The sequence below is a fragment of the Xyrauchen texanus genome, chromosome 28, assembly GCF_025860055.1.
Source record: "Xyrauchen texanus isolate HMW12.3.18 chromosome 28, RBS_HiC_50CHRs, whole genome shotgun sequence".
NCBI classification, from domain to species: Eukaryota; Metazoa; Chordata; class Actinopteri; order Cypriniformes; family Catostomidae; genus Xyrauchen; species Xyrauchen texanus.
The window spans coordinates 30543725-30597219 of NC_068303.1; the positions used below are offsets into that span (position 1 = coordinate 30543725).

The following is a 53495-nucleotide window of genomic DNA, read 5'->3' on the forward strand; positions in this document are numbered from 1 at the left end:
TTAAAGTATAAAAACATTTAAAAAAAATTATGTTACTGTTATCAAAATAATGTGTTTTCATTGTGTACGGCACATTTCCCTTAAAATAATGTTTTACTCATTCTGACATTTAAGCAAGTGACATAATTTCAAACAGAGATGTTTCTCAGGAAGATGTTTCTTCTTATTTTTACAGTTATTTTTGCCTTATAAAGTTCAATTAAATAAAAAAAAAAAAAAAAAAAAAAAGTTCAATTAAAAACCCTGTTATATAATATTATTTTTACATAAAAATATAGTTCTTGAGAAGCACATGAATACTGACTGCACATAATGTGGAGTGATTATATCTGCTTGCTAAGTCTGTGATCAGACATTTTTGCACTCTTTAACCTTGTAACTGTGAATCCTAAAACATTGTGCATGTAACAGAGTTGGCACAAAAACATACTGTATATTCAAAGAGAAATGTCATTTTTTTTATTATTATTATTATATGTTAAAGATTTTTTACGAATTCCAAAAGTATTGTGAAAGGGTTCAAATTATATAGCACGTCAAGGTTAGAATTAGGGTTAGTAACATTAAATAACAATTGGTACTTTGCAAGGCTGTTACCGCATATTTAAATTAAGGGTAATAGTTTATTTACCTTTATATTCCAATAGCCATTGGAAAACCCAATATTTGTTGACCACTTATCCAAAAAATGCGAGGAACTTGTCCCACTTTGCTATGGTAGTGTATGTTAGTTACAGCCCTGTTACTTTGGTGCATGACACTTTCCATCCTTCCATTTGTTTGCATGTATCCCTCTGTAGCCGATTACAGAGACATCTTTCCGTATTTCTCTTTTGATACCTGCGATGTTTGTCAAATAGTTTTTATCACTGTCTAAGAACACTATCATTTCCAATTTAAACAGGTGTAAAACTGGAATTAAATGTAAGAAATTAAAGTGCAAAAGTTTTTTGTGCGCATGTTTAAATCAAGAAAAGTGCAATATCACGAGCGTGCAAGTTTTAAGTGGCTCAGATGCTCATCAAAGTGTGGAACTAGTGCATGTATATGGTGTTCTAAAATGTTACATGGGGCGAATGTAGGCTGGCCATTGATTTCTGAAGTAAGCAGGAAACACACTGCATGGAAACACTACTTACTTGACTGGGATTACGTTGCTCCTTTTGTCATGTAAACAGATTTAATTGCCAGTAGGTGCTGTTAGCTTTTCTTTGCTCATCCATATGTCAGCAATCAGTGTTGCCCACAGCAACGCTGAGAGGTTGCAAGATGGTTTGTCCCTTAAGGGGTTATACTTTCTCATTCTCTCAATCTAATTTTTTTCTTCAATCTTTTGATACAATATACTTCAATATTACAAACTTCCTCTCCACTCTTAATCCTATGGGCAGAGTCAGGCGTGTGTAATAAGTTACTCTTAAAAAGTTCCTGGATACATAAATAGTCATTCGTGCGATCATTTGACAGCTTATAATCTGACCTTTTCACAGAACTCCCATCACATTTGCATTTGTTACATAAAAAAACCTGAAAACATTTGCATTGCAAATACCACCCTGTGGTAATGATGTATAAATAGGAATATAAATAGCACTTAAATAGATATGTCATTTAGCAAATGAAAGCTCAGATCTGTATATTGTGATAGAAGGTGATATTTACTGCCAGCTAATGTCCCCTCAATCCTGTTCCCTCCTGGCCATTTTTCCTTCTCCCCTACCTGCACTCACACACATTATTAACACATCTCTTCTCACTGGTACGTTTCCCACAATATTTAAGCAGACTCAAGTAACCCCATTGCTTTAAAAAACCCACACTATACCCTGCACTCTTTGAAAATTACAGACTGGTCCCTCTCCACCCCTTTGTAGCAAAAACAACTGAACGAGTCGTGTTAAACTAGGTCTCTTCTTTTCTTTCCCAGAACAACCTGTTAGATAGCAACCAGTCTGGCTTCAAAAGCTGACACTTAACTGAAACTGCCTTGCTGTCCGTCACCAAAGCTCTGAGGCTGGCGAGAGCAGCATCCAAATTGTCTCTTCTCATCCTGCTGTATCTGTTAGCTGCTTTCGATACTGTTAACCAGATAACCACCAGATCACCTTTCCACCCTCTTGTCAATGGGCATCACGGGAGCAGCCCTCAGCTGGTTTGATTCTTACCTCTCCGGTAAGTCCTTCAGGGTGTCTTAGAGGGGAGCCATCTACAAGTCAAACAGACAAAGAGGAGGGGCCCAAGCACTGAACCCTGAGGTACCTCAGGGTTCAGTGCTTGGGCCCCTCCTTCTTCTTCATAAACATGACATCACTGGAATCTGTAATTCTGGCACATGGCTTTTCCTATCATTGCTATGTTGATGACACACAACTCTACCTCTCATTCTAGCCTGATGATCCTTCGGTAGCAGCACAGATCTTAGACTGCTTGATAGACATCATATGATGTGAAAAAACACCACCTCCAATTCAGCCTAGCAGAGAAGGAGCTTCTCGTTGTTACGGCGAGCCCAACAGTTCATCATAACTTTACCATTCAGTTAGACACACCAATGATTACACCATCCAGGACAGCTAGAAATCTTGGGGTCATGGTTGACCATCAGTTGAATTTCAGGTACCACATCGCAAGAATAGACAGATCATGCAGATTTGCTGTGGAGAACACTAGGAAGTTCACACTCTTATCTACCTATCTGAGCATGCTATACAACATCTTGTCCGAGCTCTTGTCATATCTTGACTGGACTACTGCAATGCTCTTCTGGCAGGACTTCCTTCATGTACAATTAAACCTCTGCAATTGACACAGAACACTGTGGCGCATTGATGGCATTGATGATCAATCACAGAAACGCCACCGGTTCCATGCCCCCTACCTACACTCACTACTTTAAGTCTGTGTGCCTTCCAGTAGCTTATGATAAGCGGTTGAGCAGTGCCTCATGGTGCCAACACATAGAGGCACAAAATTGCTTTCTCAGACTTTCACTTCGACCGTTTCTCGCTGGTATAACAACCTTCAGACCCGAGTAGCTGATTCTTAAACTACTTTCAAGAAACATCTAAAGATGCCTCTCTTTTGTGAGCACTTGACCAAATCCTACTAATGCACTAACTGTATTCTTTCTTCATAAAAAAATCTCACTCTATTCTTTACCACTGTAAAATGAGACCAATATTTAATGATTAGTCTAATGTAAATGTATTTGAAAGGTGAGTTTTAAAAAGACCATTTATTGAAACGTATCAAACAGATGAATAACATTGGCATGGAATTGTCCATTTACAAATCAATGTCAAATACAATTATTTAAATAAGGTCAAAATAATCTTCTTGCAGTCAGTCTTACATTGTTCACCATCCAAAAACACCCTAAAATAAATGAAATCCATGTTTCCCTGTCCACCAAATCAATTGTTCTCCCATTAGCTCTCTTTGTTTTCTTATGAAGAGGAAACAGATTGTGACTGGTGTGAATCGTCTGCTCTGTTAATGAGAGAGGCATTAGAATTCAGCTCCACAGGGCTAGACTTTCTGCATATACTGTATACAGACCATCTGATACACCCTCAAGTCTAATGTTATCTCTCTTGTGATACCTTCCTCTTTCAATTGGATTTGCTGTTACATTATTTCTGATATTGTGCCAGTAAGCAGTGCCTCAGTATTGTCTCATTTTCTGATTCAACAAGAAATGAGCATCTGGATAATGACAGATTTTTTTTTTTTTTGGGAGAACTATTCCTTTAAATCTAAGTATCTGTTTATAAATGTGGACATTTAAAAGATTTGTACCAATTTCTGAAGTAAGAAATGAATGTATACAAGCAAATTCTCCCTTTTAAATCTTTAGAATTTCTTCAAGTTTAAATAAATTAGTGTTAAATTGATCCAAATGGCCTTTTGAGCAATGTTGTTCGCATCATGTCCTTGTAGGTTTAATGGTCAGTGCTACCCCGCTGAACGAGAGACCACAACTAGAAAAATGAACAGGAACTAATGACCTTGTTTGGCTTTAAGAAGCAAGTCTGACTTTAGGCCTGTAATCACAGCACCCTGCCATTTGATCTATCTTCAGAGAAAAGATAGAGGGCCAGCTTTGACTGTACTGTAATTGTACAAAAACTCTCCTGCCAGTAAGACCTTTTCTAGAAGCTTACACTGCACCACAGAAACTCATCTGTGTTTTAAAGATTTTATGCATACTGTATTTGTGAGTTTGGGACTCTTAAGATCTTTAAATTTGAATCCAATTAATTCTATCCATCTATAACAATCTTATATTTATTTACATATTTACACTGGCCTAACAAACACCATCTTCAATCATTGGGTAATCATGTTCAGAGCCGGCCTTTAGGCTGTTAGGGGTATCTCGGTGAAACCATGGTGATATTTATTTTAAAATATGTGGCCTATATCAGAGTCAGTTTCTCTGGGTCACAAGCTAAATAGGCTTCAGACTCTGATGGAAAATGTGGAACAGGATCTTCCACTTTCAGCCGTGACCCACATCCCACTCAACATGTATGTTGATTAATATTGAAAGACCAAAAGTATGAAAGCTCAACTTGGTGAAGTTTTTAAGATTCTGTCATTTGAATTAAAATACTTTTCCCAGAAATACTCCCAAAAACATATAGTCTTTTTGTGATTTGGTGGGCACACACTGAAGAGTGGAGCTTTTAGTAAATGCAGTAGGTATAAAACCCCTGTAAAGCCATGGCAAAGCAATCTTGTCCCTGCAGAGTTACCACAATTTTACAGGAACAGAAATCTTGACATGAGGAGTTTCTTGAAAAAGCATTTAGTGTCATCTTTTCTGATTGCAAAGTTAGTTCACCTAATTATCCATTATCTGTCTATCCACTGTGTTTTGGTAAAAATAATTAATCTACTTCCTCGCATACTGTAATATTGCATTATAAAGCTTTATTTTTTTTTTTGCAGCAAAAACTGTAAAATATTTAAAGCATTTTTTTCATGAGATCATAAGAGGGTTTTCCATTATACATTATCTTAAGTTTATGTAATTTATGTGCCAATAGAATAAATATTTAAGTCCTTTTTTAAAACATTTCTTTTACTATTAATCTCCACTTTCACATTCTTCTTCTTTTGATTTTGGTGAATTGCATTCTTTGTGCATATCACCACCTACTGGTCAGGGTGGAGGATTAATAGTAAAAAAAAGGTCTTAAATATTGATCTGTTTCTCACCCTCACCTATCAAATCACTTCTGAAGATATGGATTTAACCACTGGAGTCTTATGGATTACTTTTATGCTGCATTTATGTGCTTTTTGGACCTTCAAAGTTCTAGCCACCATTCACTTGCATTGAATGGACCTACAGATTTGAGATATTGTTCTAAAAACCTTTGTAACTGTTCAGCAGAAGAAAGAAGTCACACACATGGGATAGCTTGAGAAGAGTAAATGATGAGTGATTTGTTATTTTTGGGTGAACTAACCCTTTAAGCAGTCACAATAGCAACATTTGGAGAAGCCTAATAAGGTTGTTTCTTCTTCTGTGGGCTGATCATTTTAACTTAATTTTCTCCAAAGTAAGCTTAACACCATTTCTGAATGGCCCTTATGGCTCAAACTTAACTTCAGGGTTGTTGTTCTTTTCTGTATGCATGTAAGGATGTTAGGGCTGTCAGATTAACATGTTGATTTAGTATAATTAATTCTATATATTAAACATAATCATGCTCCCTGACCCATACGTAAATTCCATAAAACAGCATTTTCCTACCAATAGAGCAATTCATGAATGTATTGAATACACGAATGAATGTTTATCTAATCACATTACATCATTTTCACCCATCTGTCTGTCACTTACATTTCAGTAACAAAGCTGAGAATTTGGATCATGTTTGGCAATTGTTTTAGGCCCCCCTCCTCCCCTACGCAGTTGGTTTTGATGTCTCTCCTACCAGAGCCCTCGCCCACCTGGGAGTTTTGAGGTCTCGCAGACATCAGATGGAATTTTACACTTTCAAATGTTACACATGTACTTAACATGGTTCTATGAGATCAGGTTGCATTCATGTGTATAAATGTTTCCACAGGTTCCTGCTCTGGTTGGATTAGGAGCTGTATACATTCACAAGAAGGAAATAGAAGGCACCGCCATAGCTAGCTTTATGGATGAGTAGTTTCCTCTAATTATTTCCCACCATGTTCTCTGTTGCACATTTAACTCAGCTGAAGCATTTTCCCAGTTCTTGTTACCATGGTCACAAGATTTCCTTCACAGCTTGGGACAACTAGATAGTTCGGTTGATATTGGAGCTTACAGCTGTTGTAGGCGAAGCATTTAACATTAATGATTGTTACACGCAGTACATGATCCATACAGTAAATGACTTCGACAGTATGTGACGGCTCAGTCCTTTATTTAGATTACCATGAAACATGCAATGTTGTCATCTCTATAGTACTATTTTTTGTGCTTGCAGTTTGTGTGATTAGTTAATTACTTATAGATTTACATAATCTAAACGCACTTAATGACAACAATCTTATGGACAGAAAATGCAACATTATTTAAAAAATACTTGCACTGTTTCTATCCAGCACCTGGATATGTCATCAACACAGTAGTTACAGTTGCATTTTGTCAAACTGAAATGAACAAACCATGCCGGAAGGTCATCCCCGCCTTCTTGAATCTGGGAGGGGACATGGGGAGGGAAACCACAATAATTAAAAACACAGGGGATACTCCCTGTAACAGTGCAGTAGCCCCTAAAAACCAAAGTAAAATTTAAAAGAGAGGGAAAGGCTAACGCGTAGCGGCAGCGGGAGAGAGAGAGAAGAAAAAAACGATATAAATAATTGTTTGACGATATAAATAATAGTTTAATATTAAACGTAACCAAAAAGACAAAAACACACATAGGTGTCGGACAGCTGTCCGTAAATCTCTCTTGCACTCTCACCTCTCGAAGGCTTGATTAGCCTGATTAGGGGCCGGTTGTGCAGCATCACGACCTGGCACTGCCCTCTGCCCTGCCACAGAAGCCCTTAACCTAACCCTTTCCCTAACCTTAACCATGAGTGGAAGTGACACCCCTTTTTGGAGTAACCCCACCCTCTTTTGGAGATTCTGCCCCCAAATGGAGGTCTCTGGCCTGTAGCTACAGTATACCTACTTGAGATGCTGGGTTTAGCCTGTTAAGCCATTTTCACAGTGCTGGGCAACTTTGCAGTTGTTAGCTACATAAAATAAACTTCCTGATTTAATCACATCTGCAGATTTAATTCACTTCATTTTTGCAACAACAACAAAAAAATTCAACAGATATGTACAAACTGAACCTAAGACTTCTTTGATAGGATCAGATGTGCAAGCACAAATAAAGGAGCAAGTGGTAGAGAACACTTCTGAATATAGTTTTTAATCTGAATTCAAGGATTTTTTTTGTATTTAATTTTTGTATTTACTTTGATCTCTACAACTTTCATTGTGGAGCATTTTATATTACTCAAATGAGTTCAAAAGAAAAGTCAAATAGATTTATAGTGAACCTTTGTATGAATTCAAGTGTACAGGTACCCTCATATAAAGTTGAAAACACATTAAATGAATACTTCACCCAAAAAGAAGAAAATCTCAACTCTGTCCGTCCATACAATGCAAGTGAATCGTGACTAGACTATTGACGCTCCAAAAATCACATACAATTAAAGTCTTTACATCAACTTATATATCACCATCATGGCACAAGTAATTTTTCCAACAATTGTTTACAGGCAGACTGTTTCACTTTTAATTGACTATATCAAAATTCAAGTGGGTCAGAAGTTTGCTTACAGTAATTTAGCTATGCCATTAAGCAGCTTGGAAAATTCCAGAAAATTATGTCAAGCCTTTAGGCAATAAGCCAATTAGCTACTGATAGGCTAATTGGCTAATTGGAGTCAGTTAGATGTGTACCTGTGGATGTATTTTAAGACCTAACTTCAAACACAGTGCCTCTTTGCTTGATATCATGGGAAAATCAAAGAAATCAGCCAAGAAATCAGAAAGAAAATTGTGGACCTCCACAAGTCTGGTTCATCCTTGGAAGCAATTACTACGTTCATCTGTACAAACAATAGCACGCAAGTTTAAACACTATGGGAACACCAAGAGATGCATTCTCTCTCCTAGAGATAAACATAGTTTGGTGAGAAAAGTGCACACCAATCCCAGAACAACAGCAAAGGACCTTGTAAATATGCTGGAGGAAACAGGTAAACAAGTATCTATATCCACAGTAAAACGAGTCCTATATCAACATAACCTGAAAGGATGCTTAGCAAGGAAGAGTCCACTGTTTCAAAACCACCTTAAAAAACAGATTACAGTTTGTAAGTGCACATGAGGACAAAGATCTTACTTTTTAGAGAAATGTCATCTGGTCTGATGAAGCAAAAATGTTACTGTTTGGCCACAATGACCATCATTATGTTTGGAGGAAAAAGGGTGAGGCTTGCAAGCTGAAGACACCATCCCAACCGTGAAGCATGGGGGTGGCAGTTCATGTTGTGGGGTTGCTTTGCTGCAGGAGGGTCTGGTGCACTTCAAAAATAGATGACATCATGAGGAAGGACAATTATGTGGATATATTGAAGCAACATCTCAAGACATCAGCCAGGAAGTTAAAGCTCAGTCGCAAATGAGTCTTCCAAATGGACAATGACCCCAAGCATATCTCCAAAGTTGTAGCAAAAAGGTCAAAGGTATTGGAGTGACCTTCACAAACAGTTACACCAGTTCTGTCTGGAGGAATGGGCCAAAATTGCAGCAAATTAATGTGAGAAGCTTGTGGACAGCTACCCAAAAAGTTTGACCCAAGTTAAACAATTTAAAGGCAACACTACCAAATAATAAAAAGTGTATATACATTTCTGACCCACTGGGAATGTGATGAAAGAAATAAAAGCTGAAATAAATTATTATCTCTACTATTATTCTGACATGTCTCATTCTTAAAATAAACTAGTGACCCTAACTGACCTAAGACGGGGAATGTGTTCTACGATTAAATGTCAGGAATTGTGAAAAACTGAGTTTAAATGTATTTGACTAAGGTGTATGTAAACTTCTGACTTCAAATGTAAAGGCAGCTCTATATCATTATGCTTCCTCCACCGTACTTCTCCGTTGGGATGATGTTTTCATGTTGGTATGTGCTCCCCTGTTTTACGCCATACATAGTGCTGCATATTCTTTCCAAACTATTCAACCTTAGTTTCATCAGTCCACAAAACATTTTCCCAGTAGTGCTGTGAAGTGTCACGGTGGTCTTTGGCAAACTTTAGGAGCACATCAATGTTTTTGTTGGAAAGCACCATGGCTGTTTAATTTCTTCTGTATAGTACACTCACAAACAGAGATGTTATTCAGTTCCTTCCAGTCTTTTGCTGTCACTGTAGGGCTCTTTTTATCTCACAGAGCATTCTGTGGTGTGCCCTTTTCTTGGCTGGATGGCCACTTCTAGAGAGAATAGCCACAGTACTAAATCATATCAATTTATAGAAAATCTGTCTAACTTTGTAACCCTTTCCAGCTTTATGCAAAGCAACAATTCTTGATCATAGGATGAAACAAGTTTCGTTGTTGGGTGGAAAGGAGGAAGCTGGGACCTGGTTGAACAATACATGTCAACATTTATTGCTGCACTCTTCTGTGACACACAATAAGACACTGCTTCACACTGACACACACACCCACACAATGCTGCGTGTCTCTCTCTCTCTCTCTCTCTCTCTGGCATCCCCAGTTCCTTCTTAACTCCTGCTTATTGGGGTAACTCAGCGCCAGGCGTGCATCCTCATGGCCCGGCCACGCCCTCCTCCTCCTCGTCACATAGGTCTTCTGAATTCTCTTTTTTGCACGGCATGATCCACGTCAGCAGATGCTTCTTGTGAATAGCAAACTCAAAATGTTTGAGTGCTTTCTATAAGTCAGAGTAGCTCTAGCACACACCTCTCATTTTGTTTAATTAATTGGATGCCAGGTTTGCCAACTCTTACTCTGATTAACTTTTTATGTTTTCTTTAGCCTAGGGATTCCCTTACATTTTCCACACCACTGTTAATGTTTAATGGAATGTGTTCAACAAAGACAGGAACAATTATAATTATGTGTGTGTTGCTAGCTTAAGCACATTGTGCTTTGTCTATTTTGTGACTTTAATGAAGATGAGATCACATTTTATGAGCAATTAATGCAGAAAACCAGCTAATGCTAAAGGGTTCACATACTTTTTCTTGTCACTGTATATCTTCTGAAGCAATGCAAAAATGTGAAAGTGAAAGTGGAGATTTATTATAAGAAATGACTTCATATTGCTTCTAAAGATGTGGATTTGACCACTGGAGTAATATGAATTACTTTTAGGCTGCCTTTATGTGATTTCTGGAGCTTCAAATTTTTGTTCACCATTCACTTGCATTGTATAGACCAACAGAGGTGAAATATTTAATGTTGATTAATGCTATGTTTAATGCACTTTTTAAAAATGTCATAAGGAGCTCTTTTTGTGAGGCTCTTTCTGTTAGTAATAAAGAATAGAATATATTTTCTTCCTATTTGCAATTTTATGATTTTTTTTCTCCCCAATTTGGAATGTCCAATTCCCAATGCAAGTCCTCATGGTGGCATTGTGATATAGTATATTTTTTATGTGTATGTCAAACATAGAAAAAAATGCTTACATAGAATAGTTTGAGTATTATTTTAATCCAGGAAAATAAGGATGAGACTGTAAGGTTTTTGTGACCTTGTTGAGAGAAACCCGGGCACTCAGCCATGACAGAAAAGTACTAGTGAGAGAGTACTCTTCAAAGCACTGAATGGCACAAACACTAGTTAAAGATTGCCAGAGCCAATAGTCAAAGTTATTGTATTAGGAAAAATTAAAAAGGTTATTTAAAAAAAATTGACTAATTGCCAGAATTCCACCATTAAAAAGAAAAGAAGTCAGAGAGTCTGTGAAATAATGGTGGCGAACAAGGAGAGGGGAGAAGCACGCTTATTGGTTAAGATAACAGGAGGGGTGTGCATATGAGGTAATGTGTGAAAAAAAGTAAGCTTTGAATGAGCGGATCAGATGATGCAGCTGGCATCTCAGCTTTGTTGTTTTGCTCAATAACGTTTAAACTTTGACACCTGGAACTCCTGACTTCGAGAGTTTTCTTACTGAGAGGGAAAAGAATCCTCAATACTCCACAACAGCGACTCGCCTCAATCCGGGTGGTGGAGAATGAATCTCAGTTGCCTCTGCGTCTGAGACCATCAATCCACGCATCTTATCACGTGGCTTATTGAGCGCGTTACCATGGAGATGTAGCACATGTGTAGGCCCACACTATCCTCCGCAGCATCCACGCACAACTCTCCAAGGGCCCCACCGAGAGCGAGAACCACATTATAGAGACCACAAGGAGGTTATGTCATATGACTCTACCCTCCCTAGCAACTGGGCCAATTTAGTTGCTTAGGAGACCTGGCTGGAGTCACTCAGCATGCCCTGGATTTGAACTTGTGACTCCAGGGTTGGTAGTCAGCGTCAGTACTCGCTGAGCTTCCCAAGTCCCTGTAATTTTATGTTAAAATGATTATCCTACTCAAATGCATGTGACCTAAAATAAAATAGAATTAGGTTGAAAGTAATCCAAAAGTAATCCAAAAGAAATCGGATTAGATTACCCACAAAATATAATCTACCAGAGTATGCAACTGATTGCATTTTTTGTCAAGGAATTTGTAATTTACAAGTAATCCACCCAGCACTGCTGAAAACTTTCTAAAGAGGAGCATGTTTTGAGCGCTAAAAATAACCTGGTACATCAGACTTCAAATAGCTGTGCAATGTCAAAACCAATCGATTGGACAGTTTAGGCTCGGATCTATAAATACGTGATGTCTGTCTGTCTCAAATGCATAATGCATTTTCGTTTCCCTCTTCAAACTGTGACATTTACAGAGAGCGCTTCTGGACGTCCCAGAACAAATGCTGAAGATTTCCCAACCAGATCGAAAAGGTCATACGCTATTGATCGCAATGATGTATTCCCACCGCGCAATCGGTTCAAATATTGCAAATATGCCTAACGCCCCTGCCAACATGACAATCTACAACTCTTTCGTGTATGTGTGTAGACCCCGCCTGGGATCTGTTCTGATGCCAACTCAGTCACGCGCTGAGCTTGATCCACGCGCGCTCTTGGAGAGGTTGGGGTCAGTCAGCCCACCGCTGCACTGGAGAGAAAAAGCATCATGTTGGGAGATGTTTTCCAGAAAAAACTGGACATTTCGAGAAGAATATTGCGTCGTTTGCACCAGCTTCTGAGATTAGGATGCATTAAAATATCCGGACACAGAGTTCTGTTGTCACAACTGAACAGAAATATGCATCATCCACGATAACCTGGAGACAATGTGCTATAATATTCCGGTTAAATAATGGCTTGCCGAGGTGGTTGCTGCAGCCACGGCATCGGTCCCCTGAATGAAGATAATGCCAGATTTCTCATGCTGGCTTTGTTGATCATCATCTACCTGTTATGTGGTGCAGCGGTGTTTTCAGCCCTTGAGCATCCGAAGGAGAAGCTCGCCAAAGAGAGATGGGCTCAGAGGATCGAGCAGTTCGCCCAGAAGTACAACCTGAGTCAAGACGACCTGAAGAACTTTCTGAGGAACTATGAGGAGGCCAATGTGGCCGGAATTCGTGTGGACGCAACCAGACCTCGATGGGATTTTACAGGGGCTTTTTATTTTGTCGGAACGGTGGTTTCAACCATAGGTGAGACGCATGAAACAGATATCGTAACATAGATAACATTTCATTCAAACCCAACTGCAACAGTCTTACTAAGACAAACACGCCTCATTACAATCTGTTTTAGTCTGTTTTTGTGTTTTAGTCAGCAGAAGCGCAGCAGGCTCATATAGTGCTAAGTGTTATTAACAGAGAACAAAACCATATCGTTTTGTATTAGTGGCACAAGTCATATAAGATTGAGATTTCATCGGTGCAGCGTTTTCGTGAACATCTTTCGTTTAATATCGGACGACATTTTCAGCATTTTAGTTCTGCCTGAAAATCATCTTGTTTTTTTGGAAAGTGAAACCCATTTAAAAATCAGATGTTCTCACAGACACATGGAATCACTGAGAAGTTTATTTTATGTTCATTAATCCGGTAACACTATACATGAATTTCCCCTTTATTAAGGGTTTATAAAGGGGTTATATAATGTCTAATAAGTCATTTACAAATGCATTATAAATCACTGAGAAGTTTATTTTATGTTCATTAATCCGGTAACAATTTACATGAATTTCCCCTTTATTAAGGATTTATAAAGGGGTTATATAATGTCTAATAAGTCATTTACAAATGCATTATAAATCACTGAGAAGTTTATTTTATGTTCATTAATCCGGTAACAATTTACATGAATTTCCCCTTTATTAAGGGTTTATAAAGGGGTTATATAATGTCTAATAAGTCATTTACAAATGCATTATAAATCACTGAGAAGTTTATTTTATGTTCATTAATCCGGTAACACTTTACAGGGATTTTCCCTTTATTAATGGTTTATAAACGGGTTATAAAATGTCTAATAAGTCATTTACAAATGCATTATAAATCACTGAGAAGTTTATATTAGCTTCATTAAGCCGGTAACACTTTACATGAAATTTCCCTTTATTAAGGGTTTATAAATGGGTTATTATAATGTCTAATTTACAAATGCATTATAAATCATTAATATATGGTTATAACAACATTTATAAATTTAGCCCTTCATGCAATAGGCTGACTTGCCAAATAGTGTTAACTTTCATGTTATAAATGCTTAATATACACATTTATTCATACTAGTATTAATCAAAGACATAAAATGCCCTTATTCATACTTTATGGCACAGTGCAGGAAAAAAATTATGAGATTAAAATGAGGGATTATGTTAGTTTGCTACAGCCCGTTTCGTGTTTATTAATTACTATAATGTCAATACTGAACTCTTTGTGTACACAGTTTTCTAATGTTTGCAATTTCTTTATAAATTCTTCATATGTGTCAATTTTGCATTAGGGTACATTTTCATAGTTTGCTAATATTGATTAAGTGTTATTATGCATTTATAACATGTGAGGTAAACTGGCTCACGTTTTGGCAATTATTGCATGAAAGTCTCCATTTTTATTAATGTTGTTATAACCACATATCAGTGATTTATAATGCATTTGTAAGTGGATTATTAGTCATTGATAAAAAATGTTTTATAAACCCTTAACAAAGGGAACATTACTGTAAAGTGTTACCATTAATCTCTATTCGTTTTCCTCTTTTCCAGTGATTATAAATCAGTCTTGTAAAATAAAGTTTAGAAAATTCTTGTAAAATTAAGTAGAAACTTAGGTAATGGGACCTTGTGTAATGGTGAGTGTGTTAGGTCCTATATAGTTTTAGCTTATTTAATTCATGCATCTAATTTCATATAGTGGACCTAAATATTAAACAGAACACTGTTGTTGTTTTTGTTGTTGTTTTTTGTGTGTGTGTTTTTAAAAAAATATTTTTTTGGAAATCAAGATTCTAAATTCAGGTAATTAGCTTCATGGCAAAATATAGACTATGAATATCTGCACAGTGGGAAAAGATCTTCAGAAATGTGCCAGTAGATTTTACTGTACTCTCGCTTTTTAGAGTTCATTAAAATACAAATCTCTATTAACACAAAGTGAATCCCTTCTTAAAAAGTCTGCTGAGCCCTAGATAATGCCATATAGATGCCTGTAATGTAAGAACATGTATTGATAGGTATGTCAAATAGGGCTGTATCGATACAATCAAATATTGATATGTCGCAATACTTTTTCTCACGATATTGTATCAATACTTAGATCCATGTATCCTTACATATAGTGATATTTTCAGTGTGGTCAGAGACGCTTCTATGAGGCATGAAAGAGACAAACTGGTCTTGTAGGATTCATTGTTTCTCTCACGGACATGTTAGACCTCTATCACGTGTTTGGATAGGGCTGGGCAAACATATAGATTTTTTACTTAATCTTCATTTGTATCATCCCGTATGTCGATTCTTAAAATGTTAAGATTGCTTGTCCTTTCCATCTGCAATTCCCAGCAATCAGATGTGTGTAAATACTTCCCATTTGCTACAAAAATTGTCTGTGATATGACCAAACAAACACTACTGTCAATGTCCCTGCCTCAGAGACAACACCATTTTAGCACTTGTTCTACATATCGAAGTAAAAACAATTAACATGTACCAATATGGGGAATAAATGCAATATAATTTATGCGATTTCAATACATCACGTTTATTGATGTAATACATGACTATATTTAAAAAATGCTGATGAACCAAACTAAACAGTCTGTCACCAAGCTGAAGAAAAACGAATGATAAAATACAATTTATAATGTCCATAATTTAACAAGTTAGAAGATCCCCTGTGTAAAGAATAGCAGCATTAGCGGAAAGAGAATTTCTTTCAAACTGCAAGCAAAATGGACATTATAAGTGAACTATACCCAAATTAATTGAAATTAAAAGCAAATGAGGTGGCTGGCGATACCCAGACCTAATGTCAAATGGGTAAAATGAATAATACACATACACACACAAAACATCAGAGGTTAGCCGGCCGTCACCAATAGCAACCTATTTCCAGTGGTTTGAGGTGAGGGGAAAGTGGGGTTATCTGAATGGTGGAGGTTCACGTGGGATTTGGTGCACATGTTGCTCCTTTAGGGACAATCAAGACTCAGTTTCCAATTAGTCTCAACCCAGCTTCCTGCAGCAATATGACATGGCACAGCAGCTGCAGGTACTAATCCATTTGTAGTTCTCCAACAGACTGAAGGTCTGAATTAATACAGCAAAACACAATGTACATATTGCTTAAAGAGGAGGTATGTTGAGTAAATTGAGATCCAACCAGTATTGAATGTGACAAGCATTAATAATATTGCATTAATTAATATTACATTGAGCTATTGAAGTACAAAACTAATTGGTAGTTGATGCATAAGTTGTCAATGGGTATTTCTCTAATTATTACCACCAAGATTTTAGGTAACTAGATTCTAAAACTAATGAATGTGCCAGAATGTATAAGGGAAAGTGTGTATATCTTAGGTCATGTCACCACTTCAATCACCTTTTTGCCATCATTAGTTCATTATTATTGGTCCTGTAGTGACAAAATACACTCACTGATTACTTTATTAGGAACACCTTTACACCTACTTATTCATACAATTATCTAATCAGCTAGTTGAGTGGCAGCAGTGCAATGCATAAAATCAGGCAGATACATGTCAGGAGCTGCACGTAATGTTCACATTAACTATCAGAATGGGGGAAAAAAATATGATCTCATTGATTTCGACCGTGGCATGATTTTTGGTGCCAGACGGGCTGGTATGAGTATTTCTGTAACTGCTGATCTCCTGCGATTTTCACACACAACAGTCTCTAGAGTGTAATGAGAATGGTGACAAAAACTAAAAGCATCCAGTGAGCGGCAGTTCTGCAGACAGAAATGCCTTGTTGATGAGAGAGGTCAGCAGAGAGTGGCCAGACTGGTTGGAGCTGACAGCAAGGCTATAGTAACTCAGATAACACTTCTGTACAATTGTAGTGAGCAGAATAGCATCTCAGAATGCACATCACTTTGAACCTTGTGGAGGATGGGCAACTACAGCAGAAGAAGACTTCGGGCACTTTATTAAATAACTTGTGTTCCTAATAATGTGCTCAGTGAGTGCATGACTACAAATATTCCATGTAGTCTTTTTAATTCAAATCAGGTCATAAAAGTGGCACACATAATTATTTTCCAAATTAGAAAAATACTTTTTAAAATAGTGTTTAGCATCAGATCAGAACACATAACATGTCAACTACCCAAATACGAAGATGACAAATCTGATGGCACTGTAAAGTGGGAATATGGCAAAAATTAACTTTGGTATTGTAGCCAATATTTCATATTGTGCTTCTGTTAATGAAGAAATAAAACAATGCATATTGCTTGCTGTAATAAGCTTGGTAAATAGTAGAAATGTGTAGAAATGTAACATCCTCAATGTTTCTGTGTGTTTGGCGCAGGTTTTGGGATGACAACACCTGTTACTATCACAGGCAAGATATTCCTGATCTTTTATGGGCTCATTGGTTGTGCTGCCACCATTTTGTTCTTTAACCTCTTCCTGGAACGCGTTATCACCGTGATTGCATTCGTTTTGAAGTTCTGCCATGAGCGTAGAGAACAGCGCATAGCCGCGTCACCTCAAAACCACAGCCGCCCCTCTACCAGCTACAGAGAGCGCCGCACAGACAGCTTGGCAGGCTGGAAGCCTTCGGTGTACTGTGTGATGTTCATTCTAGGAGTCGCTGCCATCTTGGTCTCTTGCTGCGCATCTGCATTGTATTCTGCAGCAGAAGGTTGGGACTACCTGGACTCCCTCTATTTCTGTTTTGTGGCTTTCAGCACCATCGGCTTTGGGGATATGGTGAGCAACCAGCGTGAGATGTACGAGGCTCAGGCGGCCTATAGGGTGGGAAACTTCCTTTTCATTCTAACAGGGGTGTGTTGCATCTACTCGCTGTTCAACGTAATTTCCATCGTTATCAAGCAAGTTCTCAACTGGCTTCTGCAGACACTAGAGACTCCTTGCTGTTGCCCAGGCCAAGGGAACCGCCATTCACGGAGGAATGTGGTAGCGCCTGGACACTTGAGAACCCGTCGGGACAATTCCATTGAGACTGACGCAGTCAATGATAGCGAGGCGGATGGACGCCGAATGTCTGGAGAGATGATCTCAATGAAGGACTTTCTAGCTGCTAATAAAGTTAATCTAGCCATGATGCAGAAGCAGCTGTCAGAGATGGCCAATGGGCATCCTCGCCAATTAGGGTCCAGCTCACGCCACAATGAGTTCTCTGAAGGGGTTGGTGCGCTGGGAATAATGAACAACCGATTGGCAGAGACGAGTGTGGATAGATAAGTCTGCCATTTAGAAATGTGAAATTACATTAAATGACTAGTTCACCCAAAAATGTAAATTCAGTCTTTATTTACTCACTCATGCCATATGCTGTTATTTTTCTGTGGAACACATAATTAGAAATTTAGGACAACAAACACCATGAGTGCAAAACACCATAAAAGTAGTACAATTGATTTGCTATATTCCAAGTCTTCTGAAGCCATTTGATGAAGTTGTGTTAGGAACAGGCTAAAATGTAAGTCATTATTCACTGATAAACTTCATCTCTTCTGAAGCTCATGTCTAGCCATGTACAGATTTTAAAAATGGTACATCAATGGACACCAAAACAACAATAGTTTTTGTGTGTAGTAACTGAACACAATGTACAATTTAAAAAACATTCAGGGCACAATGAGAGCTTCAGTGGAGATGAAAGTCTATACAACACACCAAAATGTGGGTCTGTTCCTCACACAAAGGCAAGTGCACAATTCATATGGACTATTTTAATGATACTTTTATTGTGCTTTTTGGAGCTTGAAAGCTTGGTTACAATGAAATGTCACTAAATGGCAAGAGCTGTGTAAGTCAATTTGACAATCTGGCAGGCTCTTGTAACCTCAGAAGATTTATTCTGAGGTTGAGACAGAGAAACAGAGCGACTATTGTTGGGGGCCAGGCACATATGGCGAGATGACCAAAACAAACAAATTTGACAGAAAAGATCCTGTGAATGCTGTGGACAGCTATTTTGATGTGACATTTCACCTGTTTTTAGAACAGTTGCAAAAATAGGATTGTATTAAGTTATAGCACCCCCTAGCATAAAAAATGAACAAAATTTGTTATGTTACCTTGTTATGTTGCTATGTCCACCAGCAAAAATGTGAAAATTGCACTCACAAGATACAGGCTAATTAGTCATTATAGGCCACACCAAAAACATATTTGCTTATATCTTTGGAATGATTGGACACATCAACATTATTTTGATTACTTTTTGTCAGGAGGGTCTGTAGATAATCTATACCAAGTTTTGTGAGAAACGCACTAGGACGAGTATGAAAAAGTAGGTTTTCTAATTAACTGAAATTGTAAAAAAGTTTCTTGTGGAAATGGTAATTCAAGTGACCATATTATTGTGGGGCACTGGTTGATTCATCAAAGCTACAGATTTGTATTGTAGCCTTTACGGTTGTGGAAGTAACGGTTGTGGAAGTATGAGCAAAAACACAAATTAGCTAATTATACTGCCACCGTGTGGCCGATTGTCAAAAATGTTATATGCAGCTTTGAGTTGACACTCTGCTTGTGTATTGTAATATATAACCCTCGGCCAGTCCCAATACGAGTCATAAGGTGCTGAAATTTTACTGGCCATTGGCAGCCATTTTTGTTCATTTGTCAAATTGATTTTTTTAAGAATATGTTAGCATTTGAACCAAAGAAGATGCATATTTAATTTTAACTTTGTTGCTCAATCGGCTGCAAAGTGCCCCCTAGGGGCAAAACTTCCCGACATCTTCTAAATGTCCTGTTGACTATGTGCACCGAGTTTACATTTGAGATGAGTAGATATTGATCAATTACTCAAATCGCATTAAACCAAAGGAATTTTATAGTTAATATCTATGGAACAATTCACCGCTCAATGTATCAGCGGAAAAATTAATTTCGCCTAAGTAGTGGGTGGTTTTGGGATCATGTTGCCAAGTTTGGTTTCTTTACGACTTACGGTCAGACACTTTTAGGGCATAAAAGAAAATAAGAAGAAAAATAAGAAAATCAGTACAATTACAATAGGGTTCCAACAGCTTCTCTACTTGGCCCCCTAAATAAGATGTAATTCACTTTAATGCAGAGTAATAGAATACGAGAAGAGCTTCCTGTTCCTGTGGACCTGACTAATGCTGCATAACTATGTGTTGAGGGATACATTTGGTGTATCCCTGGCTGAAGAGATGAGTCTTTAGTCTAGACTTAAACTGAGAGAGTGTCTGAGTGCTGAACAACGTTAGGAAGACTTTTCCATAGTTTATGAGCCAAATAAGAAAAGGATCTCCCTCCTTTTGTGGTTTTATTAACAGGCCAGAATTTTGCGATCGTAGCGGCCATGATGGATTATAGCGTGATAGAAGGTGGCTTAAATACTGTGGAGCTAGGCCATTCAAAGCTTTGTAAGTAATCAACAGATTTGTAAAATTACTGCAGAATTTAACAAGTATGTAGTGGCAATAAAAGTGGCTGCTATGATTATATTTCTTGGTTCTAGTCAGCACTCTAGCTGCTGCATTTTTAACAAATTGAAGTTTATTTATTGAACCTGAAGTATATCAAGTCATTTCAAGTCATTTTTATTTGTATAGCGCTTTTCACAACACACATCGTTTCAAAGCAGCTTTACAGAACATCATGCTATAACAGAAAATGAAAACGTAATATCTATAAAGTCTTAGAGTCATCGTATTGTTTGATTAAATAAAATTGTGAAATGTGCATAAAAATAAGTACTTAAATAATAATTGTGTTTAGAAACCATTGAGCAAGCCGAAGGTGACTGGGGCAAGGAACACAAAACTCCATAAGATGCTGGTTAATAGAGAAAAATAACCTTGGGAGAAACCAGACTCACTGTGGGGGCCAGTCCTCCTCTGACTAACAGCATTAATATAATGCCAATATTAGTTATTTATGTGCAGTGCAAGTCATGGTTTAAAATTATTAAACTATGTAAGTGTTAAGGGTCAGTGTTTAAACAATGGTTTTGTAAGAACTGTAAGATTAATGACTAATGTCTTTGAAGTTCATCCTGGATTAACTGCAGAAGTTCATATATATATGCATTGTCCTTTATTAGTTGGCTGATGAAGGATTTTGTTGGCAGTTTATTGATAGTCTATGTATTTGATTTTAAGAGTGTAGTTCATCATTAGACTTAGGTGATGCAGGCTGAGGTCAGTGAGGTGCTTCGCAGTTCAACTGGCCGGTAATTTCTGTGAGGTCTATCCTAAATCCAAGGTTCAGGCAATGGCATATGAAGTATCCTGTGTAGTTGGCATCAGTTCATCTTATGAGGTCCATCGTAATAGACTGAAGTGATGTCTGGCTGGCACCAGCTGCATTTTGTCATAATCACTCAGAGACACATAGCAGTGAAGTCCAATACCAAGCAGGAATGGAGCTGGATCCCTCCAGTTTGGTGACCCTGGGATAGGAGTCCCGAGGTTGAGACATGGAAACAAATAGAATAAAATTAGCGTAGATGCCATTAAATGTTTTGCAGCGTTAAAGATCATAATCAATGTTTCAGGTTCTAGCAGACCTAACTAAAGCAGCCTAATTGTGTGGTGAAGAATAAATTATGTTTATACCTGGCTAAATAGACGAGTCTTTAGTCTACGGTAGACTTTAGTGTTTCTGCATCCTGCACCCAAGTTCTCCAGTATATACATCGAGAGTCAAATGATATATTAGCGGCTTATTTTTAGAGGTTTTTGGTCCAAAAATTAGTACCTCTGTTTTGCCACAATTGGGTAGAAGGAAATTTCTAGCCATCAAATCTTTGATATCCTTGACACAAATCTGCTAACTTGGAGAATTGGAAGATTTTGTTGGGTTTCAAAGAAATATAAATTTGGGGACCAAAACGTTGCATAACAGTAAAAAAAAGTATAATTCCATTGTTCCTGATAATCTCTCCCATATATAAGAATATATAAAGAGAAAATCCTAGAGTCCCTAAATCTGATCCCTGTGGCACTCCATTCTTAACTTTAGTTCTGACAATCTGACAGTTTCTCATTTACACTTACAAAGTCAAGTATAGATTCCAGAAAACATCTCCTTTTATTCCACACAAAAAACAGTATATGGCTTTAGAATATCATAAGAGTGAGTAAATTATTAGATAATTATTTTTTAACACTAACTATAGGACTGACCTTCATTGCAAAGACTATATGTGATCAGTTTTGGAAAAGGACAATGAAATAATATACCATCACTCTTATTATATAGGTAAACAGTTTCATACTGAGAACAATCTAAAAAATTTGGACTTGACATTTGAGCTGCTATGTTTATCATTTTAGAGACTTTAATATCCTTAACTGAGCCACTGGAAATTTATAGTCCATTAATTTGCAACCAAACAGATGTACAATTCATTATTAACAAATATGTTGTAATCCATTTCCTTAGTTTCCTAAGGTGTTTTAACTTTGTCAAGGTATGCTAATCTGTTAATTAAATATGCAGTTGATTGGAGCAGTGTTACATTAATGCTCTGGTACAAGAATGGATTATTGTAATAAGAGGGCAATTAGACTACAGAAAAATTGCTCACTTATTTCATCAAACATGAGACAACTGAGAATATGTCTCTGTGATCAATGTGAATACTATAGGCGCAACAACAGCCAACAAGAAATTATTGTTGTATTTGCACTGCATGAATAATGCTGTTAATGTGCTGTTAGCGATTTCTTGGAATAGGCTACCACATATAAAATGTCTCCACTACCTGACAGATAGCACTGAAATAGGTGTCCTGAGAAATCAAACCTGTCTCTGTGACAGACTTTGGCTCTATAGATAACAAGGAAAGTTATCTGTCTGTGAATCATTTTGCGCAATCAGGATAGCATCAGGAAGGCTGAAATGCTTTTGGAGGGCAGGGTTTTGGAGAGAGGGTTAAAATTACAAACAAAATGGCTGAAGTCGCAACAACTTTAATTCATTTAAGCAAAGAAGTTTAGAACTTTCTGTCTTCCCCATTCCTCTACAGGACATTGACACAAATCAAAGTTAAGTTGTATTATAATGACTGTTCTAACATTATGTATTGCTTTGCAGAAGGAACATATTATGAAAATGTATACTGTAGACAGGGTTGGGAGGGTTACTTTTTCAATGTATTCCACTACAGATTACAGAATACATGCTGTAAAATGTTATTTATAGTGTATTCTGTTAGATTACTCAAGGTCAGTAACGTATTCTAAATACTTTGGATTACTTCAGCACTGGTAGATTTTTTTCACTTGTTTTGACTATAAAAACTCGGCCAGTACAGTAAGACAAAATATAATATGTAAGACAAATATCTTAAGTAGTGTTGTTTCTAAAACAAGATAAATCTAATTGATCTTGTTTTAAGGATTTTTTTATATTTTACAGGAAAACAATACAAAAATTATTATCAAGAATATGATTTTTGTTCTAATATCAAAGGTGTTACTAGAAAAAAGAAATTATGATACAATGTGAATTTTCTTGATAAAAAATATGATCGTGCTGGTTACATGTGCATGTAAAATGGCTTGAAATAGCATTTTAGCTTAGCATATAGCTGACAATTTACACAAGGTTTATTTCTATTTCTTCTGCTCCAAACTTACTTCAAACTTACTTTTCTGCCTGCTCGTATGAATGTAACGCATCAAAGTGTTTCACCGCTGTTCAAATGCACTTTGGATCACATCATTTATATGTATAAATGTTTTCCATCTGAAAGGACTAAATATTCAATTAAACAAATTACAATACAATGCAAAGTAATCTCTTCAGTAATCAAAATACTTTTTGAATGTAACTGTATTCTAATTACCAATTATTTAAATTGTAACTGTAGTGGAATACAGTAACTTACAGTTTGTATTTTAAATAAGTAATCCTGTTACATGTATTCCATTACTCCCCAACCCTGACTGTAGATAATGATCCACACAATGAATGAACCCATTACAGTTTGAAACCATTACAGTTTGTTATGCTTTGACAAAATAAATAAATATGAATATCCAAACAGTCGTGTCTTTAATGAATTATGGTCTTTGTTATTGTTTGTGAGTGTGTTTATTCCTGGGGTTGTCAGACACAACATACTCATAATAGCTAATGGTTTTTATCACTTTGTGGCAGCACTCAGACACAAAGATGGAGTGAAACATCTTTAGATCAAATTACCGGAGCTATTGTGTTCCAACACAAACAGGCAAGCTTAGCAACATGATGTTAGGAGGTTGCTATGGAAACTATGATACTTACAGTGCAAGAAGGATATCTTATATTCCCCAGACCCAGATGGTAAAATACTGATAGCAGGAATCCTGTTAGTTAAACATTATGTGCTGTAAGGTTGGGGTACCTTGGCTAGAAATGCTCAGAGCAGAGGACCTCTGTGAAGAGCCTATGAGTCTTTGTTTCTGCCTCTCCAGTGATGTCTCGGAGAGGGCAAAACATCTGCAACTGCAAAACATCTCAAAGAGGGAATCAGATTAAACAGGGTGGAATGAAAAAGATTCCAGTGAATATAGCCCATGACCTATATTCACTAAATAACACTTGACCTACAGTAATAGATGCCAAAGCTATGCAGTCACAGAGACGTAGGTGCAAAGATACTGACAAAGCTTACAAAACTGCCACAATAAAATCAGTGATTTATGTTAGTGATGTCACCAATTTTCAAGTCAGATTCAAAATGTAAAATCCAAAAGCAAACGGTAATCAATAAGATTTATTTATTCATTAATTATTTAACTATTTGTGTTTTTGGATGGTAGGGATGGGCAGATTGATAAATCATCTATACTTCTGATACTAATATTTGAACGAGAATATTAATCCTCACATAAAAATATTGATTCTTAATTTTTAACTAGTGATTTTATTTTTTAGTTACTATGGAAATTAATGTATATAATGAGATTTTTAGCTACAATGCATTAATACAAGTTTGATGCTGCCTTTTAACTGAAAACCAGACCTTAATTAGGCTTTACTTTGTGTTCAGTTTCAGATGGATTATTACAGATAAAGAGCCAAGAGCATGTGATTATGTGTTTCCTCTCTCTATGTGTATACACAAAGGTCTAAGAAAATAAATATACTTCTCCTGTGCCAGCTCCTCCACTGTCCCAATGATACATAATCAGTGTGCATGATTTATTCATCTTTTATTCATTGATTTTAGATGACCAGATGTATGTCAAATATTTTAATAATTTTTAGAAATATACTGAAATATTAAGGGTTGCCTATATGTATTGAATATACATTATTTTATGCACTTTACAATATGTTTTTTTATGCTTTTTATGCTGATTAATGAAATTAACAATGCAATTAAGCCAATTCATAAAACACTGATCGTGTTCAAACTAATGGTATTGCCTTAATACCACCAAATGGATAGTATTCCTTGGCAAATCATTTTGGAACTTAAGAAGGTTACAATATCATTTTTTATAAGAAATAAAATAAACCAAATAAAAACACTAGTCATCACCTTGTGTGTGAGTTTTGCCTACATTTTGTGGGGACCAAAATGTAATTAGCTCAGTATATACACACATACATACATAAATACACTTTTTAACACAAAATTCCAAATTCCGCCATCTCACAAATTTTTTAAAACAAACACATAAAATTTGCATTCACAGACATTTACAGTTCCTCATACTTGCCAAGTTCAGCCAGAACTCAGAGAAATAATTCAATGTCATCTTCCAAAGCTAAACTAAATCAGATTGCTGTTGTGAAAATGAGCAGGGGCTGTTCTAGACACTTTTGTCTGGGGGGGGCCAGTGTGGGGCCGGGTGTGCTTGAAGGGGGGCAACTGTATAATAACATAAATGTCCCCTGTACACATATAAAACATAATTAGCTGTTTTAATATTTGACATGCTATTTTTTAAAGACAACCAAAGATTCACCAAATTTGAGTAAACATTTTGAAAACATAAAAACAAACAGGCCCATGACAAATGTTTCAATAAGTCAATACACACTAACATTCTGGTTTTACCCACAAACATTAAGCCATGTTGCCGTGCTGATTTTTAGAAAGACTAATGCAGTGAAGCGAGAGCGAGGGAAGTGAGCGAAGGAAGTGAGCGAGGGAAGTTTCTGTTGAATAGCCTACTCTGCTGTATGCTTCATGCAGATTAATTTCCCACAATTGTGACGTGACTTCATAAACCCCACCCCCACACAACTCTAATGTATGATGGATGTGAAGTTAGGTAAATTAAGCAGTTTTGAAAAGTTGTACTGAGATTTAACAGCATAATACTTGTCCTTCATTTTCACACAGTTATAGCCTATACGTTAACTGTTATGTTGACATTTTTGTTTGTGTAAATCTTGAATAATCCTTTCTAACAACTCATTCTAATGAAAAAAAAAATAAAATAAACATACAAGATTTATACATATGCCTCTGAAATCAATCTCTAAAACATTGTTTTCTCATGTGCAAAAATCAATAATTAGTTCCACAAATTGACATCAGCCTTCAACGTGCTCCAAGTGATCGAGGGTTAAGTGTGTTCCAGTTAAACCCAATGCTTGTCTATCGCCAGTGGTGGACACTCGCATAACGTAAGCAGTGACGGACATCCAAGTCCATGAGACAGCGTGAAGTTAGGGTGGGAAGGGGATACAAATTTGAAATGGAACGGTGCACTTATTGAACACAATTGGTGTGTGCCTCTTATTAGTGAATGCTGTTGCTTGCTAATATTAAGCTCAATTCTCTGTTATTGAGCACATGTGTGCCTCTCTAAGTATTAGATTGATAAATGGTGTTCATAAAGAGGACATTGTGTTTGTTATCTTCCCTGTAAACTATTTAGTGCTTCTCTTGCATTTCATTTGCAAAAGCAGCAGCAGGATCAACTCCTCAGCTTTCTTCTGGTTAGTTACGCATTTGCTTTTTATTCATGCGCCTGTACATAACAGTAGCCTACTAATATTAATCTGTATATATTATTAGGTTGATGTGGAGAACTGGTGTATAAGAGCCTTTCTACTGAAGGTAAGTTATTTATTTGGGCTTTAGTGGGGTGGTTTATAAGGGTTCCAATTTTATGTTTTTAAGTGTATTCATAATAAATGTGCCATTGCAGGTGCGGTGTGGCCCTGTACAACACTACAGCAGTTTCTTCATACCTCTTCACATCTGTTTCAGCTTTCTGTTTCATCATAGTCATTTGTTTGTTTTGCCAATCTTGTTGCATTACATTTGTCTAGTTTCTGCATTTGTAAAGCGCAAAAAATTTAAATTAAATTATAGTTAATTGAAGTACTGTTGTTCAAGAAATGAAAACACGACAGATATATACAAAACATATTTTATAATGAATGCTTGCCAAATAAGAGCAATCTCTAACGAGTTGGGCTCAGGTGCATTCAATAAGGCAGAAAATCAGATCCAAATTGGGCTTCGTGATAATAATGTGGGAAATTGTGCTAGAAAAGTAACTTAACTTACATTTACATATATAATCCACATAAACTTGAACTAAAACTTGTGCTGGCAGGTCCAAAAATGCAAAACTGATGCTGAACTTCTAGCTTATCTCCAGAATTTGTTGGCTCGTTATTCGTTTGACATTCGGTTTCTCCAACCCGCTCTCTGGAGCTGACAATTTTACAATGGTATTACTTGGCACAATTAGTTTAAAGAATATATGAATATATCATACAGGCATAAAACACTGAACTCAAACAGTCAACGCTGCTTATAGCAGGAGAATTATGCTTAAAAATTATCTGATGGGCTTTCTTTAACTAGTGCTTGTAAGGGATCATCTGAAAACTCCACCCACAGCACTAAAACGTTGAAGGTGCCCAGGTTTTAATTTATTAATTCGTTCAATTAAAGTGTAAGTTGTGCATACAATCTTGAGAATGTGTAAATGTTTTTATTTCATTTTTCATTTTTAAATAAAAGTGTTTAAGACAAAACATATGCAAGGCAGCATTGAACATTTGGATACCAGTGACATTTTAGCACAGTATGTGGACTTTTCAGACGATCTCTTATGAACCATAAGGGAATGCTTAATAAATATTGAACTTGAATACAATTTTAAACCTGCTAAATATTATTATGCCTTCATAATCCATTGAGACACACACACACACACACACACACACACACACACACACACACACACACACACACACACACACACAATTTGTTTGGTCTATTTATTATAATGTGGGGTCACTGAACTCTCATTAACGCTCCAATTTAGGCCATGAATAAACAATCGCGTTTCTCGTTAGGCATCTTTTGTCCCATGACGCTCTCCATAGTGACGTTTATTGTTAGCGACCAGAGGTGAAAATGGTGAGTGATCAAGCAGTTTATTTACAGAAAGATCATTTTCTCTTCACATTAATTATGTTATTTACAGATGCAATGTATGAAAACTTTGAACCGACGTAAGAACGGTGTTTCCGGTGTGTATTAAAGGACAGGATGAACCACATCACAAATATGATTTCATTTGAAAGATTAAAGCGTCTTAAAAACATTACAATTCAACAACTAACCCGCAAAAAAAAAACAACAAAAAAAACTTTTAGATATGAAAACATTTACATAATTCAAAGTTACTCAATTAAAAAATACTCAATTATTTAACTCAATATGTGTGGTCTAAGTAATGTTTTTGACATCTTAAGATGTACTTTCAACTGGACTCTGACAATACATTCTGGAATGCACAGACACAGTCATAATATAGTATCAGGTTTCATTATTTTGTCAAGTTTAATTATTACTCATCCTAAACTTTTCATCCTAACCTGCTAAAAGGGACACCAAGGACATAGCCAGTCCTCCTGGAACAACTATGATTAGTAATCCACGTAAGTGTAATGCTATTGGTGGTTTTTTTTTTTTGCAATCATCTGCTTAAAACATGAATCATTCCTGTTTCTCATCACAGGGCCAGAGCCAAAGCGGAGGACATGGACCAGGAGGTGGAAAGAAAGATGATAAGGTGAACAAAATAACATGAATGTTTTAAAATGGCCAGAATTTCACCTCTTTTGATCCTATTTAGTGGTGATATCTGTCATCTGACAGGACAAGAAGAAGAAATATGAGCCGCCCATTCCAACTAGAGTGGGCAAGAAGAGGAGGAAGTCCAAGGGTCCTGATGCTGCCAGCAAACTGCCTTTAGGTCAGGAACTGACCTCTCCTGTTTAACCCCACAGTACATTATGGTCAAATTTTATTACCTTGGTTTATATCATTACAGGTTGTTATTAAGACTTGAAGTAAATTGTGATACAGATCTAATTTTGCCGCAAGATTTTTGTGTCATGTAAATGTTCTATGACGTCTCTCTCTCTCTGTGTAGTCACCCCTCACACACAGTGTAGGTTGAAGGTTCTGAAGCAGGACAGAATTAAAGATTACCTGCTGATGGAAGAGGAGTTCATCAGGAATCAGGAGCAGATGAAACCTCTAGAGGAGAAACAGGAGGTGCTATCTTCATCCATCTCCATCTCTGTTTTCTCTCTATAAATGTCTTTCCTTACATTTCCATTTCTGTTTTCTTTCATCTTAGGAGGAGAGGTCAAAGGTTGATGACCTCCGAGGTACCCCCATGTCTGTGGGGAATCTAGAGGAGATCATTGATGACAATCATGCTATAGTTTCGACTTCTGTGGGTTCAGAGCACTATGTCAGCATTCTCTCATTTGTCGACAAAGATCTGCTGGAGCCTGGCTGTTCCGTCTTACTCAATCACAAGGTAAAACATCCACCAGGCCAATCAAGACTTCTACCATGAGTCTGGATACATTTTTGAAGCCTTTTGGATGCGGTTTTCTGTTCTCTGATTGAAAACTTTTGAAAATGTTTATTTGTTGCTTATAGGTCCATGCTGTTATCGGGGTGCTGATGGATGACACAGACCCACTTGTTACAGTAATGAAGGTTGAGAAGGCTCCACAAGAGACATACGCAGACATCGGTGGACTGGACAATCAGATACAAGAAATCAAGGCAAGCAGTCTTTATTGGATTGGAAGAGCAGATAAACTTTAGACAGGGTTCCCATGGTCATGAAAAACCTGGAAATATCAGGAAATGTAAAAATGAAAAAAAAAAAAAAATTCTCCCCAATTTGGAGTTCCCAATGCGCTCCAAGTCCTCTTGGTGGTGTAGTGACTCGCCTCAATTCGGGTGACGGAGAACGAATCTCAGTTGCCTCCGAGACCGTTAATCCGCGTATATTATAACGTGGCTTGTTGAGTGCATTGGCATCCACGCACAACACACCACTTGCCCCACCGAGAGTAAGAACCACATTATAGTGACCACGAGGAGGTTAACCCAACATGACTCTACCCACCCTAGCAACCGGGCCAATTGCCTGCTTAGGAGACCTGACTGGAGTCACTCAGCATGTCCTGGATTCAAACTTGTGACTCCAGGTGTGGTAGTCAGCGTCTTTACTTGCTGAGCTACCCAGGCCCTCCATCATGGAAATTAACAACCATTAAAAGTAATGGAATATTTTTTTCTCACTATGCTTGGATCTAAAATATTTTTTTTTGCCAAAAATTGCTCTCTTTGATTGCAATCACTAAAGAATTGTTATCCAATAATAATGAACAACTGAAACACGTTGTTGATTGTTTTTTTTATTGAGTTATTGTGCTCTCTTGTGGAATCTGATTTAAAAACAGATGCCTTGTAGACCCCCCACCTGAAATATTGTCTTTAAAATTTGAGTATAATTTGAATTTTGGTATTTAGTTTCTCAGTCTTTTTTTCTTGACACTGTTGTCAACATACCTTAATGTTGGCTCCAGAAACCATCAAGCCCTTATATTAAACTTTTATAAATTTTTTCTTTGTAATTTTTTGTGTTCTTATAATTAAGTAGTCTAAAAAAAAGAAAAGAAAATGCCTGTTGCGAAACTAATGCTGTGGCTGTTCAAATGAACCACAGGAGTCCGTGGAACTACCTCTGACACATCCAGAATATTATGAGGAAATGGGGATCAAGCCTCCCAAAGGAGTCATTCTCTATGGCGCCCCTGGAACAGGTGAGTTTCAAAACCATTAATCTGATTATAATTTCATTAACTTGATCCATTGATGACATTTAAAATAATTTGATGACCAAAAAATGCTATTTTGACAATGTTGTTGTACCTAATGGTGGTTAAGGGATGTGATGATGACATCAGAAATATCGTTCTAATGCATAATTGTTCTGATGCTCAGGTAAAACCCTCCTTGCTAAGGCAGTGGCCAATCAGACTTCTGCAACATTCTTGCGGGTCGTTGGTTCAGAGCTGATTCAGAAGTATCTCGGCGACGGCCCTAAACTAGTACGTGAGCTCTTTAGAGTGGCTGAGGAACATGCGCCTTCTATCGTCTTCATCGATGAGATTGACGCTATTGGAACTAAGAGGTAATGCAATATTATGGATGTCCAATCTATGAAACTGTATGAAACTTTCAGAATATGCCTGCAGTGTATAAGCAATTTAGGTCTTAATTGAATATATTCTGTAATTCGATGCCCTGCATGTGGTTTATGGTTATGGTATACCTTGGATACTTCTTTGCAGATATGACTCAAACTCAGGAGGTGAGCGTGAAATTCAGAGAACTATGTTGGAACTCCTCAACCAACTGGATGGCTTTGACTCTCGTGGAGATGTGAAGGTCATCATGGCTACCAACAGAATAGAGACCCTCGATCCTGCCCTTATTAGACCAGGTAAGAGACTAATGGCTACTGCAGGTCAATGTCTAAGTAAGGGTCATCTCTTGAAGTTTTCCCTTTCCCCTCTGTGGCAGAAAAACACATTAGATATCTACAGCCATATTCATGTTTTAGAGTGTATGTCGCTGTTAATGGTTTTTCTGGTGGCAAAGAGATCTAAAACATTTTTGCTAATCATGTTTACAAGGAAATTACATTTTCTTTTCCCACTAACTGCTATTTTACTTTTTAGGCAGTTCATGCTGACCTCAAATTCACAGAGATGCTAGAAAGGCTGATATTAGATGTGTCTGCAAAGATTTTTCATCTCTTTGCTGTCTGCCCACCTCAGGTCGCATCGACCGTAAGATTGAGTTCCCGTTACCAGATGAGAAAACCAAGAGAAGGATCTTCCAGATCCACACCAGCAGAATGACTGTGGCAGAGGATGTGACCTTGGACGAACTTATACTGGCTAAAGACGACCTTTCCGGAGCCGACATTAAGGTTTGCTAAATGGTCCATTATCCTGAAATCAAATATGGCTTTAACTTTGTTTAAAGGAAGTGTTTATTCACTGATAGATGTACATAGGCCTGGGTATTGATACAGATTTCACTATTAGATTCCATTTCACAAGCTCCCGATTCCCTTTTGCTTGCATATGAAAGACATTATGTCCCAGCTAATGCTGTTAATTATACAGGGGACCTTCTAACTAAGAAGAGTACGAAAATATTAATTTGACTAATTATATTTTTTGTTTTTCATCATTTGTCACATTTTAGCTTTTTAAAAATTTACAAATCCATGTATTCAGCAATAAATATGATATTAGATTACAAATTATATTTTGTTAAATGTGTATTGATTAATGCATAGTTTATAGTAATTAAGGACTTGCATTGATTTATAGAACAGGAGCCAAAAATTGGTACTGTCTCTTTAAGAAAACCAGCAGTTGTGTAAAGAGCATCGGTAAATGAGCGCATATTAACAAGAGAGGACTCGAATGGCTTCTACGTCATTTGTGCTATTCGTGATTGGAATTAAATGTGTATGTTTTGTTGTTTTTGATCAACAGTTGACTGTAAACATCAAAAAGGGTATTAAAGGAATAGTTCACCAAAAATTGAAATTTGCTGATAATTTACCTTCAGGCTATCCAAGTTGTTTCCATATCCATGAAGAGTCTCTTTCTTCATCAAAACAGAATTTAAGATTTTTAGGATTTAATTTCAGGCCTCCTCCTTTAAACAATGCAAGTGAATGTACTGGTCCAAAATGCGTATTTGGGTTGCATCAAAATAATCCACACAACTCCAGTCGACATTAAGTTCTTCTGAGCCCATATGATTTATTATTTTTAGAAACTAAACAATACTTCTATACTTTTTAACTTCAAATGCTTGCTTCTGTACATCTCTGTGACACACGCTCATGAGAGGGATGACGTAAGCTTTTGGTAAGGTCACGCATCACATGGAGGAAGAGGCAGGAAGTGTGTCATTGTTTACATGAGAAACTTGCACAGACCACAGACCAAACGCCGTTCACAAACCAAAACAATTTAAAAAAAATATTAAATAAAAAAATTATTTCCAAATAATAATAATAAAAAGAAACATTACTGCAGTAAATAGCCATCCTTTATTTCGGAGCAATGCCATTGCATTATCTACTTTTTCGTTTTCTTCAGCAGAAATATATAGGCTATTTGACTGTCAGGAATTCAAGCCACACAAGTTGTAGTTAATGAAACCAAGTGTGAGAGCATTTACTGAGATTCACAGGGTTTACACTGTGAGATCAATGGTACAGGTGATGTCACACAGAAGAGAAGCTTCACAAACTGAAGAAGAGGTAACAGACAAAATAGCAGAGTAAGCACTAAACAGACATCGACAAAGGTCAAGAGCAGATACAGACAGGTAAATAAACACTGCGTGAGAGCAGCGTGGTGAAACTGCAGTCCTTTGTTATTAATGCAAGCAGTGATGAGCGAGTGAATTAGAAATCTGGAGCACTGTGTGAGGTACAGAGCTCGAGGGAGGCGTAACAATGACAAAGTTTTCACACATACCCGAGTTCGCTGGAAAAACTTTCGATGGTCTGTAATCCTCAAGGGTAAAATTTCACTGCACACCCTCCAATATTTGAGAGAATGTAGGGGTGTACTGATATCCAGCTTCAGCGCAATAAGCCAGAGCTTCAATCACTCATGATCATGTATATGCAATCGATGAAATGTTAATATTTTTCCCGGCGTGCATTTTCTTTGGGTTTCTGAAGGTTGAAGCATCCAGGATACACACACTAAATGACCATTTTGAACAATACGCTTATACAAATCTACAGCAAAGACAATTCAACTTTTGGACAGTGCCCCTTCTCTTGTAAACAATGAGGTGCTTCCTGACTCCCCTTTGGACACACACAGTAAAAATTAGATCTTGTCCAGAATGTGCAACTCTACAAAGCAAATAGATCACTCACATATGAGACCAAATATTCTCACTATGTGACGAAAAATGTCTGTGATAAGCCACACTGGTTGGCAAATGTTCAGATTTCACTTACCAGTAATTTGGTAGTATATTGGCGACCAAAATACCAATATACTACGATGTGCATAAATCTGAATGAAATCTGAACAGATTGAGAGTTGCACATTCAGGAAAATGGGATTTTGGGATTTAAGAATCGAGATTGTTCAAATGAAGATCATGATGCATTGGAAAATCAATATTTTACCCAGTCCTAATTGTACAACTAAATCCTAGAAATAAACTTTTATAGCAAAAGAGCAGCAATTTGTGAAATATGCAGTATGTTTTTTTTTTGTGCTGTCTAAAGCATTACAGATTTAATTTGAAAGTGTTGAAGAAAAGCTCTCCTGCCCTCTTGTGGTGTTTTTTTTTTCTTCTCCATATCATTTTTTTGAATGTACTGTCAAGATAGTACATGGTAAGACATAATGAGGATATGAACACTTGGTCACTGCATTTGTTCTGCTGATTGATTACTATCCAATCACGAAAAGACCAATGGTAAATGCCCTCAAAGACTAATGTGAGCTGGATATTAATCCAATCACTCATTATTACAGAATATTTGCATAGGGCTTGCGTTTCGCATTAACAAATTAAGAAACCGATGCATGTTGTAGGAGAGACTGAACTTTTCTCTTCATTTATTTGATGCAGATAATAAAACTGAAAAGGTCTGGAATTGAAGGTTGGGTTTGTATCCATTTGAAGGAGACACATTGATGTGGCCAAGTGTAAATGGAATGAGCTTATTCAATTGGATAGCAATCCGATCAGTAAAAACACACAAAGTGACCAAGTGTAAATACCCCCAATGAGTTGTTCTTAACATCCTATTTCTGCAGGCCATCTGTACGGAAGCAGGACTCATGGCCCTCAGAGAACGCAGAATGAAGGTCACCAATGAGGACTTCAAGAAGTCTAAAGAGAATGTTTTATATAAGAAGCAGGAGGGAACTCCTGAGGGTCTATACCTTTAATGTTTTTCCATTTTAATTTCTGTGCTAAAATGTGTATGCTTGGCAAAATTTTGTACATGTGAGTTTATTTATGTCCGTTTGATTGGAAATTAAATCCTGGAACCATAGCAGAGGGATTGTATTGTTTTATTTTCATAGCCCTCAGAATGAGATTAATGGATATGACTCTTAACCTTCAGGTCATTTTTTATTTTTAAGAAGTTAATTAGAAAGGGACTGAGCACTTATACCACCAATCAAACTATTAATTTCTCTGCAAATTATGTTTTTTTTTTTTTTAATGAAGTTTCTCCGAATTGAACTGATATACATAACAAAACGAGCATTTGTGAAGAATATCAAGAAGCCAATGTTAATCCATTATGTTTTATGTTCTACTCCACATCCTTTCATTTTAATGTTCTTAGCTTTAAATTTCTAAGAATTTTACTGAAAAGCTTTTTCTCCTGAATTCTTCTGATCTTCATTATTCTAATTATCTGAAAGTCACAGTAACAGACAGTGCCTGCAGACAAAGCACATCCTCAGAGAGAAGAATGATTAATTTCCCTTCAAGAGAGGTTCTGCTAATTACTAGAGGACCAGTGTCATCTCTCCTACTCCACACTTCAGAGATTGACATTATTAATGCAGGTTTTTTAGATTGTCCCATCTCTGTTCCCTTAAATTATTTAAAATGACCACATCACACACTGTAGGTACGGTCTCTCAAGAAGCATGTGCCACAGCTCTTGTTTGTCTGCTGTGTCAATTCCTTTTAAATACTAGTATGTATAACAAATGGAGCACTCTAAATGAAATACTAAGAATTTTTTCTCATTTTAAACGAAATGCTGCACAAAAACGCTTCCCGAATCCCATGAATCCCAAACAGTTTGAAGGCTGCCTTCTGTTTTTTTTATTTGTTTTATTTATTGACCTCTGCAAAGCAGTATTAAGAGTGATGAAAATGCCTCCCTGATTTAAAGGAGCCATTAATGAAAGCCTTCTGTCAGCAGAAAGCAGCGATTCTGCGGCCCTTCACAAGATCTGTACTGCACACTCCTCAAATCAGTCAAAGGAGACAGCCACTACCTAAACATCAATGCACATTCAGCAAAAAGGGACGAACACGTGTACTGCAAAAGCTGTACTCAGACTCCATCTGTCTGTCTGAAAAATCCTGTGCATCTAAGTGATCTTCCACACCAAGTTCACTCAAAGGACACTAGGTGTCATGTGACCATTTTCGTATGGCAAGATGTAACAAGGCCATAAAATTTTTTTTATGAAATAGAATGAGTTTACTCTCAAACCTGGTACACCTCTGTTAAACTGGATAATGGGGGCTTCTGTTATTTTAAAACAGTCTGTCATATCCAGATGTGCAGAACACGAATATAACTTTTACCAGAGAGAAAGTATAAAGTGTATGACCTACAACAGCTCTTCTCAAGATAAGCAATAAATTAAATCAATAGTTCTGCTGGGGTCAAAAACTCTTACATTTAAAAACCTATATGATTGGGATACAATGCACACGCTTGTTTTTCCATTAATACAATGCAACAGGCCTTTCTAAAGGCGTTCAGTGCTGGTATATAGGTTATTTGTTCACAGTTTGTACATTAGCCAATAGAAAGTGTGGGACACAACTTGGCCATAACTTCCCTTCGGAGTCCTGCAGTGTGGTACAAGATGAGTAAACGTAGCCAAAAAAATTGTCTCAAAAGCAAAACATATTTCTATTAAGTATTATTATAACCACTTTGATTGGATTTCCGTCAAATACCACTGTCTGGTGCATTGCAGGTCTAGGGCGGCCAATAATGCCCCCCTTTGCATTGTGTATAATGTTGCAGGTCCGCCTCGACCAATCAGGTGCTCTGTATCAAAACGACGCGGCAAGTTCTTAAGCGGAGGGAAATCCTCGCGTATCCTTCCGCTGAGAGAAACTAGCACCACACATATCAGCTACCGAAAGTGATTGTACATAAAAAAACCGGCGGAACCGCCGGAGCTTGTTTTTATTTATTACAATGCAGAATTCCTTTATTAATTAGTATATCTATCTATCTATCTATCTATCTATCTATCTATCTATCTATCTATCTATCTATCTATCTATCTATCTATCTATCTATCTATCTATATATGCTTGTTCTTTATTTTTACTTACCACATAATTATATATTCTATAACATGCCCACCGCACACAAATTGCTGTAGGTGCCAAATCTCTTTATATTAGAAAAACGTCCTACACAATCCTAGAATTACATTCTCATAGACTTCCACTTGACAATTTGGTCAGCTTTGACAACAAATTAGAAAACGAGCAGTTGATTTCAGTCAGAAGGGTGAAAGGGAATTAGTAGATAGTTATCAACGTCTTCAAACAGGGAACAGCACTGATTAACTGATTAATATTAGGCACTATTTGGGTTAATCCAACATCCCGACGCTCAAGTATTTCAACTGGAGAACATGAACTGTATGTGCTGCGCCGGAGTGGAAACAGTGCGTACTTCGGCCTGAGTGCGCTGTAAAGGCGCGTGTCATTGGCTGAGAGGGAAAGGCGGGGCGTTCTGCTCGCACCGAGTCAGGAAGTGAGTGGCGGATGAATACACGCCCAGCTCTCGCCGAGGACAGCGCCAGAGCCGCACCAGTGGACTCGCATCCAGCCCCGGAGAGAGAGACCAGTGTTTAGTGTAGTCTGGAGATTACCACCCTCTGTTCCCTACAAACATGGTACGTAATCTTTTATGTCATATATTGCGTTATAACTATTTCATGCAGTACGCTCTGAAGACAGTTTGCCTCTATTACTGACTGTTTACCCAGATAAACCTAGTTTACTTAGAAATAGCCTTTTTAATAAAAGCATTAGATTGATGCTTGCAACTTCCAGAGATCATGTACTGTAGGAAAAAGCATTTTAAACAATCTTCATAGCTTTATTTTATTTAATTTCTGGTATTTTAATTCAAGCGCAGGAACAGCCAGAATTGAGCCTGAATCCACTACTGCGCAATTCTTACATCCTTTTATCTTACATGTACATCAAAAGATGTGGAATAACCAGGGGCGTAGATTACAGTGGGGGATGGGGGAGGTAACCCCCCCCCCCCAACAATCAAAATAAGCAAGTAAAACCCCCCCAATATTTATACCATGATCAATGGAAACAGGTAAATTCTTCACACTGTAACCCCCCAATGTTCAAGCCAAATCTACGCCCTTTGGAATAACTTATTTTTTGCCTCTGGAATAAATGCAATCCATTATTTTCCTAATTATAAAAGTTTTATTTACACCGATATGACTTCATATTGAATAGCTGTATGTGTGACAGTTTAACCCGTGGCCTGTCAGGGATTGGGGGTAGAGGGTCAGTTGGTCGGGATGTTTATGCTGGTGTTTGTGAAATATGCTGGTTGGGACATGTTGAATATTTTGGTAGATGGTTGTCTCAGATGAGGATGTGGCTCCACCGATGTCTGTTGCATCATTCATCTCCCTTTATACACCCTTTAAAGTCTGGATTTCAAATGCAGGCCCAGTATTTCACATCTAAAGCCTCTTTACAGACATTTAAAAGCCTCCTCGCCAACATGTAGTTGTATTTTAACCACACCGCAATGTTGCATTAATTAAAGGGTGTAAGACTTAGTGTAATGGCAACGCAGTTTCCTGTATTTTCTCTGTAGTCATTGTATCTTATGCAAATTAAAGGTTTGTCGTGGTGAAATGTCTGTCATCAGGCTTTTGTTTGCCTGATGTGTTGTTTGGCTTTTCATAAATGATTTAATTGTGGTGCGTTCTTGTGGACCCGAAGGTGTTGGGAGGTTTTTTTAATGTGTAGGAAAAAAATCGCAAATGATATCTCTTTATTATGTCACTTGTTTCACCTAGACAGCAATAAAATAAAATGGAGAGCAAATGGAGACGTTTACCGAAAGGAATATTCCAGGTTCAATACAAGTTAAGCTTGGTCTGCAGCATTTGTGGCATAATGTTGATTACCATAAAAATTTATTTTGACTTGTCCCTCCTTTCTTTTTAAAAAAAAAATGCAAAAATCAGAGTTTCAGTGAGGCACTTACAATGGTTGTGAATGGGGCCAGTCCGTAAATGTTAAAATACTCACTGTTAAAAAAGTATAGCCACAAGATGTAAACAACGTTTATGGTATCATGATTTCAGTGTGATAAAATCGCTCACAAACCTTTTCTATGTAAAGTTATATCCAATTATATGACTTTGTTGCCATGATGACGAAATGGCGTAAACCCTACCATGACAATAAATACATTTAAACAACTTAACAGCTTAATTAATTCACTAGTTTAAACACAATAATTAATTTAAGTGCTTTTATTTTTATTATTATAAGCCTCACATTTCTGCCTTTAAACCTTCCAAAAATTGGCCCCATTCACTTCCATTGTAAGTGCCTCACTGTAACCAAAATTTGTATATATATATAAGAAAAGGAGGGCTGTGAAATAATAATTTGTATTATTATTAAAATTTTTTTTTGGTAATCAGCTAGAGGTCGACAGAGAGTGATTTTGCCGATACATTAACTAAGATGGTGGAAAAAGATGATAACTAAGAATACAAATTTGGCGAATTCTTTTATTCGACTAACCGCAAGTTTTAACCGGTTGTTATCGGTAAACCAATAAGCAATGAATCAAACCAAAGTGACCAAACAGGCATGACAAAGCTCTATACTGTCTGAAACAAAAAAGGCAGATGTGCATATAGCAATAGTTATTACATCAAAATTTTAGTGAACAGGATCGCTTGCAAGCCAAATTAACGTACGATGTGATAAGTTGAACAGTTAACCGATAAGAATAAAAACAATCTTGGCCTACCCACAAATTATGCTGCTGGGCAATTCTAATAGTTTTTGTTTAGAAAAATCAACATATGTTTACGTGGGCAGGGGTCAGTATGGTACGCAGCTGGTTGATGGTAAGCGCGGTGACTGAAACACGTTCCGAAAGCACTGACGTCCTGCTGCGCATCACACTCACATCTCCTCTGCAACTAGGGCTGTAAACATATGCTCTTAGATGTCGACGCTTGCAGATATTTGCTTATTAAATAGTACCGGATTGTACTTGTGCTACTACTAAACTACTATTTGCATCAGAACATATCGTCTTCAAGGACGAAATGGTCCCACAGCGCGCTGCCCGCTTCATATTTCCATGTCTGTCAGATTGAGAGGAAGACAGTGGTTTACTTGTTAACAGCCCCCACATGTGTACATAACATGCCCTACGTGATTATCCCATCAAATTACCTCCATTTTTGTATTAGTCGAACAAATTGTTAATGCTGGTCAATGGGTTAACCAGTTAACCCTTTACATCCCTAATGATTAATCTGCCTATAGTTTTTTTTTTTTAAATCGATTTATAGAAGAATAAAAATATTCTTAGTGAGCTTTCACACTTGGTTCGATTGCTTGGACCGAACCAGAGTTTGTTTTCTTCCATTTGCACAGATTTTTGCTGATAACCGTTAGTTCCAAAAAAGCAACTATTGGGACCGTTTAATCTGTAAATCCTTATACTGCAAATGCTGTGATTGAGCCTAACTTGTGTGGAACCCAAAATGTTATTTTAAGACTCATGCTAAAAGACTAGTAACCTAACATGTTTTACTACTTGAGTTTCAGAAGTGATTTCAACAATGCTTGGATTTGTCAAGCCTCCAAAGTTGTTTTGATCTTCACTGCATCTCTGTATTGGCCCTGTATATGTTCTAAAAGGGTGGAACAGCATCTTGTAGGAGACAGCTGTGCTGTGTGTACTTATAATGAAATGAACTCTGAAACTCATGTTTTATCTGTTGGGACTCCTGAGGATTATAATGTGTATACTGACCTACATTCATTTGCCTGGAAATTGTTTTAATGAGCATTTGAACAACGCTTTAGATAAAAACATCTCACACCAGACAGGTGACAGTTGTGTCACAGTGCACAAATTAGAACAGACAGTGTTCAGTGGTATACTTTCTGTGCATTATAGAGTTGCAGAGACTGTGAATCTAATAATTTTGGCATACGGGTGCATTATATATGATATATAATAGGGGTTTATGATCAGGGGTTCAATTGATTACATTTTAGTTTGCAAGTGAAATGTTCTCCCAAATGTTCTCTTTAAAGTTAATGCTTTATCAAATATTAGATCAACAAAACCAACCTCCTTACCCTAAAACTAAATGAGAGTTTCATATATGCAGATGTGAGATAAAATACGCAATTGCTGAAGAAACCGCCTCATTTTGTGGTGCTTGACACTTTTGGCTCACGTGTCGATACTTTGCTTTCACTATCAAAGTTTAAACTTTTTTGGAGTTTGGTGCGGTCCTTAGCACATGCATCAGAGCGCTTCACCCGCTCTTTCAGGACAGGAGCTGGTTGACCTCCTCGGTGTGGCTCAGTGATGCTCGGACATGCAGTTCAACTGCATTACACACAAATGTGCTGTAGGATTTATACAGTTTATTTGCTTAAAATTCCCTTATTTGGTCATTAGAATGTGATTGGAATTTGAATGCCCACTAATCGCATTTGCCTCAAATAACCAAGAACTCAATAATTATTATTAAACAATAATTATTGCGACACGCCTAGACGTATTGAGCAAACAACGATGTAAACACACATGAACTAGACGTCTGGGTGATGTTCATGTGCTAACATAGCACTTACAATGGATATGAATGGGGTGCATTTTTGGATGGTTTATAACCAGAAATGTGAAGCTTATCATTTTGTAAAAGCACTTGCATTCTTCTGTTAAAACTCATGTGTTGTTTGAGCTGTAAAGTTGTTTAAATCGTAATTTTACTGTCACTAGGATTTTAGATTTTGTTGACATTACATCGTCATGGCAACAAAGTTGTAAAATTGGCTATAACTTTGCTCAGAAAAGGTTAGTAAGCAATTGTATCACACTAAAGTCATGTTATGTCTTCTGGGTAACTGTTGAAACAGTGAATATTTTAACAAAACAAAATTCCCCCGTTCACTTCCATTGTAAGTGCCTTACTGTAACCCAGATTTTTGCCGAAATTCATTTTGTGGTATTCTGTGTAAAAGTGAGAGAAAAGTGTTTAGATATCATAACATAGAATTGTGTGAGGAACAAGTTGAAAGAAAATATTTATGAAATAATTTGCCTGTTTACTGGTGATTTGTGTGTAAGGAAATAATAATTGTTGCAGCACATCTAGTGTTTATTTCACCAGGAATCTGCCGCGATATAGACAACAAGCCACGCAAAAGTGTAGCCTAGGTATAGTCATTTGGAAAATGTATGAAAAAATTAAAAGTGCATTAAAGTCACCACAATATTGACAATGTTGCTTAATTTTATATCTCCAGCAAACTCATTGCAAAGATATAATAAATATTCAGTGTATATTCAACAAGCGTGCATGCAATAGAAAAGCTCTAAATGTAGTGAACTCATCTGCATGTCCTGTGGTTATACCATGCGAGTATGGCTGCTCAATGCACAAATGATGTTGAATAATTAGAAAGCATGTAAGAAGGAAAAGCTGTGTCTGTCTTTGGCCCATTAACGCCTCTCCTTCCCTTCATAATGTGGATTAATTTTTTTCCTAGCAGCTCTCATCCACTTTAGCAAGCTCTTGAGACTCCTGTAGTACTCACTGTAAAGCTCAGCCCTGGACCCCGCCAATCAGCATGCTGTAATCTGATGCCAGCAGACAGCACTTACATGCTGTCTGTGTACTAAAGTGTTGTTGTTTGAATGTAACAGTCTAACAGCACTCTGCTAAAAATTCTGTGAAAAAGTCTTTGGGGGGAAAAAACGTATTGTGGGATGTCTATTTTGAGACTTTTCACACTGGGATTTCTTGTTCTACAATTTGTCTAGTTAATAGTGCTAGCTAAGGCTCATACTTAAGCCCTAGGTACTTCCAATTTGACATTCAGCGTCTGCATACAGTCGAACTGTACAGTATTACTGTGCGTTCATACACAGGTGGTTGGTGCATTTGCACCGTGACTGATATGAGACATCTGAATTTCTCTAAAGATCCTTTATATTCCTTCAGACTCGAGTTATACAAATGCAGGTATCTTCAGACCTCCTCATGCTCTTGACTGGCATATCCTCTGTTGTTGTTTTTACCATCATCTACTGATGTTTAGGTGCGAGCACTTCTTCGTAACATCAACTGCTTAAATGTGAGTGTTGCCACCTTGTGGACCCACTAATTAGTGCAAATAACTCCAGATGTACGCGTATCCTGCGCAATCAAAGACACGTGGTTAGTCAAATAGGGCTGTGCGTGTCAGTGCTCGAGCACTGATGGCGAGATTTGCATCATGCGTCCTGTCATACCGAAGTATACTTTGGGCTTTAGGATTAGGCATGTTAACTAACCCCTAACCCTAAGCATTTAACTTAAGCGTCCTTCATAGTTTGTGCAAATGATATAAATAATATTATTACTTTTATAAGTAATCAGACATGCACAGAAAAAAAATGTTAATCTTCAGAAATCAGAAATTCAGAAATCATCTTTAGAAATTGTTCAAATCTACTGCAAGCGTCGATGTACCAGTTTTTGTGTAATTGTGTATTATTGTGAATGATTGGCCAAGCAGTGCACTAAACATACAACAGAACATTATTTTTGACCACTTTCACTTACTAACCGACATTTCTCGCTTTTTTGTCTTTGAATTGTAGGCTGATCAGTTAACAGAGGAGCAGATCGCAGGTGAGAGATGATGCTTATAGGCCTGGTGTAATGGATTTAATTTGAGTGTTTTGATTTGTATATTAAATATAGGTACCGGCCTTTTTCCATTTCAGAGTTCAAGGAGGCATTCTCCTTATTTGACAAGGATGGTGACGGTACCATCACGACCAAAGAGCTGGGCACAGTCATGCGGTCGCTGGGTCAGAACCCCACAGAGGCAGAGCTGCAGGACATGATCAACGAGGTGGATGCTGATGGTAAGTGGATTTTAAAAAGTTACAAGATTAACATGACCTGTTTGTTTTGAAAATTGTCTTGAAAGTGAACAGAATGGAGCGCTACAGTGCCCACCCACTTTTTCAGCCATCTTGGTTCTGGAAGCATTTTTTTCCATTGGGATTTCATAGAATTATTCTTAAGAGTTCTAAGCCATGAATCAAATCAACCCAAGTAATGTAGGTATAGATGCAGACCAGAGGTCTCCAAATGGGGCCAGAATCTCCAAAAGATGGTGGTGTTTCTCCAAAAAGGGGGGATTGTTCCAACTCTAAAAGGGGGGGCGTCGCTTTCACACACAAGTAAGGTTAGAGAAAGGGTTTGGTTATGGGCTTTGTGCATCTTTGCTGGCAGTTTGGAGCTCCCGCCCCTTTTTGGAGCTCTGCCTGCAGCTACAACCTTCTCAATCAACCAGCTCTGAGGTGAATTACAACATTACAAACTTTGATTTGAAGCAAAAAAAATTATTGGAAATTCAGACAAAAAGATAAAGGTACAAAACTGTGTATTTAACGTCTTTAATGAGACTTAAATCCCATGAAGCATTGCGAAGGATGTAATCAAATTAAAAACAACAGAAATGTATAAAACTATTGATATAAAATTGATTATAGAAGAATGGTGTGCTTTGGCCCGTTGTTTATAAGGTGACTGGAATTGTTCTTGTCAGGCAACAGAGGCCCTAACCCCGATCCCTTCGCTAATTCTAACCATATAGAGCCTGTAAGCTGCCAGGAACATTTCGGGGCATCTTTCTTCCACTGCCTGGGCTTTGTTGGCCGTTATTCTCTGATTGGTGGATCTTTCTCTGCTTGACCATGGGTGGTGTAGTTCTTCATCAGAAATACCGCTTTTAAACAACATTTTTTGAAAACAAAGGTGAAATAACATGCACTGATTGCTGACATGACCAGAAGCATATACCATTGATTAACAACCTCAGAGCTTATGGTAGATCTGACTTTACAATCTATAAGTTATTGTTAATAAACAATTCACCTATGGAAAAAATTTATGGGATTTTTAATTCCGGAACCAGACTTATGCACTCTATTGCAAAAAGTTTTGTTCCCAAACACTCCTGCCAGCTACCATTGGTCAACAAAACAGATTCAACCAGACAGTGTGCAGTTTCTGCTCTACTAGTGGAACCAATTGTGAAAATACTGATTGTTTCCAAATAGATTTACCCAACCCTCCCCCTGAAATTCTCTTCACTTATTATTTTAACATAAAAAAATTACACACTTTTCCTTTAATTTAAAGAGGTTTGAGAATAGATGGTTTCAGTTTTGTTATGCGCCTGTCTTTTGAGTTAGAGAGGATCATCTGTAAGAGCATTTAATCTTGTCCACTCATGGCTGTGACAATTTCGTCCAATAGAGTAACGGTCCTCTCGCTCAGCACTCTGTCTCTCCAAAGAGTGACACCAGGAATTGCTATAATCAGCCTCCTGTCAAAGAACTGCTCGCCACAAGCTAAGGTGATGTGGGATTGGGAGGAAGTGAGAGTTTTGACGGCATCAGTTTCAGAGCCATTCTGTCGGTCTTCATTGATCAGCGAATCGATAGGCCTATGGGATGCAGCCTGTCTCTCTCCCGCTGATGTGATCTAGGTCAGACGGCAATAATGTGAGTAGTAGAAGATAAAAGTAATTGCATAATCATCTCTTTGCGCTCGTCATACATCTCGTTCCCACACACTCATTGCTGGGAAACTGGGGAAGAGCTTATTTTGAGAATCGACACTGGAAGCGACCTGGAAATGGCTAATTTCAGCACAATTGTGTGCTGTTAAGTAGTCGTTCTAGTAATGAATTGAGTACTGCTATGTTTGCCCCCAGCTTCTGTACCTTTGAAAGGCTGTGCTGATATGACTTGATACTTATCTTCCATATTTACCTGCCATGCTTGGAATGTGGCTGATTGTACACATCTTCATTGTCAGTACCTGAAAATATATGTGTGTGCATCTCCTTGGCAGTGTTAATCTCGTCACCTCAGATTAGGTTTTTTGGGATTTGATAAAGACAAGACAAAAAAGATGCATCATGACGATAATTAAACAATTGTAATAAAACATACTGTTGGTGAAAATATGACAAGATATTAAACAAGCACTAACAATGTTTTAAGTGAAAATAAATCAAGAAATAATTTAACCAATTAATTTGTTTCACTCAGCGGTTCTGCCCTGCTTAAAGAGCAGGGGCTGTATGGATAAAACTTCTCAGAAATGCTCTTAAGAATAGTCTTAAACTTTGACTTAAGTTTCAAAAATTCTTAGCAAAGAGCAGAACTTGTCTTAGAGTAGGAGCTTTTTATAAAGTTGCTAAAAGCAATTTTCAGCAAAGTCTATGACTGATACTTAAGTGCTGTGAAATAAGGACTACAGTGATGTCGATCCAAAATAGCCACTTAAACACTAAATCAGCCAGTAAGTGAGCCTGCAATGATAATACAGGATGTCCCAGCTGCTATGACACCATTCATTCATTCATTTATGATTTAACCTCTTATACTCTGCAGGATTTATTGGCTGAAATTTTTCACACTCAAATTTAAAAGCTCCCTGTTCACACATACAGTGAACTATTTTTATACAAATTGTCTCATTTTACAGATATCCCCTATATTTTAAGAAATGATTGCAATGGGGCCTGGGTAGCTCAGCAAGTAAAGACGCTGACTACCACACCTGGAGTCGCAAGTTCGAATCCAGGGCGTGCCAAGTGTCTCCAGTCAGACCAATTGGCCTGGTTGCTAGGGTGGGTAGAGTCACGTTGGGTTAACCTCATCGTGGTCTCTATAATGTGGTTCTCGGTGGGGTGCGTGGTGAGTTGTGCGTGGATACCGCGGAGAATAGCGGGAGCCTCCACACGCGCTAAGTCTCAACAAGCCAGGTGATAAGATGCACAGCTTGATGTTCTCAGACGCAGACGCAACTGAGATTCGTCCTCTGCCACCCGGATTGAGGCGAGTCACTACGCCACCATGAGAACCTAGAGCGCATTGGGAATTGGGCCTTCCAAATTGGGGAGAAAAGTGGAGAAATTATTGCAATAATAAATAACATTGTAGATGGTTACAATTTTATGATAAACAGAATTTATTTAGAAAACAAAATCATTTTTTGTTTTTGTCATTTAAAGTTTAAAAGCTTGTCATTTCATTTCTGTGTCCTCTATTTTCAAGCAAAAAGCCTTAGATTATTCCACTGGATAGTAGCAAGCTCTAGAAATAATTTTTCCTCTATCCCCTTCCATCACATTATAGTGATCTGAAATGTAGGTGGTGTTCTAACGCATTTTAGCCCTCACCCAAATACAACAAGTATTTATTTGAAGTGCTGAGAGCTTTTACACTATTTTGTTGAATATCCTGGCTTCTGAGTTGTCTAGTCCAATCTAGGTGTCATTGGAAAGCAGAGAATCCCAGTTTTTCAATGATGTGTAACATTTAATCTTCTATAGAGTAGATGGGAAGCTACAGGTGAAACTCGAAAAATTAGAATATCGTGCAAAAGTTCATTAATTTCAGTAATTCAACTTAAAAGGTGAAACTAATATATTATATAGACTCATTACAAGCAAAGTAAGATATTTCAAGCCTTTATTTGATATAATTTTGATGATTATGGCTTACAGCTTATGAAAACCCCAAATTCAGAATCTCAGAAAATTAGAATATTGTGAAAAGGTTCAGTATTGTAGGCTCAAAGTGTCACACTCTAAACACCTGCAAAGGGTTCCTGAGCCTTTAAATGGTCTCTCAGTCCGGTTCAGTTGAATTCACAATCATGGGGAAGACTGCTGACCTGACAGTTGTGCAGAAAACCATCATTGACACCCTCCACAAGGAGGGAAAGCCTCAAAAGGTAATTGCAAAAGAAGTTGGATGTTCTCAAAGTGCTGTATCAAAGAACATTAATAGAAAGTTAAGTGGAAGGGAAAAGTGTGGAAGAAAAAGGTGCACAAGCAGCAGGGATGACCGTAGCCTGGAGAGGATTGTCAGGAAAAGGCCATTCAAATGTGTGGGGAGCTTCACAAGGAGTGGACTGAGGCTGGAGTTACTGCATCAAGAGCCACCACACACAGACGGGTCCTGGACATGGGCTTCAAATGTCAAACGTCTTACCTGGGCTAAAGAAAAAAAGAACTGGTCTGTTGCTCAGTGGTCCAAAGTCCTCTTTTCTGATGAGAGCAAATTTTGCATCTCATTTGGAAACCAAGGTCCCAGAGTCTGGAGGAAGAATGGAGAGGCACACAATCCAAGATGCTTGAAGTCCAGTGTGAAGTTTCCACAGTCTGTGTTGGTTTGGGGAGCCATGTCATTGGCTGGTGTTGGTCCACTGTGCTTTATTAAGTCCAGAGTCAACGCAGCCGTCTACCGGGACATTTTAGAGCACTTCATGCTTCCTTCAGCAGACAAGCTTTATGGAGATGCTGACTTCATTTTCCAGCAGGACTTGGCATCTGCCCACACTGCCAAAAGTACCAAAACCTGGTTCAATGACCATGATATTACTGTGCTTGATTGGCCAGCAAACTCGCATGAACTGAACCCCATAGAGAATCTGTGGGGCATTGCCAAGAGAAAGATGAGAGACATGAGACCAAACAATGCAGAAGAGCTGAAGGCCGCTATTGAAGCATCTTGGTCTTCCATAACACCTAAGCAGTGCCACAGGCTGATAGCATCCATGCCACGCCGCATTGAGGCAGTAATTAATGCAAAAGGGGCCCAAACCAAGTACTGAGTACATATGCATGATTATACTTTTCAGAGGGCCGACATTTCTGTATTTAAAATCCTTTTTTTTTTTATTGATTTCATGTAATATTCTAATTTTCTGAGATTCTGAATTTGGGGTTTTCATAAGCTGTAAGCCATAATCATCAAAATTATATCAAATAAAGGCTTGAAATATCTTACTTTGCTTGTAATGAGTCTATATAATATATTAGTTTCACCTTTTAAGTTGAATTACTGAAATTAATGAACTTTTGCACGATATTCTAATTTTTCGAGTTTCACCTGTATTTTGCTTTGGATTTGTTTCTCAAACTTTTCTATTTTGTTCTAAAAAAATTTGACACAACATTGGAATATTCACCCAAGCAAGCTAAAAAATAAGTAAACAGCTTATTTTAAAGCTAACATCCCAAGGTAAGATTTGATATAATGTTTGATGCTATTTGGGGCTTACAGATTAGTGGTCAGCACAGAAAAGAGACATTTGCATTTTATGCCTTACCGAAATAAAGACTCACTTTTTTGATAATGATCTGTGGTGTTATGGCAACAAAATAAACTGTACAGTCACCTACCTGAGAATGAGAGCTTTCATTTGATATACAGTACATTTGCTTTTCATGACAATTTAAATCACAAAATGTAATGATAAAAAAACTGTTGTAATCCTATTACAGCTACATGTAAGATTTCCATTAAACACGTTTCAATTTAGTTGTAAATTTGACAATCAACAATATTTTATCATAGCACTCCATTTGGTTGAGCGGCATCGGCTTTCACTCTATGAAGTAAGCCTATTTTAGTTTCGTTTTTTGGCCTATTTGAAGGAATAATGACTAGCTCGCTAGTTTTTTTTTTTTCAAAATGGAAATGAAACTTGCATGACTTGCATGACTTTATAATATTTACATATAAGAATATATCAGTAAAATGCAATGAGCTGAGTTTAAATGTCTCTCAAGCACATTAAATGCAGAAGGAAACTGTGACACCCCACACAATGAGCTTATTAAACATTTTATATAGTGTTTGGGCTCTTTTCAGATGCAGCTCTGTACCATTTTTCAAATAGATGTTTTCCCCATAGAAACATGTTTTCACTATTTTAAAGTGACTGGCAGAGGATGCAGATTTGTATAATTTGAGTTATATTTGAGATTTGATTCATTAGTTGTTGTAGCCCTCTAAAAGTTTAGGCATGTAGCCCATCTCATTTTTCAAATGCTTAATTCACAATAATGAGTTTCAGTGTATTCTTTAAATGAAACAAGTGTGCTGCAACTAAAGAATTGTATTGATGGATTTCATTTCGCTCAACTACAAAACACATTTGCTCAAATTACACTATCATAAGTCCAACACATTGTTTCTTTGTTATGGAGTGTGTTGTCTCCGTGGAACACAGGCAACTATGTTAGGAGACCTATCCAGCACTCAAACAATTTAGGAGCTGAGAACTAGTCTTAACACTTATGAACCTTTATGAATCACACATATTCTAGTAAGTCTAGGAATAAGTGTAACATTTGTTCATTCTTAGAATTTTGACCCACTTAAGACTTTATGCATACAGCCCCTAAACATTGTAAGTGTTACTGCTTTGCTAGCATGTTAATTACAGTTTGTATTTTATTTAAAGGAATGTTCCAGGTTCAATACAAGTTAAGATCAATTGACAGAATTTGTGGCATAATGTAGATTACCTCAAAAAATCATATTAACCTGCATGTTGTTGTTTACATATTGTGGCTATATTTTTGAAACCTTACTTTTGGCCCCATTCACTGGAACCCAGATTTTTTTTCTTTTTTCTTTTTAAAGAAAAGGAGGAACGAGTCAAAATAAACATTTCTGGTAATCAACATAATGCCACAAATGCTGTCGTTTGAGCTTATCTCGTGTTGAACTTGGAATATTCCTAGTTGAAGAATCCTTTCTTTGTTTGAGACAATTATTAAGGTTTTAATAAACATAAATTAATATTTGTCGGTGTGTTTAACATTTTTCTTTAAGATTGGTCCGTTACAGTTTGGCATATTATCATGAATACTCCCAGCCTGTCTTTCTATAATACTCAACAGACCATTAAATCACCATATGCTCCAGCCCAGAGGATCATGGCTTTTAAACCGAAGTCAAACAATAGTTCCTTTTAGATTGGCTAATCCTAGACCACTGACTCCGCACATCCAGTCTGTAATCCAGCCTGGTCTTTATTACTGCACGCTTGACCCGTTTTAGACCTCAGTGGATGTTAAACTCTTTAAACTTTCATATGATCAACTGCGGCTTGTCTGTCCAGCTGTAGGGATCTAGCCAAGTCTCCTCTTTTATTATTCATCTCTCTTCCTCGAGGACTATCATCCCCAGCTAATCCACAGCGAGTCACATGACTCTTGATCTCTCTCTAAGTGAATCCCCACCTCCCTGTACACTTATCCGTTTTATGGCTCAAATGGTAAACTGTGAGTGACCACAGTGTTCCAGGCACCACTGCACTTTGCATTATGGATGCACATAGAGCTTCCTAGGCTAATTAACCTGTGGTGAGGTTCGGATAGCATCACCCAAAATAGAAAGCTATTTAATTACACCTAAATTTAATTACAATTATTTTGTCACAGATCTCAGGAATACTTGATTCTGATTGGTCAATCGCAGCATTATCATTTGTTCTAATTAGTCAAATGTGGAAAATATTTTTCTATAATGACTCCTAAACTTTATATCTGTATGACCAGTGTCCTACACTGTGCTAGTTTTAAGATGGTCTCAAAAGGACTATAGAGTGATACGAGATGGTCTCTTTCTTTTCTCATTATATCATAATTTCATGTCAATTTGTTTACTTTTTTGGTAAGTAGCTATGTATAAAGGGGATAATAGTTATATATGATGTATCATTTAAATTGTAAAATATTGATTATTCCAATGGATGGCAGTCATCTATGGAATGATATTCCGGACATTATTCAAAAGGAATTGCAAATTGTATTTGCAATTGCGTTTTCAATTTGTGGACGCATAAAATGTGACATAATCCAAACGCAATTGCAAATCGCGCATTACCGTTTGCATTTTAATTTAAGCGAACGCACAGTGACTGCCAAATTTCAAATGAAAAAGCAAAGTCCGTTTGCAACTGTGTTTCCCATATCTTACGAGTTTTGGCCCTGTCATATTTAAATAGCAATTTCAATTACCACGTCTGCTTTTTCACTTTCTCAGCGTCGCGTATGTAGCCAGCCAAAACTCAAATGGAATACTAATTCCCTTAGTATTTCCATTTCCGATGCCTTACACAGAAACCTGTTAATCAGGGTCAAGGGTGGGATTATGCTATGGGGCGTGTTTGTCTTGGGAAGTGACATCACTCACAGTCTATCAGGATCAATAATTAGCACTGCACTTTATTCATCTATAATCTCACACTGGACTGTCAACATATTCTCCTCAATATACTACTTCATAGATATATATATATTTCATATACTCCTACTTATTGTATTGTATATTGTGTGTATTGTTTACTGTACATTGTATATAATTATTGTGTTGTGTAAGTATATGTACATTTGATATGTAAATTGTGTTGTGTATGTATGTTGTTTACTGTAATTGGTATATGTCTCGTCACTGTCATGACTGCTATGTTGCTCGGAACTGCACACAAGAATTTCACCTACTGTTGCACTTGTGTACATGGTAGTGTGACAATAAAGTGATTTGATTTGATTGATTTGATAAACCGGCGTCTGTTCAGGGCATCACCTCTTGACCGTCGACTGTGAGTGACGTCACTTCCCAAGAAAAACACGCCCCATAGCATAATCCCACCCTTGACCCTGATTGACAGGTTTCTGTGTAAGGCATCGGAAATGGAAATACTAAGGGAATTAGTATTCCATTTGAGTATTAGAAAATCAGTTATTTTGAATTCTTATAATAAAGGCGGCTTAAATTTCATTGATTTTGATTCTCTTAACAATACCTTAAAAATTAATTGGCTTAAACGTTTCCTTCACAATCAATCTTCTATTTGGAGTATAATCCCAAGATATAGTTTTTCTCAATTAGGAGGTATACATTTTCTATTAATGTGCAATTATTCAATTAGTAAACTTCCTGTCAAACTTTCCAATTATCATCAGCAGATGCTTATGGCTTGGAAACTTATTTACAAGCATAATTTCTCACCACACAATTTTTTAATTTGGAACAACTGTAATATACTTCATAAGAGGAAATCTTTATTTCTTGAAAACTGGTTCAATAATGGGGTGATATTAGTAAACCAGCTATTTGATAGTGAAGGTAATTTATTTAATTATTCGATTTTGTTTCAGGATACCAATTCCCAGTATCTAGTAAAGAATTTAATATAGTTTTCAAGGCCATCTCTTTGGAAATCTGTATGCTGTTTAGAAACAATAATAGTGCTACAGTGACTTCTGTTTCTCCCTAGCCCTGAATCTACTGTGGTTGGTTCTATTTGTTTTTCAATACATAAATCTAATTATAAAATTAGGTCATTATTTTTGGACCCTGTTACTTCAATTCCTTCCTCCATTTCTTATTGGAATAACCTTTTTGATGATATTA

The 53495-nt window shown here is 37.2% G+C and overlaps 3 protein-coding genes across 4 annotated transcripts in view; all 3 read left to right on the top strand.

Moving 5' to 3' along the window:
* The first annotated feature begins 12472 nt into the window (after positions 1-12472).
* On the top strand, positions 12473-18066 carry kcnk13b (potassium channel, subfamily K, member 13b). Its single transcript, XM_052096596.1, has 2 exons — positions 12473-12812; positions 17168-18066. The coding sequence occupies exons 1-2, from the start codon at positions 12473-12475 to the stop codon at positions 18064-18066; spliced, it is 1239 nt and encodes a 412-aa protein (XP_051952556.1).
* A 10105-nt stretch (positions 18067-28171) lies between these two features.
* On the top strand, positions 28172-35208 carry LOC127621954 (26S proteasome regulatory subunit 4-like). 2 transcript variants are annotated; one of them, XM_052095788.1, is made up of 12 exons: positions 28172-28195; positions 28667-28719; positions 28800-28853; positions 28940-29036; positions 29217-29341; positions 29427-29612; positions 29738-29866; positions 30819-30915; positions 31097-31286; positions 31447-31598; positions 31936-32090; positions 34978-35208. In XM_052095788.1, exons 5-12 carry the CDS (start codon positions 29282-29284, stop codon positions 35110-35112), a joined length of 1104 nt encoding a protein of 367 aa, XP_051951748.1. In that variant the 5' UTR covers positions 28172-28195; positions 28667-28719; positions 28800-28853; positions 28940-29036; positions 29217-29281; the 3' UTR covers positions 35113-35208. The 2 variants fall into 2 exon arrangements, with proteins under 2 accessions (XP_051951748.1, XP_051951747.1); XM_052095787.1 differs by lacking the exon at positions 28667-28719 and having other exon boundaries at positions 28179-28195.
* Positions 35209-37708: 2500 nt separating this feature from the next.
* The window catches only part of calm1b (calmodulin 1b), a 22414-nt gene continuing 6627 nt past the window's right edge, over positions 37709-53495 (top strand). Inside the window, exons 1-3 of the mRNA XM_052095981.1 lie at positions 37709-37842; positions 43848-43878; positions 43974-44117. Of these exons, the coding sequence (XP_051951941.1) occupies positions 37840-37842; positions 43848-43878; positions 43974-44117 (178 nt within the window). The 5' untranslated portion in view covers positions 37709-37839. The remainder of the gene's footprint in view (positions 37843-43847; positions 43879-43973; positions 44118-53495) is intronic.

Bases quoted from the DNA above. Each gene is read 5' to 3' on its own strand.
- kcnk13b (XM_052096596.1), top strand. From the start codon at position 12,473: ATGGCTTGCCGAGGTGGTTGCTGCAGCCACGGCATCGGTCCCCTGAAT. The intron at 12,813-17,167 runs GTGAGACGCATG...TGTTTGGCGCAG, and splicing joins AACGGTGGTTTCAACCATAG to GTTTTGGGATGACAACACCT.
- LOC127621954 (XM_052095787.1), top strand. The intron at 29,037-29,216 runs GTCAGGAACTGA...CTCTCTGTGTAG, and splicing joins TGCCAGCAAACTGCCTTTAG to TCACCCCTCACACACAGTGT. The intron at 29,613-29,737 runs GTAAAACATCCA...TGTTGCTTATAG, and splicing joins CCGTCTTACTCAATCACAAG to GTCCATGCTGTTATCGGGGT.